A 72,089-nucleotide genomic window follows, 5' to 3' on the forward strand; every position below is an offset into this window, starting at 1 on the left:
CACTTCTAAAATTTGTTTGCCTAGAGGGAAACTTCCTGCTAACGTGCGTGTTGAGTCTGCTATTGCAAGTTGCTTTTATTAACATTAACTATAGTTTCTCCATCTATTTCCAAATTTAAATTGTTGGTCAATTTATTTCTTTGGCTTCTTCAGCTGCCACATTTGCTCGGTCTCCTCAATTTTCGTCTTCTTTATCTTTCAACTCTTGCACTAAATAAAAAACATAAAAATATTGCCTATCTACAAAGCAAAACAACGACATCTAAAGATTCTAAAAAATTGAACCATGTAAATATATTGCATCAACAATCGTGAAACATGCTTCTGATCCAAGGCCGACAGCCCTTGAGTGAATCTTGGTTCCCATTTCTAGAGAAGACCTTATTTGTGAGGTGGAGCCTGAAATGAGGTTCAATATACTTCGATATAAATAAAATTCCAACAATGAAAGGCTTCTAACTGGTACAAATTAAAATTGTAAAAAGAGATGTTTGACGATTAAAAAAACCGACAAATGCAAAATACTCACCATCAGATCTATCTTGAACTTCTTTTTATTCCATTGAGTTCCTAAATTCAAAAAGAGAGAAACATTCCGAAGATTAGCCCATATGAAAATTTCAAACAAAAATGAAATCTTACCGCTCTTGAAAAGTATCAAATCTTTGCATACTCCATTCTCTCTCAAGAGGCCCTGTTGGGGGTTTGATGCCGGAGATAATTGGAGGTGATGGCTGGACATTAAATCCGATTTGTTCCACCAAAGGAAATTACATTTCCAAGCTGGAAAAAAATGTTGATAGTCTAATCTTGCCATATACAATAGATCATAGTATTAAATCAGGTGGTTAGTGGAATAGTGTCTTCGCCAACAATAATTAAAAACACAAAATATGTAGCAATTTGAAGGCTTGTATTTTGGCACCTGTTAACAGAAAGTTCCAGAAGATAATCAAGATGAAGCAAAAGTTAAAACAAATAAAATAAATCAGAAAACATTTAATAGATGATTGACATAACAGGGGAATATATCAAAGCCACTTCTATAGATAATAGATAATTTAAGAGGATTATCACTGACATAAATACACGGAAGAACAAAGTACAACACACATATATTACGACGCTTGATGATGATGATGATAGAAAAACCGTAAGAGAGAGAAAGAAGATGTTTATCAGAGGTTTTTTCTTAAAAACGAATATTACAAACATACCTTTAGGAGTCTAAAAATTAGAAAGACCCAATCTCTACACAATCTTCTTTTCGACTTTCCATGTACCGGGGTTGGATAAAATTCATACTTTTCTTAAGTTAAAAAAAAAGGGGCCTTCTGCACAAAATTAAACTATATTAAGACATATTAACACATATATAGCAAAGGATAAACAATACAGTGAAGTCATTGCATAGATGATCGGAGTTCCCGGGCATATTGTGATCGAAAGTGTTTCCCAAAAAGAAGATAAAAACACATAAACTTGAAAAACAGATTTCCCAGAAACCGCTGCTCCATCATCGTCATCATCATTGATGTCCGATAATTTTAATAACATCATATAAAACTACTACCGGTGCAAACAAAATTAAAAAAAGAAAAAAAAAAATCATAAGCGATTGGAGAACTCCTCAAATTATAAGGAAGAAAGCCTCAAATTTAAATACATACTGTACACTATAAGCAAGAAATCTTCAAATTTCGTCCAAACACACCCAGTCCAAACTCATTAAATTTTCTCGATTGCCTCGATCAACCAAATTCCTGGCCTCTGATACAATCACGTTCCTTTGAAGAAAGAAGAAAATTGCCTGCTTGGAGACAAAATCCTACTTCATTACCAAACAAATAAAAACACAGAGAACCTTAAAAAAAAACCCAATAAATTTGAACACTGATTATGAATCACCTCTTGACGAACATTTTGTGGCAGTAAAACTACAGATTGAAAAATTCATGCGTCCAGAAAAAATTCAATAGTTAAAATCAAGATAATAAAAACACAAAATAATAAGATATAATTTTGGGCAACCACTGAGAGACTGTGCACGAGACTCGATGAATCCCGCCTTCACCTGCAACCACAGAGGCGATATTTATGTTTGAAAAATAATTTTGGCAACGTTTAGAGATCTATTGAAATAACATCACTATACCATGATACCAATGTCAGCAAATGAATTAGATAAAAAGCTTACTTGTGTAGTATAGCCACTAAATTCTTTTCCAAGTGTCAAGGGTGTAGCATCTTTGGGTGTGTGTACGGCCAATTTTAACTATGTCTTTGAATTCAACAGACTGAAACATATCAGAAAGCAGAATGAATGATAAAGTCAATGCAACAATTAGCAGAAGAATGTGCAACGTATGAACGAACAAATATTAACCAAAGAGAATCATCAAAAGAAGCCAATATATGGTATCAATGTTAATTAACCACTAAAAATAATTTGTGGAAAGAACTAATGCAAAATTTATTATCATAGTTTTGGCTTGAAAAAGACACAAATGCAACCGTATATTGGGCACAAACAAATACTCTGCAGCGGAAGATCATCATGAAAAACTGAAGCGTAAAATGCCTGGTGACTAATGAGCCTTGTGGAAAGCAAAAACAATCAAAATAGGCAGAAAACAGAGAAAAGGGGTGAAACTTTGAAGAATTTATGGATGACCGCTTTTATAGCTTCAATTTCTGGGAATTATTAAATTTTTAAAGTTTTCTGTGTGCGATTCTTTCAGGCGTTCGTAATTTAGAATTTCGGTTGGAAAGCATATGTGATGTGAAATTTGAATTGAGAAGATATAAGCAGAAGTATAGAAAAATTGATGAAAATAAGTAACGGAAACAAAAATGTCGGAGAAGTTACGTTGCAGTTAGAGGATACGAACGGGTTTTATTTATTCTAAAATAGTCCTAGGACTATCCCAAAATTATAAAAACTGCCCTAGGGTTTTGAAACCCTAAATTGCCACGTGTCAGAATATGAGGCAAGGTATTGTCTTTTTATATATATAGATTAAGAATTATTTAAGTAATATAGATTTGTTCCTATTTAAATACTAGAAATATTTATTATTACAGACTATTTACTATTTAGTTAAGAATAATAATAATAAGAATAAGAATAAGAATAATTATATATATATATATATATATATATATATATATATATATATATATATATATATATATATATATATATATATAATTAAAAAAGAAGGCAGCTCGCGAGCCGGCTCGCGAGCTGTCGAACAACTAGATTTGGGCTAAAGCTCGAACTCGAAAAACCCGAGCTCGAGTTCGAGCCTTTGTCGAGCCGGCTCGGCTCGTTTACCACCCCTAATCAAAAGTGTTAAATTGTATTGAAAAATGAAGGACTAAATGTGTTTTTGTGAACATGGAGGTCCAAATGTGAAATTGGTGCAAATTAAAAAATAACAATTGTATTTTAAAGTTAAAAGAGTATAAGATCGAAAATGAACCCAATTTGTAATATAATTCAAGCTAAAAATGTATCACACAAATGTACAAGAACGATGTGTAGTATACAAGCAATGGAATCTTATAAATGATAAAGACATAGAAAAAATACAACGATTAAATTTATATTACAAATCTTCTAAATGTGTTTACATTCCTACGCTGCTATATAATATTAGTTTATTGGGAAATTTACAGTTTTTATATCTTACGTTTGCAACAATTTCATATTTGATAGTTCCAAAAAAATACATCTGGTCCCTTATGTTTCAATTCCTCAGTTAAAGTAGTGATGGAACACGCTTGATTCCGTTAGTTTTAACGGAAAATTGACAGAAATAACTAAAAATGCTGAATATTTAAAACACGAGGGATCAAATATGTTATTTGTGTGTGAACAAAGGGAACAAATGTGAAATCAGTGCAAACTTGAAGGATGAAAACTGTATTTTTCCTTTATTTTATTACTTCAAAGACATGGATTCATGATAAATATTATATAAGGAGATTAATATAGTATTTTTTTTTTTTTGATAATGAATATCTTACATAGAAGTAGGTGGTCAAACTAAATATTATTTTTCTCCGTCTTTCTAATTTTAATTATTTTTCTTAGTTATCCCTAAGTTAGATTTTACAGTGTATAATATAAAATTTGGTAGAATAATGCATGTTATATAAGATTAATTTACATTTCAGATTACTATTATGGATATTTTGTTTTAATATTAGTTATATCGTAGATTTTCAATATGTTAAATAATAAAATATCTTACAAACCTAACATAAAGTTAGGATATAAGATTAATATAATGTACCAAACACATTGAACAAAGAAACAACTAATGCTAAAGGAGATTTCAATGTATTTGTAGCATTTCGATTTTAAACGTGATTTTGATCCTATATGAGTTTGTATTTCGAAAAATCTCATATCAAAATATATATAGCCATTTGAATAGCTTTTTCTAATCCAACTTGAGTCATTTAAATTGGATGACAGGTGAGAAAGTTGTGGATGAATGAATTACAGTCTGAATTCAGAAAACTCTCGAAAGATCAAAGTTTAGCCAGTGTTCACTTATTAGTGCATATTTTTCCCCGACGTATAATTTAGCTAATTCATGTTGGATTAGAAAGCCAACTCAAATGAATAAAAATCAGCTATTTAGAAGTTAAATCTAGACTGGAAAACGTCAAATCACATTTGAAGTTGAAACATTAGTAGTAGTAGTAGTAAAAATAGAAACGACATTTAACATCTTCATAAAAACGATATATACCAATTAACTAGACACGTGCAATGCACGTGCATCTTCCTATTTCTAATAAATATATAAATTACTTCAAGTAATCCGTATTCAAACTCATGAATAATTAGATGGAAATATGAATATGTATAAACTAGAAGCAAGAACAAACATCAATGGAAATAAAATCAATATTCAATTGAATTTCAAGAAACTCCGTACATACATAATATTCGAATATTCAATTAACTAAGAGAAGAATAAAATTTACACAAAATATCCCCTTAATTAATTCTTCCAACTCATCCTTAATTCTATAAGTAGTACTAGTAGTTCATGACAATTCTTTTTCGATCCTTTCTCTCTCTAACTTTATCCTTTTATTTTCAAAATCTTTTTTTTCTTCATTAGAACCCTTGTGTTGCAGTTGATGCTTGGCTTTGAAGATTGTGTTACATTTCTTCGACGTTCGATGAAGACATAATCGAAGCAGCAGCATGCTGCCTTTGTTTAACAAATTAAATCTGTATCTTTGTTGAACGAGATAGATATGGAGAAATAATAAGGAATTAAACTTTCGATTTATGACAAGACTATAAAAGAACTTATTAGTTCAAATATTTATGGAAATTACTTATTAGTTATTACACAAGGAACGATAAAAGAAGGGGATGAGTGGTTTTATAGGGTTTTCATAAAATTATTTACTAATCCTTTCTTTCATAAAACACTACTTTCCTTTTACCACAATGTTCCTATATGGTAATTATTATTATTACTATTATTATTTTTTCTTAGAAAAAGCCAGCTATTTATTACCGTTGTCACATTTTTTTTGAATGATAGATTTGCTGTACTAAAAAGATATTATCTCCTCTCATCCACATATTACCGATTTATTATATATATATATATAAAAGATAAACAAGAACCAAGAAAACATCAAAGGGAAATCAATATTCAATTCAATTCCACCGCAACTTGGGACATACATAATATTCAATTCAATTATCTGAGAAACTAATATAAATTTTTACATAATTAGAAATCTCTTACATAGAACTAATTACAACAAAACAGCAGATCGAGAGGAACTAAACTAACGAATCTCCCCTTCTTCCAACTCATCCTCGATAACTAGCAGTGCACGATCTTGTTCTTCATCTTCTAAATAATTATAATCATCATCCTTTAGATAGAGGCCGAGTTTCTCGAGTGGGTTCACAACCACACAATCATTAGTAGTGGTAACCCTTCCATAGAATAGATCGTATGCTGAATCGCCGCACAAACTCTCCAACTCTTTCAACAGATGGGCGTTATCGTCATTTATACTTACGCTTTTTTCCATCTGTTCAAGAGCCATCCTCTCAATCTTGCGTCTCGTCTTCAAATCTTCTTTTTGTGCAGCTCTAAATTCTTCTTCGATTCTTTCTCTCTCTTTCACCCTTTCCTCTTCCGACTCAAATCGTCTTTCTTCGGTTGAACCCTTATGCTGCTGCAGTTGAAGCTTGGCTTTCAAGATTGTGTCTGCAAACCGACTTTTCAGCCTCGCAGCTCTCAAATATACATTCAGAGACATTTCTTCGACGTTCGATGTAGACATAATAATCGAAGCAGCAGCAGCGGCCTTTGTTGAATCCAGTTTTGAATCATCAACGGAATCTCTTTTCCGTTTTTGGACATTAACAACAGAAGCACTGGAGGCCGCAGGGGTAGAATCGTCTTTCGAACCAGCCCCCACCGTACATAGTTGAATACAAAAACCCTGACCTGTAGACAAATCCTTTTTCAATCTCTTTCGAACGCACTCAGTATGATCAGAATCTTTTCTTCGTTTTCGATCGGCCTCGAGTTTTTTCCATCTCTTACAGAAAAGAGAATCCAATTGCTTTGCCAAGTGATGAACTTGGTTCCAACCGGGATTATACAAGATCGCATTGGCGAAAGTCAATTTCACATCGTCGAAAAACTCGTCGGCACAAGAGTAAATATCGAGTTTACCCTTTACGGTTCCAAGATCCATGGGTTTGGAGACAATGGAGAAATAATCGGGAATATGTAACTTCACAGGATCAACAGGCTCGCTGAAAACCCATCCAGCAGGGTGATTCATTAATTCTTCTAAAATAGATTTGAAAGAATAATAAGGAAAATTACTGGTTTATGAGTTCTGACAAGACTATTATATATTACTAGGGTTTCAAATATTTAAGGAAGTTACTTACTTAACAAGCAACATAAAAGAGCAGGAAGATAGGTTTTAGGGTTTTCTTTCCTTTTTTCCTTTATGTTTTTATATGCTAATTTTTTATTTTTGTTTTGAGGTAAATTCAGCAATTACAGGTTGTCATAATTTTTTGTGTTTTTTCTATTTTTTTTTTTATTTTTTTTTTTAAAATAGGCTTGCTGTAGAAAGAAAATTTCTTCATGTCATCTATGTTATAATACCGATATATTATTCTCTCTCCACTTTCATTATCTATTATTTTATATTTACACTCTTTTTTATTACTATTTATATATTATATTTATGAATACTTCGATTTTATACAAGGTGAGCACAACGGACTATTCATTGGGACGAAAAAATTAGGCCTCCATTCATTCATTAGAAGATAAGTGATTATGAATCGATAATCTTAATTAATGGTATTCATAATTTAATATGAAAAATCAAAGTTGTAAAAAGCGGTAATCGGGTCAGAGGTGGTTAGACATCGCCTCACGATTAATCGGTGCAGTGGTGATAAATCGGAAATAAATTGATTTTTAAAATTTAAATAGGTATTGTCTATAAATTATCAAAGTATATATAACAAGATATTTAAACATAATTATATCTCAATCATTTATATAATAACATAATAAAAGTTTAATAATAATAAGATAATAATACAATAAAAATTCTTATAAAATAAAAAGAAAACGCAAATCTTTTGAATTTAATATAAGGGTAAATGGCAAATAGGCCCATGACAACGAACTTAAATGTATATAGGTCCACACAAAAAAACAGTCTTGCAAATAAATCCATCCCCATCTCTTTTTGTCTAAAATACCCTTAATAATATTATTTTCATCAATTTTATCCATTATGCTCTAACTTCATCCATATTGCACATTGACCCCGAATTTGAACAAATATATCACATTAAGCCTATTTTCACAATTTTAATTTTTTTTTATTAATTTTTTTTCAGGTTTAATTCCAGCTGTCGTTGACTTTTTTTTTTCTCTCTAAATTAATGTGTTAACAACAAAATTATTGTCTAAGATAGTAATATTGAATGCCAAAACAGTATTATTACTAATATTGGACAATAATATTACTAATATGGTTGTCCCAAACAGTAATATTACTGTCCTGAAGAGTAATATTATTTTCATATTAATTTCTCGAACAACAATATTACTAATATTAATGTCTCAAACAGTAATATTATTGCACGAGACAGTAAAATCGCAGGCCAAGACAATAAAATTAATTAATACTGTAATATAGGAGGCCAAGACAGTAATATTAATTTAATGTTTAAAAAAAAACAAGTTTTCATACAAGAAAAAGAAAAAAAAAGTCAACGCCAGAGACCGGCGGTTGACCTGCCGAAAAACAAATTCAAAAAAAAAAAGAAGATAAAAATACAACGACAGAGACCGGCGGTTGACCTGGCGTTTTCAGAACAGAAAAGGTTTTCAAACAAAAAAAAAGAAAAGAAAAGAAAAAAAAAAGTCAACGCCTGTGACCGGTGGTCTCTGACGGTGGCGGTCAAAATTTGAATAAGGGTCAAAATTGGTTAATTGGTGAAATTTAGCAAAATTAGCAAAATTGGGGTGTAAATATGAAATTGAAGTTGAATTAGGGTTTCAAGGTATTGAGGGTAATTTTGGTATATATAAAAGGGTTTTCCGTATTTGCAAATACGTATGAATAAGCTGAATTTATTTAGAAGACAAAAAAGTTGGATGTCCCTTTTTTAATTAAGTGCATGGGCCTATTTGTCATTTGCCGTTAAATATATTCTCGAACATTTTAAGTATATATCATTAGTTCTTTAATAATAAAAATTAACATAAACAAAATAAAGCATAAACTCCCTTTTTTTTTTATTAAAAGCCCAACTTTTATTTTGAATGAAAACAGTAATTAAAAAAAAAAAAACCGATTTTTTGACCGATTTTTGCAACAAAAGTTTGACCGCCTCACATGTCAAAAACCAAATTTTCAAACATTCACACCAAAATCGTAAAGATTTGGGACTGCCTCCGACCACCTTGAAAACTGATTAATCGACCGCCTTGCCCGATTTTACTGTTAAAAGTACGTAAATAATAAATTGGAAATATTTGTGCACGGATTTTCGTCTTCATTTCTTCTTTTTTATATATTTTATTTTATATTTTTAATTTTTTTGTGTACAAGTACGTATAACATTTAAAATAGGGATTTTTATGCAAAAGTCCCCAACCAAGCATGTTTATTATTCTAGGTTTAGGGGACATATCTCTTTTACCAATAAGCCCATCCCTTTAATATTTATTATAACTAAAGGAAACATTCATGTATATCCCAATATTACCCTCAACCATTTATACCCAATTCTTAATTGTAATCCAAATTAATCAATTTTGTCCATAAAAGTTCAATTTTGACCACAAAAATTCAATTTTGACTTTTTTTTGGAGTATAATTTAATATGCTCCAATTTCATCCTTAACTTAATTTAATCTCAATTTGACCCCAAATTTCACAAATTATTAAATTTTGACCCAAATTTTTTCTTTTTTCAAAAAATATTTTTTTTTTCAAAAACTTTTTTTTGCCGCCGGATTCCGGCGTTGACTTTTTAAACTTTTTTTTTTTTTTTTTTTTTTTTTTCTTTCTTCCGGATTTTTTCGCCGGTTTCCAGCGTTGACCGGCGGTCAACGCCGGTCTCCGGCGTTGACTTTTTTGTTTTTTTTTTTTTTTTTTTTTTTTTTTTTTTTTTTTTTCTTCCGGATTTTTTTTTTCCGCCGGATTTTTTCGCCGGTTTCCGGCGGTCTCTTTTTTTAGTGTTTTTTTAAGTTTTTTGTTTTGTTTGGTTTGTTTTGTTTTTCCACGTCCGCCGCTAAACGTTGACCGTAATTGTGCTGTCACTGACAGTAAATTAACGTAATTATACTGTCAATGATAGTTAATTAACGTAATTGTACTACCGTTGACATTACATTTATGTAATTGTGCTGCCGTTGACAGTAAATTAATGCAATATTATATTTTTTTATTTATTATTATTTTTTTTTATTTTTTTTTGATTTGTTGACAAGTCAACGTAATTATATTACTGTCGTTGACAGTAAAATAACTGTAAACACAATAATATTACTGTCAACAACATCAATATTATTATTTTTTTGTGGTGTTTGTATTAATATTACAGTCTATTATTGTAATATTACTGTAAACACAATAATATTACTGTGGTTGACGGTAATATTACTGTTTGTTATAGTAATATTCCTGTCAACCACATCAATATTATTCTTTTGTTTGGATATTTTGTTTGTTTGAGTTATTCACGGAGTAACGTAATAATATTACTGTCTACTATTGTAATATTACTGTTGCTATAGTAATATTACTGTCACTCATAGTAATATTAATTCTTTTGGTTTTTTTTATTTTGTTTAAATTTGTTGAACGGACAACATAGTAATATTACTTTATTATACAATAATAATGAATTTTGTTGTGTTAATATTAATGTGCTAGAGATTAATATAGCAATATCACTGTGTTAAACTATAGTTTAGTTATTTTTACTGTGTTTAACAGTAATATAGTTAATATTACTGTCATTCAAAGCAATATTGTTGTTTAAACGGAAAAAAAAGTTACAGAAAAAAAAATTAAAAAAAAAATAAAATAAAAAAAATAAAAAAAATTCAACGCCGGAATCCGGAAAAAAAAAATAAAAAATAAAAAAAAATAAAAAAAAATTAAAAGTCAACGCCGGAGACCGGCGTTGACCGCCGGTCAACGCCGGAATCCGGAAAAAAAAATCCGGAAGAAAAAAAAAAAAAAAAAAAAAAAAAAAAGTCAACGCCGGAGACCGGCGTTGACCGCCGGTCAACGCCGGAATCCGGCAGAAAAAAAAAGTTTTTGAAAAAAAAAAATTTGTGAAAAAAAAAAAGTTTTGGGTCAAAATTGAATAATTTGTGAAATTTGGGGTCAAATTGAAGTTAAATTAAGTTAAGGATGAAATTGGAGCATATAAAAGTAAGAGGGGTTATTTTAGTCCTTTACATAAATCTGGACCATGTGTGGACTTATTGGTAAAGGAGAATATTGTCTGGATCTCTTTATGAATAAGTTCCCACAGATGGGCTTATTTGTAATATGCCCTTTAAAATATGCTAACTTAGTTTCTATTAAGACCTAAAATATTAAACTCGTTTACCCTAGAACCGTTTGATATTAAAATTGTTCAACTTGCATAGACTCGTCCCAAATTTTTCGTTTATCTTGAATTTTGTGCGATACTTTATTTACAACCACAATTCTAGGATTATCTGTTAATCAACATAAAACACCGTAGACTTACTTTTTTAATATTATCTTCCTTTTTTATATAAATTCAAGCTTTTTCTTCATTCTCAATTTACTATAAATTTAATTGAGATATTGAAAAAAATTAAAAACAAATCATTATATTATTCAATTATTTTGAGCTAAGCACGCAGTAGAAAATATTTTTGACGTACCAAAATAATATTTGGTTTAAGTAAGAATAGTTAGATTGCAAATTAAGAACTTATTAATATTTCGGATTTCATTTCTCAAACTATCAATTTCCATCTTGTCTATTCTCATTTACGTATTTTCACTATTTTATTTTGTTGAGTATGATTTCTCGTGAGTAATATTTATCACTTGTCGACCACCGCTTATTGTCTTGCATTTTAAATTTTACTTATTATCGAAATTAAATATAATTAATTGTAATTTTATTGTTCACGTTATATCACTTGTAGAGATTTTTTAAAACATTATATTTTAGTGTTGAGATTATTTCGTAAAAATATACAAGCAAAATATTATGAATGTCAAAAAATATTAAACTTTTTGTATGTTAACGGGTCTAGCGGGTCAGAACCGTTAAGTTAGGGTTTGGGTTGGGGCGGGTCTGGGTCTAAGCTAAAATGGGTTTGGGGCGGGTCCTGGGTTTATATATTTTTCATGGGTCGGGTCTTGGGTTTAGGCAAACCCGACCGAGAACCGACCCGTTGCCATCCCTACTTATTAATTATTATCTTATATTTTATCTAGACGATAATTATATAATATGTATTCTTGTTTATTTATTAATAATATATTGATGCAGTATAACATTATTATTGTATATAAATTTTGATGCAATATGACAATAATCTACTATTGCCATTTGAATTTTAATCAACAAAAACCATAGAAAAATGAATAAGGTAGGTAGAGTAGCGCAATTGATTGGTAGGAAATTGAGGGGGGCAAAATGATACGCCCATGTGTTTTACCACCCATCGGTACAGTTATCGAACATTTTGTTCGATACTGTGTATCTACAGTATCTTTCGGTATTGAAAAAATTCTATATACCGTTACTGTACCAACAATTGCGGTATACGGTTATTCGGTATACCGTTAATTTCAGTACGGTATGATCGGTACGTGGTAATCTACCATACATCATTTTGTTGATTAACTCGGATGAATCCATAATTAACATGAATACTAAATAAATGCATAAATACAACAAATTAAGCAAATGAATATGGTAATAAGGTAATTTACATGAATGTACATTATACGACTGTAATAACATTTCAATTAACTAATGATTACTAAGATATCTATAGAAAAATTGTAGAAACTAATGTGCAAAAATGTTTCATGGTTTATATAAAGACAAAAAAAAAAAAAAAAAAAAAAAACTATGGTGCAATAATGCAAATGAAACAAAAAGGCTGGGAACTTTGGAGGGAAAGAGAGGGTGAATAAAATAATGGCAAAAAGTATTCCACCAATAAGAGATTAAATGGACTTTGAAACTAAAGAAGTACGTAACATAAACAACTTCAACGAGAGCCAAATATTGAGTTTGCATAAATATATGAAAATAATAAAACAAATTATAATTATGTATATATAATATATATAGGATGAATCATATCTTTATTCTTGTTTTTTATTTTTTTTAATATAATATTTGTGTACTATATTTTTTTTTTATTTATTTAACAATATAAAACGAAAAATATGCTAACTAATTTTTAAAATAAGTTGCGGTACGGTACGGTATTACCATGGTATTGAAGATACAATACCGCTATCGTACTGTAAGACAATGGTACGGTACCGATACCGTACCAAATGCAGTGGTAACCGATAGTTCAGTATTTATTCGGTAATTTGTGGTAGGTATACTATGGTAATCGGTATTTGGTAATTTTTGCCCAGCCCTAGATTTACCCCTACTTTTGCCTATTACATTGTTAATCATTAATGACATCAGAATTTTAATTCCAGGACTGGATATTTGTTACAAAATGCTTAAAATTAAAAGATACATATCGCTCCGCAATGACTTAGTGGTTGGAGTGAGTGAGTTTGTGTCAATTAACCCAAGTTCGAATTCGCTTGCCAACAGTCGCTACGTCAAATTTGTTACACATTGTTAGCCTATTGCGTTTACGTCTCTTGTATGCTTTACAAGCTATTATACGAGAGTGTAGATTTACCCCGTGCACCTATATGATTGATTGCGGGTTCCTTTATTAAAAAAAATTAAAAAAAATAAAAAACACCAGCTATATGATTGCTTGCGACCTAATTTGAACTAACTGATAGCCTTAAATTCAATCGTTTAATTAAATCACTAATTTGAAACAATATATGACCCACATCCCTTATTTTTTTATCCCTAGTTTGCCCTTAATTATACCCTAAATATAATATCTATATTCAAGTTTCTCCAACTAATCAAATTTATTTCTCCTATTTTGTGTTTTTTTTTTCTCTCTCTCTCTTTGTGTCTCGCCTCTCCCTCACCCTCCATATCTCTTTCGCTCTCCGCATCTCTCTTACCACTTAGTTATGGCGGCTATGGTGGGTGGCGGCGGCACAAAAAACTACGGATCTGCAAATGGCGGTGACAGCTCATGGCTCATGACAGTAGATAGAGGCAATGATTGCCGTGGTTATATAGGGGATGATTATGCTGGTAGATGGGCATTGGAGACGGTGGTGTGAGGTTACATCGACGTTGGGAGGTGGTTGTATCAAGGTAGGGCTCTTTGACGGGGCTATGAATTTGGTGGGCTGCTAGGGTTTGGTGGATAGAAGTTGTCGGCGGCTAGAGTTTGGCGACGGCTGAGAGTTGTTTTGCTGCTAGGATTTGGAACAGTACACCGTAGTAAATCATAGTACAATGTAATATATTATATATTGTACACCATAGTATACTATAGTCTACTACAATATTAACTGCAGATAAAAAAAATATATATGTTAACAAATATATAAATTGAATTACAGAAAAATGAAAAACATGTTCTTTTTTTTTTTAATTTTCAATATTATGTAGATAATTCTTTTTAATAGAACTTAAGTGAAGAAATAGAAAAAGAGAAAAGAAAAAGACAAACGTATTTTGAAAAACAAATTAGAAAGTGTTTAGATTGAAAAATGAATATATTAAATGCAAACTAAAAATATGATAAACACAATATGAATTTTACTTAATGTAGATTTCAAATTTGTGAGTGAAGGACATTTTTTGAATGAATTTTATGAAGGATGTGTGTCAAAGGTTTAGTTGGACTTGTCATTTAGTTCTAATAATTTTTGCCACTAGAGACCTATATCTTAAGCTCTAAAAAAATAAAAGATAACTTATATATAAAAGAAAGAAACGCTAGGCAACCCTAAAAAACCATAATGGTATTTATGTAATTATTTATTTTTAATGTTTTTTCTCTACTAATTTCTAACTACCCTAATGGTATTTCTGTAATTATTTATTTTTAATATTTTTTCTCTACTAATTTCTAACTATAATTTTTAATAATTACCAAAATTAAAATTAACCCATGAAGTTCGTACCTTATTGCTACTTATATATGTATTTATTTTTTAATATTTTTTCTGTACTAATTTTTAATTATAATTTTCAACAATTATTGGTCCCCTAATTTTCATCAATATATCTCAAATCTTAAGAGATAAAGCTAGCAATTCAATATGAATTATACTACATTATTAAATTTTACTATATTAGTGTACTATTTTTTTTTTATAATTTCACTATTTAAATAATATTTTGTGCATCACACGGAAAAAAATTGCTAGTATATCATAACACCGCCAGAGGGTGCCAGCCATGCCCCCAACATTTTTCAAATCCATAATTCCATAAGAAATTATGAAAGTTGGATCATTCTATTTGAGATCCATATATCTGTATTGAAGTCATAATTCAAATATTGCATACTAAAAATGCATCTAGAAAACACCAATCAAAGTATTATTTTTTTTTTCGTTTTTAAGATACAATAAAGATTTGGTGGTATGTGCCTGGAACACATGCCTAAGTAAAAGTAAACAAATATAGTTACATATGAAGTAGAAGAAAAATAAATATTTGATTCTCTCTATAATTTGTTCTCTTTAATCTTAATTTTGTTGTTTTGAAAACAAGTAAAATATTTGATATTGACATATATCTCTTTAAGATACATATAATTGAAAAATTATAAAAGAAAATATTCTCTAATTTATGTGACTTGGAATACTTTAACAATATTTTAGATCCATATTATGTTCAAGAAGTAGAAACATAAAAACTAAAGTTGAATTCGTTAGTAGAAAAATCAACATTCTGCATATTCTGATTTTCTTGATTACAATTTCTAACATTCTGCATATTCTGACTTTGTAAAATTTATAGTTTACTCCAACTTTTCAACATTTTCATTTTAGTCCCCTGTGTTTGAAATTTACATTTTCTTTTCCAGAATTAGCAGCCCATTTCTTTTACCGTTTGAAATCATGAATATGTTTCAGAATTTTTAGTTGTCAATGAATTTTTAAACTTGCAGCTTTGTACCTCGAGTTTTAACAATTTACAATTTGATCCTTAAAATTTCAAAATTTAAAATTTGATCATAATATTTTTAGAATATGTTCAAGAATATTAGATTCTCAAACGAAGTTATTTTTCATTAGATGGCATGCTATTTTTTGTTACGAGAAGACGCTCAATTTCACGAACTTGTCGAAATTGACGATAATCTTCACTCTGATGATTCCGACAAGTCCGAGAATGATTGTTGCAATACTACTAGCTAGTGTAATAAGAGAATTTAATAGCTGTAATAAAAATATTGGGATTAATTACGAAGAAAAATCGCTAGAGTGTCTGCGCGTACTTCTTGCTGAAGACACTCTTGTGCAATAAAGAGTCGCGAAAGTAATGCTCGAGAAATTGGGAGCGGAAGTAGTTGTTGTAGGAGATGGGATTCAAGCAGTTGAAGTTCTTGATCGTGACGGAAAATACGACTTGATTTTGATGGATTTTAAAGTAAGTTATAGTAAATTAATTAATCATTGATCATATTACGAGTCGATTTAATTGATGAATGTGTGATTTTAATTAATAATAATGTGCAGATGCCGCAAATACATTTTTGCGCAAAATAAGTACAAAGTAGAAGAACATTTCACGAAGCCTAAAAGATTATGTTGAATTTGACATCATAGGAGTGGATGTGTAAGAAGATTCAGAGTTGAAGGGGTGATTGTAATTATCTAAATATGAGAGGTTTTTTTTTGTAATTTGACCAATGTTATTAGAACCGGACCGACCCGGCCGGTCGGACCGGTTCGACCGTGACCCGGCAATAAAACGGTCCGGTCTGACATCTAAAACCGGAAAAATCAAAAACCGGGGTCAAATGACCAAAATCCGGTTCGACCGGGTAAAACCCGAGAACCGACGAGTCAGTCAAGAAACCCGGTTTTCGGCCAAAATATTTCGAATCATCTCTGAGTTGGTTATTTGTGGCTATATTTGAGCGAACCTTCACAGACTTAGTAATGGGTGGCTTGATCTAGTCATGAGTGGTCGAAAGATTGTCGGATATGATCATGGGTGATCGAATAGGGGTGGCCGATTGCCGGATTTGAAGAATAAAAAATAGAAAAATATAGAGTATAAGTAATAAAATACAGTAAAAAGTGAGGTGACGTATATAAAAGTGAAAATAATAAGTGAGAGATTAAAAATATAAAGAAAATAATTTATTAAAATTAATAAAATAATGGCATATTAAAAAAATCAAAAACCCGGTTGAACCGGTTCGACCCTATAAACCCATGACCCAAATAGTCGTCCGGTTCTATAGCCGGTCCGGTTCTGATAACATTGAATTTGACCTTACCTCAGAGGTGGCCGTAATTTACCCTAATTTTTTTTTTCTCTCTCTACATATATTATTGGTACGTAGTAAATAAAATGTCTTGTAATTCTTCTAATTATTACTCGATCAACACTTCATATCTTCATTTAGTAAATATATAAATAACTTAAAAGTAATTCGTATTCAAACTCATGAATAATTAGATGGAAATATGAATATGTATAAACTAGAAGCAAGAACAAACATCAATGGAAATAAAATCAATATTCAATTAAATTTCAAGAAACTCTGTACATACATAATATTCGAATATTCAATTAAATTAAAAAGAAACTCCCAACATACATAATATTCGAATATTCAATTAACTAAGAGAAGAATAAAATTTACACAAGAAAACTTCTTATACGTACAACTAATTAACACCAGAAGATAGAGCAAGTAACAAATATCCCCTTAATTAATTCTTCCGACTCATCCTTAATTCCATAAGTAGCAAGTAGTAGTTCATGACAATTATTTTCAAAAACTTGTGTTGCAGTTTAACAAATTAAATCTGTATCTTTGTTGAACGAGATAGATATGAAGGAATAATAAGGAATTAAACTTACGCTTTATGACAAGACTATATATTTTACTAGGGTTTCAAATATTTAAGGAAATTACTTATTACATAAGGATAAGTGGTTTTATAGGGTTTCAGTTGGATTTTTTTTTTTCTAATGTTATTGTATATGCATGGGTGGAAATTAGAATGGAATTTTACAATACAACCAGAATTCCATCCGAAATTTTTAAATGTTGGAACAATATATTTCATATTAAAACCCGAAAATTGCGATTTATGATTTCCAAATTTTTTTAGATTAGATTTATAATATATATGAAATTCCGGTATCCGGAATGATTTAAATTTACAAAAAAAAAAATGGAATTTCCTCTTTTACCACACAAGTTTGTCTTCTTTTTTTTCTTGTTTTTTTTGTTTTTTGTTTTTTTTTTTTTTTGTTTTTTTTTTTTGACGAGTATATTTATAATATAAATACTATTATGATTTTTGTATTATAGGTTAAGAAAAAAATGAATTTCTCTCATTTAAAAAATACTAATTTCATTCGTCCGACTATCCTAATTTTCCTTTTGGAATCATGAAAGAATATGGTGTGTTTCTTAATTATTATTATGGCAAGACTATTATTTTTTTTTTTTTTGACAGCAAGAATAGCAATATTATTAGGCCACCATGGCCAAGTTTAGAGGCAACGAGAAATCCTCAGTACAAATAAAAGAGCCTTGAGTAGCTAGTCTATGAGCGAGAAGATTTCCGGAACGTTTAACAAATTGAAATACACAATGAGAAAATAAACGAGCAATAATTAAACCTTCTTCAACAAATGAGCCAAAAGAGTTGAGCGTGAGAATCCCGTCTTTAAACGTGTTGATCACCTCTAAGCAGTCTCCTTCAATAATGATTGAGCTCCAACCTTGGAGTTGGGCCATCCTTAGTGCATGAAGAACAGCAAAGGCTTCACCATCCTCTACCCGTGGACGGCCTTCCAAACTTCGAATACCCCAACGCAAACAATTGCCTTCGCTATCTCGAGCCACAGCCGCTACTGTGTAGAAATTCTTCCCCGATGGAAATCCAACATCACAGTTAATTTTTATCGACCCAATAGGAGGTGCTTTCCATTGACTTTGGTGTGTAGCTTCGATTCTAGTTGCTGATGGAAGTAATGCCTGACAGAATGCGTGTAGGTAGTCCCGACTCCAATCCACCATCCGCTCTGACTTCAGCCCTGTCTCTCCATGCACCACTTTATTCCGTGTTTCCCACCCCTTCCACATAACCACCACAGCTAGTAAGAATAGCTCTTCGCGAAGTTTACTTTGTAGCTTTTCGATCCATTTCCAAACAGATGAGTAATCTTCCAGCTCTAGTCTAAATGGATCCGATTCCCAAACTTCCCTCATTCCACCACACTCAGTTAGAGCATGCATAATGGATTCCACGGGAGACCCACATCGAGGACACTCCGGCGAGTGAATAATTTTGCGTCTTCGTAGCTCCGCGTTTGTCGGAAGTATGCCCCAGCATGCATACCAAAGAAAAACCTTAATTTTCGGTGGGACTTTAACCTTCCAAATAAGTTGCCATCTCCAAGGATGAAGACCACTTGTCGACTCTATCCCACCTCGGCAATTACCATTCCAGTTTTGAGTCCCCTGCATAACGACATGGTAGCAAGACCGAACTGAAAATAGGCCATTCTTGGAATAGTGCCATACCCATCGGTCTTTAGCGTATACACTTCCAATAGGGACTTCCAAAATTCTATTTTGATCAATATCCCAAAAATGCTCCCGAATGAGCTCGACATTCCATGTATTTGTCAATGGATCTATCAGATCAGCAACTTTGTCTGGGAAGCTCGAATAAATGGGCCGTCTAGTAATAATCTGGAAATTACCATCATCTCGCAACCAAGGATCGGCCCAGATTGAAGTGTCCTTGCCATCTCCAATACGGCGACGAAGCCCTCTAATTAGGAACGGGCGAGCCTTGAGCATACTCTGCCATGTCGCCGACGGTCTTTTGCCTGCAACAGCTCTAAAAATATCTCCACTTGGAAAGTATCGAGCTCTGATAATACGTGAAAGAAGCAAATCCGGGGACGTCAACACTCTCCATAATTGTTTCGCCAGCAAAGCCAAATTAAACATCCTAAGGTCCCGGAAGCCCATACCACCATTCCGCTTGGATTCACACAAGTTGCGCCAAGAAATCCAATGGATTTTTCGCCTTGAGTCCTCGCCCCACCAAAACCTTGCGATAGCTGACTCGATTTCTTGTAGTAGCCCATTCGGAAGGACAAAGCAGCTCATTAAGTATGATGGGATTGCTTGTAGAACGGATTTGATTAGAATCTCCTTCCCCGCCCTAGATAGATGTTTCTCGCCCCATCCTTTAATTCTACTCCACACTCTATCTCGGAGGTGTAAAAAGATCTCTCTACGAGACCTTCCCAATGCCGCCGGCATGCCGAGATATTTGTCATGACTGTCCACAACATGAAATCCAAGAACACCGTGAATACGATCGATTATGTCCGGATCGGTCGTTGGGCTGAAACACATTGTCGTCTTTTCAAAGTTTATCTCCTGACCCGACACCAAAGCATATTGAGTCAGAATTTCCTTAAGTTTCGAAGCCTCGGATTCCGTGGCTTTGCAAAATAGAAGAGTATCGTCTGCAAAGCACAAATTGGAAATAATAGGTGCTGCTGGTGCAATTTTCACGCCACTAAGGTCATCTCTCTCCACTGCCCGCTGAATTAATGCAATAAGAACATCTGCACAACATATAAACAAATACGGGGACAAAGGGTCACCCTGCCGGAGACCCCTAGAGGGTGTGACAGCTCCAAACTGGGAACCATTAAACAAAAAGGAATAAGAGACGGTTGATAAACAAAGCATTATAAGATCAATAAAATCAGGCCAGAAACCAAGTCGGGTAAGGGTTTTCTTTAGAAATATCCATTCAATTCGATCGTAAGCTTTGCTAATATCAAGTTTAACCGCCATAAAGTTCGAGTTTTTGCTAGTGTTTGTTCGAATAAAATGATTAACCTCGAAAGCGACTAGAACATTATCTGTTATAAGGCGTTTCGACACAAAAGCAGATTGGGTTGGAGAGATGATACCAGGCAAAATTGGTTTCAAACGATTAGCTATACATTTGGACCCTATTTTATAGACCACATTACACAAACTTATGGGCCTATAATCAGTAATTTTCTCCGGGGATGATAGTTTGGGAATGAGCACAATATAGGTGAAATTAAGGGTCGATGGAAGAATTCGTTTATTAAGAAAATCAAGCACACATGCAATGACACTAGAGCCCAAAATGTGCCAGTACTTAGTAAAAAATAGAACAGGAAGGCCATCTGGGCCTGGAGATTTCAAAGGGGCCATATGAAAAAGAGCATGTGTTACCTCTTGAGTCGTGAAAGGAGACGAGAGAATCTGATTAGCCTCATCTGTCACTCTTGGAGTCACACAGTCTAAAACCCCATCTATCTCACTCTCTTCCGGTCTCGTCGAACGAAATATATGATCAAAGTATTCTGCTATAACCCCTTCAATGTCCTCTCCCCGAGTCTGCCAATTTCCATGTTTGTCCTTTAATTTATCTACCGTGTTTGCCCTCTTCCTCGCCGTCGCCTTAGCGTGAAAGAACTTAGTATTCCTGTCCCCTTCTCTCATCCACTGAATTCGACTCCGTTGCTTCCAGTATGCGTCGTTATCATTGTACAGATGCTCAAGTTTTTTACGGAGCTCCCTCAACTCCTTCTTAACTTCTGATGTTTGATTGCGCGAGTCAAGTAAATGGATACGTTGCTGGGTTTTGGCAATTTCTCTCTGAGGCATGCAACCCACCGAACGATTCCACTGAATGAGGGCCGTTCTACACGCTCTAGTGTTTTGGATAAGTTTCTCTATCGGATCAGTACCCTCACTATCCTCCCATGCACGTCTGACCACCTCCTCACACTCATCTTTGTTAATCCACATAGACTCAAATCTAAATGGTCTATGCTTTCTAAATCTAACACGCAAATCTTCCGGCTCGAGACACAAAAGAAGTGGTAAATGATCTGATCCTGCATAATTCAGATGAGTAACCTGTGCATGCGGAAATCGAGCCGTCCAACTATTATTCGCACAGACTCGATCCAAACGACATCGAACTGTATCGGGGGCCTCTCGTTTATTGGACCAGGTAAATGGAAAACCCTCGTAGCCTATGTCGGACAGATTACAGTCGTCGAGCGCTCCTCTAAATTCCGCAATATGGTGGGGAAGTCTCGGGTTGCCTCCCTCTTTTTCCGAGTTAAACGCGATTTCGTTATAATCTCCCCCAACAGCCCATGGAAGAGTACTATGCTGCATTAAGTCCCTCAACAATGCCCAAGAGAGATGACGATTATGAAGCTCGGGAAAACCATAGAATCCCGTACACCTCCAACGGAAATTAGTGCGTGGGCAGATCACTTCCACATCAATGTGGTTCCGCGAAAAGCTCTGAAGATCGACCACTACTCCTTTATGCCACATCATCACCAAACCCCCACACTGACCAATTTTATCCACAGCAACCCCATTATAGTTCCACCTTCTCTTTAAGTTGTCAACCATTCGTTGTGTTGCCCTCGTTTCCGAGAGAAACACCAGTTGAGGGTTAAATTTTCGGAGCATCTCTCCGAGTCCATGAATTGTCAAGGGACCCCCAAGCCCTTGACAATTCCAAAAGATGCAACTCATTGATTTCGGCGGGGCTGCTCCGCAGCCGCCGCCGATATATTTTCCTCCTCGTCTCTTAGCGTCAATAATGGTTTCTTGCTCAATCGGTTGCCATCCAGCACTTCTAAATTGTCAGCTTTTTTCTTCCTGTTAACTCCCGAAACCGTGACCTTTCTCCTTTCCACAGAAGCCTTCTTGGTGCTTGTCTGCATCAGTATTGAATTGGTGATCAAGTTAGCTTCGTCTAGGAAACTCGGCACTTCGTTTTCCTTCCCAGCTGCACTTCCCACAGTAGAGTTGTTTCGAATAAGAGGAGTACATGCAATAATATCAGAATCCGTGGCTTGACTCTCCATGTTGCGCTGCTGACGCCACAACCCTCCCGTTCTAATTGCTTGGAGAGGGAGTCCCGACTTTATCTCGTCCCTATTCGCCGCTGCCTTGAGCCAATTTCCATATGGAAACTTGTCACCGGGGTCAACAAAACCTTCTTCGTACCTCTTCTCACACCTAGCTTCCCCATGTCCTATAACTCCACATAAAAAGCAGAAATTTGGTAGCCGTTCATAAGTGAACGACACCCACACTTTTGATCCATCGGGAAGGCGAAGAAACATCCCCCTCAGCAGGCTTTTCGTAATGTCGAGTTGCAGCTTAACCCTCATGAAGTCCTGGAAAGACCCAACTTTAGGAGTCAACACCTCCACTGTTGAACCTACTTTCGATCCAATAAGCGCCGCCGTTTCTTGATGTCGTTGTCTCAGCGGCACATTGTGGAAGCGCACAACAATCTTCATTTCTTGCAGGGAAACCTCTCTAGGGTCTTCCCCGCTGATCAGCTCTTTGAGAATTACTGCTTGTTTATCCATAACCCAAGGGCAGCCATTGAGGGCGTGCTGATAATCAAGGCGATGAGAAAATTCCATGACGAAGCGATTGCCGCCGACCGAGGAAAACGTGAAGCTCTTCACTGGTTGGATTAAACGAGAGAGATTGAGTTTAATAGTATGACCCGATATCTCTCTCTGTGAGACCACGCGCCCTACCACAGCAAATTTTGTAGCGATCTCGTGGTCAGTAGGAGATGGACCTAAAACAACACATTCCTCTTCCTCCGATGTCAGATGGAGACTTTTTGCCATAATTTCCTCGATTTCTTCCATTGGCGAGTGAGATAGATGGGTAGATGCTGACTTGAGAGTGAGAGAGAGAAGCCGAACGAGTAGATCTGGGATAGACACAAACGTGAAGAAGTAACAGAAGATAAGTTCTAGTCGCTTTAAAGGAAACCCTAAAACGGCTAACCCTAGCACAAACTTATAAAAAACAGCGATTAAACGAATAAAGTAAAGAAACGATAAAATCTGCAGGAGAAGGTGAGAGAAATAATAACACAACTTAGGAGAATTGAGAAGACAAATAATTAGGGAGAAAGAAGAAGAAACAACCGCCTCTCATTCGAGAGAAAAGAAAGACCTCTCACACGAGAGAAAAATCTTTTACTGTTGTGTCGGCAAGACTATTATTATTATGCTAATTATTATTATTACTATTATTATTTTTTCTTAGGAAAAGCCACCTATTTATTACCGTTGTCACATTTTTTTTTTTTTTTGAATGATAGATTTGCTGTACTAAAAAGATTTATCTCCTCTCATCTACATATTACCGATTTATTATATATACATATTACCGATTTATTATATATATAATTTCAAATATAAACAAGAACCAAGAAGAAACATCAAAGGGAAATCAATATTCAATTCAATTTCCACTGCAACTTCGGACATACATACTATTCAATTCAATTATCTGAGAAAATAATATAAATTTTTACATAATTAGAAATCTCCTACACAACTAATAATAATAATAATAATAGTAATAATAATAATAATAATAATAATAATAATAATAATAATAATAATAATAATAATAATAATAATAATAATAATAATAATAATAATAATAATAATAATAATAATAATAATAATAATAATAATAATAATAATAATAATAATAATAATAATAATAATAATAATAATAATAATAATAATAATAATAATAATAATAATAATAATAATAATAATAATAATAATAATAATAATAATAATAATAATAATAATAATAATAATAATAATAATAATAATAATAATAATAATAATAATAATAATAATAATAATAATAATAATAAGAATAATAATAATAAGAATAATAATAATAATAATAATAATAATAATAATAATAATAATAATAATAATAATAATAATAATAATAATAATAATAATAATAATAATAATAATAATAATAATAATAATAATAATAATAATAATAATAATAATAATAATAATAATAATAATAATAATAATAATAATAATAATAATAATAATAATAATAATAATAATAATAATAATAATAATAATAATAATAATAATAATAATAATAATAATAATAATAATAATAATAATAATAATAATAATAATAATAATAATAATAATAATAATAATAATAATAATAATAATAATAATAATAATAATAATAATAATAATAATAATAATAATAATAATAATAATAATAATAATAATAATAATAATAATAATAATAATAATAATAATAATAATAATAATAATAATAATAATAATAATAATAATAATAATAATAATAATAATAATAATAATAATAATAATAATAATAATAATAATAATAATAATAATAATAATAATAATAATAATAATAATAATAATAATAATAATAATAATAATAATAATAATAATAATAATAATAATAATAATAATAATAATAATAATAATAATAATAATAATAATAATAATAATAATAATAATAATAATAATAATAATAATAATAATAATAATAATAATAATAATAATAATAATAATAATAATAATAATAATAATAATAATAATAATAATAATAATAATAATAATAATAATAATAATAATAATAATAATAATAATAATAATAATAATAATAATAATAATAATAATAATAATAATAATAATAATAATAATAATAATAATAATAATAATAATAATAATAATAATAATAATAATAATAATAATAATAATAATAATAATAATAATAATAATAATAATAATAATAATAATAATAATAATAATAATAATAATAATAATAATAATAATAATAATAATAATAATAATAATAATAATAATAATAATAATAATGATGATGATGATGTCAGACATCCAACAATCTGCGCCGCCTCAGCTCGCATAGCCATGCCCAACTGTCGGTACAGATTGGCCAATGTAGCCGAACCCCAAGAATACTCGCGAATCAGATGGATTTGCTCTAACAGTGGGAAAAAATCTGCTCAGACCTTCAATCCACTCTTATCCACAAACAACAACTTTCCGAGCAAGTATGCAATATATGCTCGTACCTGATACGCGGAAGAAAATGTAGAATCGTCGCCATACATCACCTCCAAATCATCTAACTTGGATCCGCCACCATACCACCACTGCTCCGTTAGTGCGGGGTCGACCCTTAAAGCTCTCGCACCAAGCTGGATCGCCTCGGCCTTATCCATCCAAACGTTAGGGCGATGTGCAATAACTCGCAAACCCATGATGTAATGCACGTCGTGGAGGGTAATTGTCATCTCTCCGAACGGCATGTGAAAACTGTTGGTGTCTGGCTGCCACCTCTCAATAAAAGCCTCTATCAGTGGGTTATTGTGCTGAGGCAGCGAACAATGACGCAAGTGATACAAGCCCGTACTCTCCAGTAGTGAAACACAATCATCGTCGTCGGGGCCCGGCCAAGTAGACTTCGCCGTAATTTAACCATATGTCGGCCTTGTTAAAGATATATTCATATATAAGTATACCACAATCAAGTGTAAATATTATAAACAAAATTTATTAATATTAATAAGTAATACCTTTCCCTCCCAAATGTCGTAGGCAATATGTGCTCCAAAACTCGGAATCAAGTGAGTGTATTTAGGTCTACCGGGTGTCTCACCAGTCAACCTTCAAGGTCGAGAAGGAAGCTTTTTTCTCGGAGCGGTGCGGGACCTCGGGACAGGAGTAGAACCACCGAAAGTACCACCAGAAGTACCACCCATCGGGACAGGAGGCGGAGTCGGAGTCGGAACATCCTCGTCATCGTCATCGGATGGAAAATCCGGCACCGGAAACTGATACTTCTGCTGAAAGCGTAGTTGTGGATCGTACTCGTCCTCCTGCGGATGCATATATGCTTCCATAGGTGCATCCATCTGCTTCCATAGGTGCATCCATCTCCTGCTCGGCCTCTGCCTTTGTCTCCTCCTCAATCGCCGTACGTACGTGGGGGTACAAAAGCACCAGTGCGTTCCCCACGACATTTAGAGCTGGTAACATTTCTATTATGTGTCCTCTCCTCCCGTTCTGCAGTAGTCTCCTCCACCGGATCTGCAGAAGGACGAATTATGGGTCCTTTCCCTTTTCCCAGTCGGAATTTTTTCGCCCAATTAGACATCCTGCAAACATAAAAATTATTTTCATTTTTCTAAATTCACTAAATTATTTTAAATTCACTAACTTATTTTAATTCAGAAAAAAAAAATTTATTTTAATTCAGAAAAAAAAAAACTAAAAAATAAATAAAATAAATAAAAAATAAATATCGAACGCCCGGTTTGGGCTTTTTCCAGCCGAACCGACGCATGGACCGGGCGTCGGTTCGCCCGGGAAAAGCCCAAAACGGGCGTCCAGAAATAAATTACACGCCTATGTCGGGTGTCGGCCGCCTGAACAGACGCCCAAAGCGGGTGTCCGTTCAGGCGGCCGGCGCCCGACATCGGCATTCAAAACAGTTTTGCGAAAATTAAAAAAGCCCTACAAATCGATTTGTAGGGCTTTTAAACATGAAATTGGTTTCAAAATCGAGTTACCCAATGCATATAACACAAGTAGGAGTCGAAATTACCTGAAAAAATCCAAGCCCAAGCAATGAAATTGGTTGAATTCGATTTTTTTCGAATTTTTTTTTTCTGAAAATTTTCGAATGGGGGAATTTTGGAGAAATTTGAGAATTTTAGGGGTTTTAGAGAGATAAAGTGTTTTTTGTTTTGAACGGTAAATAGCAATTTTTAAACCGTAAAGAGCATTTCACTTATGTAATTGGTATTGCATAAAGAAAAAAAGAGATTTTGTATGTTTTTGTAAAATTTATTTTCATTAAGGATATTTATGTTATTACCTATTTATTATTGAATTTTTATTTTGGTGGTATTGAAATGAGAAAAAATTGGTGTTATTTGTAGTTGCCTCCATAATATAACGGAAAAATAGTAATTGAGGGGGGCCTTGAGTCCCACTCTAGCCATGGGCTGGACTCGCCCTTGGATGGGTGTAAACAATTATGGCACCGATTGTAGTGTTATGATTTTAGAATCAAACGATTTTGGGGGTTAACGAGTTTGAAGCTTTAGGTATTTAATAAAAAACTAAACATATTTTATATGTTACACTTGTATAAAAAAATGGATATAAAAAAAGAAGAAAATATGTACACAAATATTTCCAATTTTATATTGAACACAACATTTTGTAGGTGTTTACGATATTTTTATCGTTAATTCTAAAAGGTTGGAATAAAAAAAATTGTAGTTGATTTCGGAAATTAATAGTTGTTTTTGAAAATTTATAGTTGAGTCTGGAAAAAACAGAAATTAAAAAATGAAAATAAAAAGAAATTAAAAAATATAATTTTAAAATCATTTTTCTAGTTAATAAATATAAAAACGGAAATTGTAAAAGAAAAAACTAAAATAATAAAATGCATCACGTAGTGAGTTATGACTTATGAGTAGTTGATAATAGACATGGCCGCGGGCCTATTTTGCCCCGGACCCGCCCCGTTGACCGCCGCCCCAACCCGACATGTTGACCACGGACCCAGAACCAAATCCATTGTATTATGGGTCAATCTTGATTCCCGTAGATTAGGGTCCGAGACACGACGGATCGACCTGTCGAGGACCCGAATTTTTAATATGAAGGTATTTCAAAGGGTTGCATTAAATTTCAATGGAAACAAATATCAATGGAAATAAAATCAATATTCAATTAAATTTCAAGAAACTCCGTACATACGTAATTTTCGAATATTCAATTAACCAAGAGAAGAATAAAATTTACACAAAATATCCCCTTAATTAATTCTTCCAACTCATCCTTAATTCGATAAGTAGTAGTTCATGACAATTCTTTTTCGATCTATAAATTTATCCTTTTATTTTCAAAATCTTTTCTTTCTTCATTAGAACCCTTGTGTTGCAGTTTAACAAATTAAATCTGTATCTTTGTTGAACGAGATAGATATGAAGGAATAATAAGGAATTAAACTTACGCTTTATGACAAGACTATATATTTTACTAGGGTTTCAAATATTTAAGGAAATTACTTATTACATAAGGATAAGTGGTTTTATAGGGTTTCAGTTGGATTTTTTTTTTTCTAATGTTATTGTATATGCATGGGTGGAAATTAGAATGGAATTTTACAATACAACCAGAATTCCATCCGAAATTTTTAAATGTTGGAACAATATATTTCATATTAAAACCCGAAAATTGCGATTTATGATTTCCAAATTTTTTTAGATTAGATTTATAATATATATGAAATTCCGGTATCCGGAATGATTTAAATTTACAAAAAAAAAATGGAATTTCCTCTTTTACCACACAAGTTTGTCTTCTTTTTTTTCTTGTTTTTTTTGTTTTTTGTTTTTTTTTTTTTTGTTTTTTTTTTTTGACGAGTATATTTATAATATAAATACTATTATGATTTTTGTATTATAGGTTAAGAAAAAAATGAATTTCTCTCATTTAAAAAATACTAATTTCATTCGTCCGACTATCCTAATTTTCCTTTTGGAATCATGAAAGAATATGGTGTGTTTCTTAATTATTATTATGGCAAGACTATTATTATTATGCTAATTATTATTATTACTATTATTATTTTTTCTTAGGAAAAGCCACCTATTTATTACCGTTGTCACATTTTGTTTTTTTTTTTTGAATGATAGATTTGCTGTACTAAAAAGATTTATCTCCTCTCATCTACATATTACCGATTTATTATATATACATATTACCGATTTATTATATATATAATTTCAAATATAAACAAGAACCAAGAAGAAACATCAAAGGGAAATCAATATTCAATTCAATTTCCACTGCAACTTCGGACATACATACTATTCAATTCAATTATCTGAGAAAATAATATAAATTTTTACATAATTAGAAATCTCCTACACAACTAATTACAACAGAGGGGATCAGAACTAACGAATCTCCCCTTCTTCCAACTCATCCTCGATAACTAGCAGCGCACGATCTTGTTCTTCATCATCGAAATAATAATAATCATCCTCCTTTAGATAGAGGCCGAGTTTCTCAAGAGGGTTTACAACCACACAATTACTAGCAATAGTAACCTTTCCGTAAAATAGATCGTATGCCGAATCGCCGCACAAACTCTCCAACTCTTTCAACAGATGGGCGTTATCGTCATTTATACTAACGCTTTTTTCCATTTGTTCAAGAGCCATCCTCTCAATCTTGCGTCTCCTCTTCAAATCGTCTTTTTGTGCAGCTCTAAATTCTTCTTCGATTCTTTCTCTCTCTTCATTAGAACCCTTGTGCAGTTGACGCTTGGCTTTCAAGATTGTGTCTGCAAACCGACTTCTCAGCATCGCAGCTCTCATAGAGATCTTCGTTGACATTTCTTCGACGTTCGATGCAGATATAATAATCGAAGCAGCAGCAGCGGCCTTTGTTGAATCCAGTTTTGAATCATCAACGGAATCTCTTTTCCGTTTTTGGACATTAACAACAGAAGCACTGGAGGCCGCAGGGGTAGAATCGTCTTTCGAACCAGCCCCCACCGTACATGGTTGAATACAAAAACCCTGACCTGTAGACAAATCTTTTTTCAATCTCTTTCGAACGCACTCAGTATGATCAGAATCTTTTCTTCGTTTTCGATCGGCCTCGATTTTTTTCCATCTCTTACAGAAAAGAGAATCCAATCGCTTTGCCAAGTGATGAACTTGGTTCCAACCGGGATTATACAAGATCGCATTGGCGAAAGTCAATTTCACATCATCGAAAAACTCGTCGGCACAAGAGTAAATATCGAGTTTACCCTTTACGGTTCCAAGATCCATGGGTTTGGAGACAATGGAGAAATAATCGGGAATATGTAACTTCACAGGATCAACAGGCTCGCTGAAAACCCATCCAGCAGGGTGTATAGGAAGAATAGAATTGGAGGAGAGAAAGATAGAATAGAAACCCCCATTATGTTATGGGTTGATTACATGGAATATATATAGAGAAATAATGCAAGGTAATAGAGTTTGACTAGGTAACTAAATCCTAACTAATCTAGGTAACTCAATCATACTAGTATCCTAATATTACAAGAGTTCTATAATATAATATACTCTAATACGCCCCCGCAGTCGAAACGTGACGAACGTGAAGACTGGACAATCACTTGCTAACACGCTCCCGCAGTCGGAACGAATAAACTCGACTGGACAATCCCTTGCTAACACGCTCCCGCAGTCGGAACGAATAAACTTCAAAAGTGAAGACTGGACACAAATCGCGAAACACAACGCTAGAGAATTCCTCTAAGGAAATATCTGCCCAATTGATAAAAGAAAAAATAATAATAATAATAATAGAGATAAATATTTTTTTTTTTTTTTTTATGTATGAATCGAGAGAGAGAGAGAGAGAGAGAGAGAGAGAGGGAGAAGATATGAGAGGGGTCGCCGGCCATGGAGAAGAAGAGAGGCAGCGGCTAGGTTTTAGGCCATGGAGAAGAAGAAGAAGAAAAAGATAGAGAAGATACACCACCGAGAGGGAGAAATTTCGGTTTGGTGTCGCCGGCCATGGAGAAAAAGAGAAGCGGCGGCTAGGTTTTAGGCCATTAAGAAGAAGAAGAAGAAGAAGAAGAAGAAGAAGAAGAAGAAGAAGAAGAAGAAGAAGAAGAAGAAGAAGAAGAAGAAGAAGAAGAAGAAGAAGAAGAAGAAGAAGAAGAAGAAGAAGAAGAAGAAGAAGAAGAAGAAGAAGAAGAAGAAGAAGAAGAAGAAGAAGAAGAAGAAGAAGAAGAAGAAGAAGAAGAAGAAGAAGAAGAAGAAGAAGAAAGAAGAAGAAGAAGAAGAAGAAGAAGAAGAAGAAGAAGAAGAAGAAGAAGAAGAAGAAGAAGAAGAAGAAGAAGAAGAAGAAGAAGAAGAAGAAGAAGAAGAAGAAGAAGAAGAAGAAAGAAGAAGAAGAAGAAGAAGAAGAAGAAGAAGAAGAAGAAGAAGAAGAAGAAGAAGAAGAAGAAGAAGAAGAAGAAGAAGAAGAAGAAGAAGAAGAAGAAGAAGAAGAAGAAGAAGAAGAAGAAGAAGAAGAAGAAGAAGAAGAAGAAGAAGAAGAAGAAGAAGAAGAAGAAGAAGAAGAAGAAGAAGAAGAAGAAGAAGAAGAAGAAGAAGAAGAAGAAGAAGAAGAAGAAGAAGAAGAAGAAGAAGAAGAAGAAAGAAGAAGAAGAAGAAGAAGAAGAAGAAGAAGAAGAAGAAGAAGAAGAAGAAGAAGAAGAAGAAGAAGAAGAAGAAGAAGAAGAAGAAGAAGAAGAAGAAGAAGAAGAAGAAGAAGAAGAAGAAGAAGAAGAAGAAGAAGAAGAAGAAGAAGAAGAAGAAGAAGAAGAAGAAGAAGAAGAAGAAGAAGAAGAAGAAGAAGAAGAAGAAGAAGAAGAAGAAGAAGAAGAAGAAGAAGAAGAAGAAGAAGAAGAAGAAAGAAGAAGAAGAAGAAGAAGAAGAAGAAGAAGAAGAAAGAAGAAGAAGAAGAAGAAGAAGAAAGAAGAAGAAGAAGAAGAAGAAGAAGAAGAAGAAGAAGAAGAAGAAGAAGAAGAAGAAGAAGAAGAAGAAGAAGAAGAAGAAGAAGAAGAAGAAGAAGAAGAAGAAGAAGAAGAAGAAAGAAGAAGAAGAAGAAGAAGAAGAAGAAGAAGAAGAAGAAGAAGAAAGAAGAAGAAGAAGAAGAAGAAGAAGAAGAAGAAGAAGAAGAAGAAGAAGAAGAAGAAGAAGAAGAAGAAGAAGAAGAAGAAGGAGAAGAAGGAGATAGAGAAGATGCACCACCGGGGGAGGGAGAAAATTTGGGTGGTGTTCATAAAAAAGATAGAAAAAGAAAAAAAATATTAGAGTACCACCACTGGGGGATGGAGAAGATTGGGTGGTCACCGCCATGAAGAAGAAAGGCGGCTAGGTTTTCACCGCCATGGAGAAGGAAGGCGGCTAGGTTAAAAAACCTAAACCTGGTGCTCTGATACCATATAGGAAGAATAGAATAGGAGAAAGAGATATACGTAATAGAATAGAAACCCCCATTATGTTATGGGTTGATTACATGGAATATATATAGAGAAATATTGCAAGGTAATAGAGTTTGACTAGGTAACTAAATCCTAACTAATCTAGGTAACTCAATCATACTAGAATCCTAATATTACAAGATTTCTATAATATAATATTCTCTAACACGCCCTCGCAGTCGAAACGTGACGAACGTGAAGACTGGACAATCACTTGCTGACACGCTCCCGCAGTCGGAACGAATATACTCCAAAGGTGACGACTGGATAAAAAAAGAAACCCGCAAAATCCAGCAGTAGTGAATCTTTGATAAAAATACCTGCCAAATTAATTGAAAGAAAATAATAATCATAATAATATGGAGAGATTTTTTTTTTTTTTTTTTTTTTGAATCGAGAGAGAGAGAAGATATGAGATGGGGGAGCCGGCCATGGAGAAGAAGAGAGGCAGCGGCTATGTTTTAGGCCATGGAGAAGAAGAAGAAGAAAAAGATAGAGAAGATACACCACCGAGAGAGGGAGAAATTTCGGTTTGGTGTCGCCGGCCATGGAGAAGAAGAGAAGCGGCGGCTAGGTTTTAGGCCATTAAGAAGAAGAAGAAGAAGAAGAAGAAGAAGAACGGAAAAGATAGAGAAGAGAAGATAGAAAAGAAAAAGAAAAAATATTAGAGTACCATCACTGGGGAGGGAGAAGATTGGGTGGTCACCGCCATGAAGAAGAAAGGCGGCTAGGTTTCACCGCCATGGAGAAGGAAGGCGGCTAGGTTAAAAAACCTAAACCTGGTGCTCTGATACCATATAGGAAGAATAGAATTGGAGAAGGAGAGAAAGATAGAATAGAAACCCCCATTATGTTATGGGTTGATTACATGGAATATATATAGAGAAATAATGCAAGGTAATAGAGTTTGACTAGGTAACTAAATCCTAACTAATCTAGGTAACTCAATCATACTAGTATCCTAATATTACAAGAGTTCTATAATATAATATACTCTAATAGGGTGATTCATTAATTCTTTTAAAATATTACTGCACTCAACTTTCAATATCGGATCCAAGTTTCGATTTTTCGCAACTCGTACAGAAACATTCATCCTCGTATTTTCGCGCATCCTTTTCCTAGTAATATTCAGTTTCGACGATTTATGCTCAGATGAGAACATTAATATATAACAAACAACCAGCGAGAATATATGAGATAAACTAATAGATTTGAAAGAAAAATAAGGAAAATTACTGGTTTATGAGTTCTGATAAGACTATATAGTATTAGGGTTTCAAATATTTAAGGAAGTTACTTACTTAACAAGCAACATAAAAGAGCAGGAAGAGAGGTTTTAGGGTTTTCTTTCCTTTTTTCGTTTATGTTTTTATATGGTAATTTTTTTTTTTGTTTTGAGGTAAATTCAGCAATTACAGGTTGTCATAATCTTTTGTGTTCTTTTTTTTTTTTTTTTTTTTTTTTTTAAATAGGCTTGCTGTAGAAAGAAAATTTCTTCATGTCATCTATGTTATACCGATATATATTGTTCTCTCTCCACTTTCATTATTTATTATTTTAAATTTACACATTTTTTTTATTACTATTTATATTATATATATATATATATATATATATATATATATATATATATATATATATATATATATTTATGAATACTTCGATTTTATATACAAGGTGAGCAGAACGGACTATTCATTGGGACGAAAAAATATGAAAACTCAAGCTTGTAAAAGGTGGTAATTGGGTTGGAGGTGCTTAGACACCGCCTCACGATTAATCGATGCAGCGGTGATAAATCAAAAAATAAATCGATTTTTAAAATTTAAATAGGTATTGTCCATAGATTATCAAAACATATATAACAAGATATTTAAACATAATTATATCTCAATCATTTATATATGCTAATAGCATAATAAAAGTTTTATAATAATAAAATAATAATACAATAAAAATCCTTATAAAATAAAAAGAAAACGCAAATCTTTTAAATTTAATATAGGGCAAATGTCAAATAGACCTATGACAACGAACTTAAATGTATATAGCTCTAGAAAAAAAAATTGTATTGCGAATAAATCCATCCCCATGTCTTTTGTCTAAAATACCGTCAATAATAATATTTTCATCAATTTCATCCATTATGCTCTAACTTCATCAATATTGCACATTGACCCCGGATTTGAACAAATATATCACAATAAGCCTATTTTCACAAATTTTTTTTTTCTGAAATTTTTTTTCAGGCCAGATTCCAGCATTTACTTTTTTTTTTCTGAATTTTTTTTCCGGCTGGTCAACTGTCGTTGATTTTTTTTTCTCCCTCTAAATTAATGTGTTAACAACAAAATTATTGTCTGAGATAGTAATATTGAATACCAAATTAAAACAGTAATATTACTAATATTGGACAATAATATTACTTATATGACTATCCCAAACAGTAATATTACTGTCCCGAAGAGTAATATTATTTTCATATTACTTTTTCAAATATCAATATTACCAATATTAATGTCCCAAACAGTAATATTATTGCATGAGACAGTAAAATCACAGGCCAAGGCAATAAAATTAATTAATACACTAATATAGCAAGCCAAGACAGTAATATTAATTAGAATATTAAAAAAAAACAAGTTTTCATACGAGAAAAAAGAAAAAAAAAAGTCAACGCCAGAGACCGGCGATTGACCTGCTGAAAAAAAAAATTCAAAAAAACAAAAGAAGAGAAAAATACAACGACAGAGACCGACGGTTGACCTGGCGGATTTTCAAAACAAAAAAAGTTTTCAAACAAAAAAAAAGAAAAAAAAAAAAAGAAAAGAAAAGAAAAGAAAAAAAGAAAAAGTCAACGCCTGTAACCGGTGGTCTCTAGCGGTGGCGGTCAAAATTTGAATCAGGGTCAAAATTGGTTAATTGGTGAAATTGGGCAAAACTGGGGTGTAAGTCATGAAATTGAAGTTGAATTAAGATTTCAAGGAATTGAGGGTAATTTTGGTATATATAAAAGAGTTTTTCGTATTTGCAAATACGTATGAATAAGCTGGATTTATTGGGAAGACAAAAATGTTGAATGTCCATTTTTTAATTAAGCGCCTTTGTCATGGGCCTATTTGTCATTTGCCATTAAATATATTATCGAACATTTTAAGTATATATCATTAGGTTCTTTAATAATAAAACTTAACATAAACAAAATAAAGCATAAACTCACTTTTTTTTTTTAAAAGCCCAACTTTTATTTTGAATGAAAACAGTAATTAAAAAAAAAAACTGACTTTTTGACCGATTTTTGCCACAAAAGTTTGACCCCCATCAACCCGCCTCAGACCACCTCACTTGTCAAAAACCGATTTTTCAAACATTCACATCAAAATCGTAAAGATTTGGGACTGCCTCCGGCCACCTTGAAAAGCGATTAATCGACCGTCTTGCCCGATATTACTGTTAAAAGTACGTAAATAAAAAATTGAAAATATTCGTGCACGGATTTTCTTCTTCATTTCTTCTTTTTTATATATTTTATTTTACATTTTTAATCTTTTTGTGTACAAGTACGTATAACATTTAAAATATGCGAACTTAGTATCTATTAAGACCTAAAATATTAAACTCCTTTACCCTAGAATCATTTGATTCTAAAATCTTAATACCATTATCGGTGCCAAAATTGTTCAACTTGCATAGACTCGTCCCAAATTTTTCGTTTATCTAGAATTTTGTGCGATACTTTATTTACAACCACAATTCTAGGATTATCTTTAACCAACATAAAACACTGTAGACTTACTTTTTAATATTATCTTCCTTTTTTTAAATAAATTCAAGCTTTTTCTTCATTCTCAATTTACTATAAATTTAATTGAGATATTGAAAAAATTAAAAAAAAATCATTATTCAATTATTTTGAGCTAAGCAGTAGAAAATATTTTTGACGTACCAAAATAATATTTGGTTAAGTATAGTTAGATTGCAAATTAAGAACTTATTAATTATTATCTTATATTTTATCTAGACGATAATTATATAATATGTATTCTTGTTTATTTATTAATAATATATTGATGCAGTATAACATTATTATTGTATATAAATTTTGATGCAATATGATAACCTACTATTGCCATTTGAATTTTAATCAACAAAAACCATAGAAAAATGAATAAGGTACGTAGAGTAGCACAATTGATTGGTAGGAAATTAAGGGTTCCTTCGACCCTACACCCGGTGAAAAACACCGGGTGAGTCTTCTGCTGCCACGTATTTTTTTCTTTTTCCTAAAACCTCTAAAGGTAAACCCTAGCGGGGAATCTATTATAAAATACAAAAAAGAGACACGTGCCAGCAGAAGACCCACCCGGTGTTTTTCACTGGGTGTAGGGTCGAACAAATCCTATACGCCCATGTGTTTTACCTAGGGGTGGTTTTGGTACGGTTACCGAACATTTTGTTCAATACCGTGTACCTAGCGTATCTTTCGGTATTGAAAAATTCTATACCGTTACTGTACCAACAATCGCGGTACACCGTTAGTTTCGGTACGGTATGATCGGTACGTAGTAATCTACCATACATCATTTTGTTTATTAACTCGGATAACCATAATTAAGATGAATACTAAATAAATGCATAAATACAACAAATTAAGCAAATGAATATGGTAATCAGACAATTTACATGAATGTACATTATACGACCGTAATAGCATTTCAATTAAGTAATGATTACTAAGATATCTATAGAAAAATTGTAGAAACTAATGAGAAAAAAGTTTCCTGGTTTATATAAAGAGAAATAAAAAAAAACCATGGTGCAATAATGCAAATGAAACAAAAAGGCTGGGAGCTTTGGGGGGAAAGAAAGGGAGAAGAAAATTACAGCAAAAAGTATTCAACCAATAAGAGATTAGATGGACTTTGAAACTAAAGAAGTACGTGACATAAACAACTTCAACGAGAGCCAAATATTGCACCATGGTAATCGGTATTTGGTAATTTTTGCCCAGTCCTAGTTTTACCCCTACTTTTGCCTATTAAATTGTTAATCATTAATGACATCATAATTTTAATTCCAGGACTGGATATTTGTTAGAAACAATCTGCTTAACATTAAAAGATACATATCGCTCCGCAATGACTTAGCGGTTGGAGTGAGTGAGTTTTTGTCAATTAACCCAAGTTCGAATTCGCTTGCCAACGGTCGCTACGTCAAATTTGTTAAACATTGTTAGCCTATTGTGGTTTACGTCTCTTGTATGCTTTACAAGCTATTATACGAGAGTGTAGATTTACCCCGTGCACCTATATGATTGATTGCGGGTTCCTTTATTACAAAAAATTACAAAATAAAAAACACCAGTTATATGATTGGTTGCGACCTAATTTGAACTAACTGACAGCCTTAAATTCAATCTTTTAATTAAATCACTAATTTGAAACAATATATGACCCACATCCCTTATTTTTATTTTATCCCTAGTTTGCCCTTAATTATACCCTAAATATAATATCTATATTCAAGTTTCTCCAACTAATCAAATTTATTTCTCCTATTTTGTGTTATTTTTTTTCTCTCTCTGTGTCTCGCCTCTCCCTCTCCCTCCATATCTCTTTCGCTCTCCGCATCTCTCTTACCACTTAGTTATGGCGGCTATGGTGGGTGGCGGTGGCACACAAAACTACGGATCTGCAAATGGCGGTGACGTCTCATGGCTCATGGCTCATGACAGTAGATAGAGGCAGTGATTGTTGTGGTTATATAGGGGATGGTTATGCTGGTAGATTGGGCATTGGAGACGGTGGTGTGAGGTTACATCGACGGTGGGAGGTGGTTGTATCAAGGTAGGGCTCTTTGACGGGGCTATCGTTTTGGTGGGCGGTTAGGGTTTGGTGGATAGAAGTTGTTGGCGGCTAGAGTTTGGCGACGGCTGAGAGTTGTTTTGCTGCTAGGATTTGGAACAGTACACCGTAGTAAATCATAGTACAATGTAATATATTATATAGTACACCATAATATACTATAGTCTACTACAATATTAAATGCAGATAAAAAAATATATATATTAACAAATATGTAACACCCTCCATGAATTTTAGTTAAAGAAAAAATATTTTAGTGGACTTTTAAAAATTTCGATTCGATTTGAACCTTGAGAAACCCAATTTCGAACTTTAAAAGTATTTTCCTTTACTTAAATATAACACACAAATCAAAGTTGCAATTTTCATAAAGAGTGCTACCTAAACGTCATCGGGGTTTGAAAAGAAAACTTGTAAGACAGCGGAAGGAAAATAAACTTGATTTAAATACCCCCGTTTAATAGACTGGATTCCTAAATCAGAGTAAAATAAAAATCTCCATTTTCACATAAGACCCTTTTATAGACGAAAGTGAAAACATGGGTCTTTTCAGAAATCCGGGTAAGACGTGCAAGGCCTCAAGGTTCGTGATTCCTCGAACTCCGCTCCGCTGCGCACTCTGATTACTTCGAGAACCTAAAAAGGGGAAATTCGCATAAAGCGTGAGCCCAACCACTGGCTCAGTAAGAACATTAGCCTGACGATACTCACGCCTCTCTCAACGTGTCACTCACGTCCTATAAGGGTCCTAAAGTCCTCGTCTCTATGTTCTTTTGTGTAGGGATAATCCTGAAGCTTCTACTATGTCCTCTATATTCAATTTATTTGTTTAGACCAAGACATTCAATCACATACGTGAAAGCACATAACATCACATACGATTACAAAGATCTACGAAGCATGAACATTATTATAACACATAGTCGAACATATAGCTCCACATATAAACATATAATATTGTTTACCTCAATCTTGGTATGTTGGACACACAGTCCTCTTTCGTATTATACGGATATAAAATCCTTATATAGCTCACGAACATAAAGTCCCTTTAGTATCAATTTAAGACTTTACGCATATAAATGCGACACAGCCGGATCCTTATCAGAACCCCAACGTGACATCTAAACATTAGGTCATATACGACAACACACGGGTCACAAAAGCACATTATTACACATAAGTCATAAAAGCACACTATACCCACATAATTCACTTTATTATGCAAAATAACCAAAATGCATGTGAATGCAATGCATGGAAAAAATATTTTCACTTTATCGGATCCGTGAAAGATTAATTTTTATATTCGGATAATAAACCGTTTCGAGCCCGTCTATGGATCCAATATCACTCATATCACTCGTATCACTCCTCTCAACCCTAGTTGGATACCGGCCCACCGTATCCGATTCGTTTATTACTCAAACATTCCATTAATCTTTCAATTTTCAAAACACGTGTTATGCATGGACATGAACACTTAGACCATAATCCTATTACCGTTTAAACACCACAAATAACACACAAATATGTCACAATAAAATAACACAAAGATTTACTAACCACATATTGTCACATAGACTAATTAAATCACACATATGGTACAAATACATACACGGCCGTACGCACACACACGACAATGATATCTAATTAAGTGTAGCACAATAAACACAAATCATGTAAAGACTATTGTTCCTCCACACACATACACATATGATTGTACACACCCACACATATATTTATAATAGTATATTTTATATTTATATAAACCATGGATCGGAGTTTCACTCGACGACCACGTAGGTTGCTATAGAGATATAATATAGTATAGTATACGTATATAAGCCATGGATCGGGAATTATTCCTACGACCACGCAGGCTAGGATATATATATTTGTTTATATATATAAAGTATGACATATAGTTTATACTATATAGCATTAACGAGTGTAATTAACCAATAAGTCCAAAAGTAATCTCAACCATTTCCAATACTTACACACATACGGCACACATATAATGAATCTCAAACCAACATACCTAGATCAATCGAAACATATAGATAGTAGCACATAATGACTTAAATGAATACTCCATGACCATAACTATAGTTCATTATATCCTATTGACTTAAAATTTTCTTCGTTATTTTATTAACTAAGGATCAAGAATTTAAAACCATACTTCTAAACATATTTTCCAGTTCAAAAATAGTTTATTTTAGAAAATCGAACAGTTTTGGTATTTCAACTTTGAAAATTCATATCTCTTAGAACATATATTAAAAACACCTACAAATTTCACTCGATGTTCACCTATAAGTATATTAGACCTTGTTAAAACAGTTTAGCAAGAAACTTAACCATTTAAGAGAAATAATTAATTTAGTGCAGTGATACGGTCAGTTTTCCAGAACAGAGCTATCAACTTCAAAAATACTAATTAATTCATACCTTTAACCAAACACTGTGAGATTTTTCGAAGAACATTTCTAACAAGTCTATAATCATATCCAAGCAAATCACGCAAGTTAAATTAGTATAAAGGCATTTTAAACACATAATTCACAAATGACTCAGAAACTGTGCATTTTAAGAACACGATCCATAACTCACTCAATATAAATTAGATTAAGGCATAATTGATATCATAATGAAGCTAACACAATTATCTAGACTACCCTAAAATTTCATAATTTTATCTTAAGTATTACCCGATGAGACATGCAATACAAACAGAGGCTACGAATCTGAATTTCAATTAGTGTTCATCAAGATTTTTATCTTCTAAAGCCCAAAATTAAAACCACAAACATATAATTCATTAAAACACATATAATTCATATTAATTAGTTTATTATTTCAGTAAAGACCAAGAGGTCCTTACCCATGAAAATCAAAGGCTAAGAAGGAGAAGAAACCAAGGATCCATGGAGTTTTGGCTTGGAAGTCTTTGGGCTTGACATGGGTGGTATTGGATTGCTTTGGAGCTGAGTTTTGAGAGACTATATGGTTGTTTTTTTGAGTGTATTTGGGGAATCTCGAATTTAGGGAGAGAGAGAGGCATTTTGAGAGGATTTTAGAAGAGGAAAAGATAGACTTTTATGAAGAATCTTGAAGGTTTGGAAGTGGAAGATGAATTCTTCCTTTTTGGGGCTGTATTTGGACGAGAAATAGAGGAGAAAATGAGTCATTTTTGGCTGATGTTTTTATGCTGAAAATAGTGAAGAGGAAGGGTCAATTTATAGGGGAGTAGAGGGACTTACTTGCAATAAAGAAGACAAGAGGGTGTAGATTGCAATTAGGGGAACAATGACACTTGTAAACACATCACAATAAACATTATACACTTGGCATACTCAAGAAAAACACACGGCCTTTTCATAACACACAAGCACATGCACACACAAAACTTATATCTATATGTATCTATATATATAATATTAAAATAATAGGAAGAATAATTTGGGAGGAAATTACTATGTATTTACCGAGAGAGAGAGAGAGAGAGAGAGAGAGAGAGAGAGAGAGAGAGAGAGAGAGAGAGAGAGAGAGAGAGAGAGAGAGAGAGAGAGAGAGAGAGAGAGAGAGAGAGAGAGAGAGTTATGGGCATGTATGTCACATACATGTACATTAAATAAACATGTACATAGAACATACATACATGTATACACATAATTAAATCCTCACATATATAATCAAGCACATATAATATATGATAGTATACATATTCATATAATATGTCATATAAACACACCATACACATACACATGGCACATTCATATAATTCACACATATGCATAAGAAATTACACGGCTCATGCACACACTTAAGCACATATAAATATTTAATTACAGAATAAGAGAGAAATTGCGTGGAACTATTAACCAAATTATAAAATCTATTATAAGTTATATAAACACTTATGATACATGGGATTAACTAATTACTAATCATAAGTCCATTAATTAAACTATGAAAACTCATGAGTTAACTAATTCAATTAAATTGCATAATAAATTATAATTCACAAAATCCGTAGGTACACTCACAGAATCACAAGAATCACTTAATCACGAAATCGAAGTTACTAAATCATTTAATCAAACAAGTACACCTAATTCATAAATATCATAATTTATAAAAATCACTTAAACACTTAGAATGCATTGAAATTACTAATTAATCCATGAGTGCATATTCATCATTTTTTTCAAAATAATCTCATTTAATTCATATAAATAACTAAGGTGCATAGCATTTACTAATTAATTCATGAAAGATAATGTACATATGGGAATGAATCACATTGATAATTTATTCAATAAATCCCTATAATATGCTTATGAAAATGTGGGGTGTTACAAAATATGTAAATTGAATTACAGAAAAATGAAAAACATGTTTTTTTTTAATTTTCAATATTATGTAGATAATTTTTTTTAATAGAACTTAAATGAAGAAATAGAAAAAGAGAAAAGAAAAAGACAAACGTATTTTGAAAAACAAATAAGGAAGTGTTAGATTGAAAAATGAATATATTAAATGCAGACTAAAAAAAATGATAAATGCAATATGGATTTTACTTAATGTAGATTTCAAATTTGTGAGTGAAGGGCATTTTTGGAATGAATTTTATGAAGGACGTGTATCAAATGTTTAGTTGGACTTGTCATTTAGTTCTAATAAGTTTTGCCACTAGAGACATATATCTTAAGCCCCCAAAAATTAAAATTTATCATATATATAAAAGAAAGAAACGCTGGGCAACCCTAAAAAACCCTAATGTATTTCTGTAATTATTTATTTTTAAATTTTTTCTCTACTAATTTCTAACTACCCTAATGGTATTTCTGTAATTATTTATTTTTAATATTTTTTCTCTACTAATTTCTAACTATATTTTTAATAATTATCAAAATTAAAACTAACCCGTGAAGAATCCTACCTTATAGTTATTGCTACTTATGTAATTATTTATTTTTAATATTTTTCCTATTCTAAGTTTTTAACTATAATTTTCAACAATTATTAGTCTCCTAATTTTTATCAATATATCTCAAATCTTAAGAGATAAAGCTAGAAATTCAATATGAATTATACTATACATTATTAAATTTTACAATATTAGTGTACTATATTTTCTTATAATTTTAATATTTAAATAATATCCTGTGCATCGCACGGGGGAAAAAATGCTAGTATATCATAACGCCAGGGGCGCCAGCCATGCCCCAACATTTTTCAAATCTCTATTTCCATAGGAAATTATGAAAGTTGGATCATTCTATTTGAGATCCATATATCTGTATTGAAATCGCAATTCAAATATTGCATACTGAAAATGCATCTAGAAAACACCAATTAAAGTTTTTTTTTTCGTTTTCAAGACACAATAAAGATTTGGTGGTATGTGTCTGGAACACATGCATAAGTAAAAGTAACATACAAATATACTTACATATGAAGAAAAAGAAAGATAAATATTTGATTATCTCTATAATTTGTTCTTTTTAATGTTGACTTTGTTGTTTTGAAAACAATAAGTAAAATATTTGATATTGACATATATCTCGTTACGATACATATAATTGAAAAATTATATGAGACAATATTCTCTAATTTATGTGACTTGGAATAATGCAGCAATATTTTAGATCCATATTATGTTCAAGAAGTAGAAACAGAAAAACTAAAGTTGAATTCGTTAGTAGAAAAATCAATAAATTTGATATTACATCGTATTAAAATACTAGCTGTGAGCTAAAATTGAAATATTATGAAACTACTTCAACATTTCTTATTCCTTGAAGTGAATATAACAATATTCAATATTTGAAGAGAATATTTTGGAGAAATTGATATGATGGTGTTTTATGTTTATCACATTATAACTGGTATCTCACCATTAGAAGTGGTAAAATAAAAAAATGTGAAAAAAGTATTGGTCAAATATCCATTTTACGATAAATTATTTTGACTAAAATTTATGAAGCATCAATTGAAAAGAAAAGGGAATTTCTTCGCATTTTGCCATTACGATTTTGACCAATATATTGTGCAATTCAGCTTAAAAAATTTGAATCACAAGAGTTTAGTAATGCAAATTTTATTTCATATCCATATTTATGGAGGTATATATGTACACAATTTTTTTTCTTGAATATAATTGGTTTAGAGGAGATAAAATTTTAAACAAACCAAAAAAGAAAACGAAATCTGATTTTCTTGATTACGGTTTCTAACATTCTGCATATTCTGACTTTGTAAAATTTATAGTTTACTCTTTCAACTTTTCAACTTTTCAAGAATATTAGATTCTCAAATAAAGTTATAGTTCATTAGATGGCATGCTATTTTTTGTTACGAGAAGATGCTCAATTTCACGAACTTGTCGAAATTGACGATAATCTTCACTATGATGATTCCGACAAGTCCGAGAATGATTGTTGCAACACTACTAGTGTAATAAGAGAATTTAATGGCTGTAATAAAAATATTGGGATTAATTACGAAGAAAAATCGCTCGAGGGTTTGCGTGTACTTCTTGCCGAAGACACTCCTGTGCAACAAAGAGTCGCGAAAGTAATGCTCGAGAAATTGGGAGCGGAAGTAGTTGTTGTAGGAGATGGGATTCAAGCAGTTGAAGCTCTTCATCGTGACGGAAAATACAACTTGATTTTGATGGATTTTCAAGTAAGTTAATTAATCATTGATCATGTTACGAGTCGATTTAATTGATGAATGTCTGATTTTAATTAATAATAATGTGCAGATGCCGAAAATACATTTTTGCACAAAACAAGTTCAAAGTACAAGAACATTTCACGAAGCCAATTATGTTGAATTTGACATCATAAGAGTAGATGTGTGAGAAGATTCAGAGTTGAAGGGATGATTGTAATTATCCAAATATGAGAGGCTTTTTTGTAGTTTGACCTTACCTCAGAGGTGGCCGTAATTTACACTAATTTTTTTCTCTCTCTACATATATTATTGGTACGTAGTAAATAAAATGTCTTGTAATTCTTCTAAGGGTAAATTACACCAACACCCCTGAGGTATGCTTAACTAATTTTAAGGTCCTTGTGATATCGATAATTACACTTACCCCCTGAAACGTACTTAAAAACTCTAATGGGATAATGCATTGGATACATTATTCCGATAGGGTTCTAATGGACTATTAATTTTAGCTAGTGGTGGAGATAACATAGAGTTATGGAGAGTTATAGGGTGTCACGGCTCCCCCAATATTTCTTAAATCACCCATAACTCTTTGTTGTCTCCACCACTTCCTGAAACCAATAGTCCGTTAGAACTCCATCGTAATAACGTATCCAATGCATTATCCTATTAGAGTTTATAACTACGTTTCAAGGGGGTCAGTGTAATTATCGATACCACAGGGACCTTACAGTTATTTAAGCATACATCAGGGGTATGGGTGTAATTTACCCTTCTTCTAATTATTACTCGATCAACACTTCATCTCTTCATTTAGTAAATATATAAATTACTTAAAGTAATCCGTATTCAAACTCATGAATAATTAGATGGAAATATCAATATGTATAAACTTGAAGCAAGAACAAACATCAATGGAAATAAAATCAATATTCAATTAAATTTCAAGAAACTCTGTACATACATCCTTAATTCCATTAGTAGTAGTTCATGACAATTCTTCTTCGATCCTTTCTCTCTTTAATTTTATCCGACTTTTATTTTCAAAATCTTTTCTTTCTTCATTAGAACCCTTGTGTTGCAGTTTAACAAAAACCAAATTTCAAATATAAACAAGCAGAAAGAAGAAACATCAAAGGGAAATCAATATTCAATTCAATTCCACAGCAACTTCGGACATACATAATATTCAATTCAATTATCTGAGAAAATAATATAAATTTTTACATAATTAGAAATCTCTTACATAGAACTAATTATAACAAAACAACAGATTGAGAGGAACTAAACTAACGAATCTCCTCTTCTTCCAACTCATCCTCGATAACAAGCTGTGCACGATCTTGTTCTTCATCTTCGTAATAATAATAATCATCGTCCTCCTTTAGATAGAGCCCGAGTTTCTCGAGAGGGTTTACAACCACACAATTACTAGCAGCAGTAACTTTTCCATAAAATAGATCGTATGCCGAATCGCAGCATAAACTCTCCAACTCTTTCAACAGATGGGCGTTATCATCATTTATACTAACGCTTTTTTCCATGTGTTCAAGAGCCATCCTCTCAATCTTGCGTCTCCTCTTCAAATCGTCTTTTTGTGCAGCTCTAAATTCTTCTTCGATTCTTTCTCTCTCTTTTACCATTTCCTTTTCCGACTCTTGTCTTTCTTCGGTTGAACCCTTGTGCTGCTGCAGTTGATGCTTGGCTTTCAAGATTGTGTCTGCAAACCGCCTTTTCAGCATCGCAGCTCTCAAAAAGATATTCAGAGACATTTCTTCGACGTTCGATGTAGACATAATAATCGAAGCAGCAGCGGAATCTTTTTGTTTTTGTTTTCCAACACAATCATCAACGGAATCTTTTTTCCGTTTTTGGACATTAGCAACAGAAGCAGCCCTCCGTACATGGTTGAATACAAAAACCCTGACCTGTAGACGACAAATCTTTTTTCAATCTCTTTCGAACACACTGAGTATGATCATAATCTTTTTTTGGTTTTCGATCGGCCTCGAATTTTTTCCATCTCTTACAGAAAAGAGAATCCAACAGCTTTGCCAAGTGATGAACTCGATTCCAACCAGGATTATACAAGATCGCATTGGCGAAAGTCAATTTCACATCGTCGAAAAACTCATCGGCACAAGAGTAAATATCGAGTTTACCCTTTACGGTTCCAAGATCCATAGGTTTGGAGACAATGGAGAAATAATCAGGAATATGTAACTTCACAGGATCAACAGGCTCGCTGAAAACCCATCCAGCAGGGTGATTCATTAATTCTTCTAAAATAATTCCGCACTCAACTTTCAATATCGGATCCAACTTCCGATTTTTCCCAACTCGTACATAAACATTTATCCTCGTATTTTCGCGCATCCTTTTTCTCGTATGCAACAACATTATCTATATATATATATATCAAATTATAACGTAACCTGAGAGTTGAGAGAGAGTCGAAAGAAAAATAAGGAAAATTCATTGTTTACAATAAGACTATCTATATATATATATATGTGTATTACTAGGGTTTAAAATATTTAAGGTAATAACTTATTACACAAGGAATTATAAAAGAAGACGAGGAGTTGTTTTAGGGTTTTCATACAACTATTTTCTCTCTTTCCGCTCTCTATTTGGTAGTTATTTCTTTCATGATTGTTTCTTCCTTTTTACCCGTTATGTTTCTATATGGTAATTGTTTTATTTTATTTTTTTTAATGAAAATTCAGCAATCACCGTTGTCATATTCCTTTATTATTATTTTTGAATGATAGATAGGCTTGCTGTGAAGAGAAATTCTCTCATGTCACTATGTTTTACCGATATATATTATTCTTTCTTCACTTTAAGTATTTTTATTTTAAATTTACTCTTTTTTATTTATTTATCAAGGTTGTTAAAGATAGGAATCGAGTCCGAAGGGTTAGGCACCGCGTCACGATTAATGCGGCGGTGATCAATTGACAATAAATCAGAATTAATTTGATTTAACTTTAATGTAATATAATTTTAGATAGTATTTGTACACACTCAAAACATATTAAAAGATATTTAAACACAATATTATCCCATCATTTATATATCATACTCACATAATAAAATCTTAATAATAATAAGATTATAATATAATAAAAATTCTTACAAAATAAAATACAACGAAAATCACGTGCATTCAAAATTATGCTTGAACATTGCAAGCATATATCATTAGGTCCTTCAAAAATAAAAATTAACATAAACAATATAAGACAAAGCATAAATTCATTTTTAATTAAAAGCCCTTCTTTTTATTTTTATTTTTTTTTAAAAAGACCGATTATTTACCGATATTTTCGAACATAACTTGACCAGCCTCCACGCTTTGACCGCCTCAAACCGCATCGCAGGCGAAAACTGATTTTTCAAACCTTTAATTTACACCAAAATATATCGTAATGGTTTTAGACAACTTCAGCCTTGGAGATCGATTAATCGGCTGTCTCGATCAATTTTTAGAATACTACTACTTACATAGGGACTATTAGTAGAACCCCTTCTAGCATTTTTTTTTTAATAAGGGTTATTTGATAAAACCCTCTTATTGTTGACTTCTTGATAAATTCATTTTTTAAGTATTATTTGCTATAAACCCAATCAACCCAAAATACCTTATATGTCCCAATTAATTATTTTAATAAATTAAAAAAAAAAAATTATGTTGATATATTCAAATCCTTGCCCCTAAGCTACACCCAAATCTTCTCAAAAAACTGTGCCTTCAAATTATGCTTCAGATTTTATGCCCAAAATAACGCTCTCAAATCAACTCTAAAAAGTAAAAATCTCTTTTTTATTTCTTTTCTTATTTTCAAAATTTTCATAAGAAAAGTTTGATTTTGTTTTTAAAAAAGGTTATTTTTCATTTTTTTTTATTTTGATTTTTTATTTTTTATAAACAAATTGAATCCACTATAAACTTACCGAAATCCACTATGTGATTATAATATTCCATTACGAAAATTCATTATAATTAAACTTATCGAAAATCACCAAGTAATTAACAAAAATAACTATGTAATTAATGAAAACCACTTTGTAAATTAGCGAAAATCACTATGTAATTAACAAATTCCATTACAAAAATTCACTAAAAATTTATCAATTAACAATAACCACTCTGTAATTAATGAAAACTAGTCTGTAATTAACAAATTTCGTTTCAAAAATTCACTAAAAACTTATCAATTAATAAAACTACTCTGCAATTAATGAAAATCACTATGTAGTTAGCGAAAACCACTATGTAATTAATGAATTCCATTCGAAAATCCATATAAACTCATCAAAACCACTACATGCCTTTGTCTGTATATATAAAATAAACAACCCAAACATTTAAGGGGAAAAAAGAAGAAGATGCAGGACGAGAGAATCAACATCTGGATATATCCAATATCCAGAACCCCAAAATCGATAAACCCATCATTCGCATCACCACTAACCATGAATCTTCCTTCAACCGCTTTTCAATTATTTCCTATGCAAGGCCTCCACCGTCATGGGGTGCTAGACCGACGCTTGAAGGCGACGCTCTGGCGTTGGAGAGATAGAAAGGGGGACGCCGTGGTGCGGAGGAAAAGTTGTGGTTGGTGGGGGTTGGAATGAAAGAGATTAGAGAAAGAGAATTCTCAAGAGAGAAGACGAGAAACGTGAAAAGAGAAAGATGGGATAAGAAAATCAAACAACGGCTAGGATTACACATATATGAAAAAGGTAAAATATGGTTATTTCTTATTAGGGGTATAATGGTGATAATTAATTGTTTTAATTAATAACAGTTGTTTGGATTTATGTTAAAAATAAGAAATAAAATTGGGTTCATTCACTACAAAAAAAAAAACTTTTGAGTGACAACACCTATTTTTCAAATAGTTAGGTAAAAAATATTGTCACTGTGCTTGTCACTAACGATGTGTTGATAATGCTCTATCGTGACAAGAAATAAGGATTAAGTGACAACAAAAAGAGCTATTAATGACAATAAAAAAGATGTTGTCACTTAATGTGTACATTAAATGACAACTTTTGCATTTGTCACAATTAGGGCATCACTAATGCAACTTTTTCTTGTAGTGATTGTAATGAAACTTGTTTAATGGGAGGTTTTGTCAAATTTTCCCTTTTTAATAAGGATGAGTCTCACCACTTTTGTCTTATTCTCTTATTAGTGGTAGACTCACCCATTCATTTATTACAAATTTACCACTATTAACTACTCATTCACTACTGATGCATTTTTCATTTTATTATTTTAGGTTTTTTTTTTTTCATTTTTATATTTTTTGTTTTTTGGTGTTTTCCATAAATTAACTATAAAATTTTCAATATCAACTATAAAATTTTCGAAATCAACTACAATTTCATTTTTTTTCAGAATAACAATAAAAATATGGTAAAAAACTACAAAATGTTGGTGTTCAATATAAAATTGGAAATATTTGTACATATATTTTCTTCTTTTTTTATATACCTTTTTCTATACAAGTATAACATTAAAAATATGCTAACTTAGTTATTCAAACTTGTTAACCGCAAAAACCGTTTGATTCTAAAAATCTTAAACCATTATCGGTGTCAAAATCGTATACACCTGTCCCAAATGTGTCGGTTCCGGTTCTTAAACCTGTCAACTCGATATGCATCATTCCTAAATTTGGTTCTATATATTTTAAAAAACATCTATTATTTTAGTGATCTTAATATATTGTATGATACATAATTCTCTATATATAAAATATGGGTACACACGGGTTGGTACAGTTCGGTTTTTGTGAAAAACCAAAGATGTACCGATAATTTTGGTTTAATTTTTCTCATTTTAAAACCCAAACATGTCGGGATTTTTTCGATTTAAAGCCAATTGGTGTTTCATTTTTTGGTTTACGATTTTAAAAAAATATCAATTCGGTTTATTTTCAATTTTGGTTCGAGTCGATTCGGCACTAAACCGGTATTTGATTAACTTGGAATTTGGTTTTTCTTTTATCGTGTTTGTTTGAAGATCAACAAATAAATAACACTCTGAAAAATCGAAGAAGAAAAAAAAAGGAAAAGAAAAAAGAACAATATCCTTTAAGAACTCTTAAATAAATCAAGGCCATTTGGTTGGTTGTTAAAAGTTAGTACGGGTAGTTAAGTTAGCAAAAAGAAACTTCTGAGTCTTATAACATCATAAGTTAGCAAAAAGAAACTTCTGAGTTTAACATCATGCGGTTCATTCCTCAAGTTAAAACAAGACTAGAGAAATTAGGGGAAAAAAAGTATTTGTACAAGATATCTATTAGGGGATTTGCACTATTTAAGGAAATTACTTGCTTAACAAGGAACGAGGACAATTTTTGAGGTAAATTCAGCAATTACAGTTGCCATAATTTTTTATTTTATTTTTTTGAATGATAGACTTGCTGTAAAAAGAAATTATCTAATGTCATATGTTTTGCCGATATAAATTATTCTATCTTCATTTTAATTATTTTTTTATTTCAAATTTACACTTTTTTTACCGGTTAATTAAGGTAAAATGGTTGCATTTACCATCTTATTAAAGTTTTTTTTAGTTTTAATATCATGCACGTTATAAACTCCATCTCAAGCAAGCAAAACGGTCTGGCAAAGAAAACGCATGAGCATAGCTCATGATTTACGTAAGCTTTCGGTGATTCGACGTCGTTTCGACTCCTAATAATTTATTTTTTGCTACTTTAGGAAAGTTTTATAAAATTTATATCAATTGATAGAAACATTAGATGAAGATTCCGCTAGTTGTGTTTTTTTTCCCTAAATTGTGAGATCTTTTAGAATTAGATTTTAACTCATTTTCGGTTTTTTTTTTTTTTTTTTTTTTTTTTTTTTTTTTTTTTTGTAAAATGGTCGTTTTTTTGATTTATTGAAGTTTTTGAATTGCAATAGCACGTTAAAAACTCTATCCTAAGCAAAACGTCCAGACAAACAAAATGTATTAGCATATTTTTAGTTTTTTGTCTTTTTTTTGAATGATAGGCTTGCTGTAAAAAGAAATTCTCTCACGTCATGTTTTACACCGATATATAATGTTCTATCTTCACTTTCATTATTTTTATTTTAAATTTACTATATTTTTTTTATACTATTTTATAGGGACGATTACTCAGAAACCGTTATAACTTTTTGTTTAATAAGGATGGATCTGGTTCGTTAAGGGATGGTCTATCGATTGAAGTAAGAGAGCGTCAATTGACCAAAGTTCGAATCCTATTGCCAACAGTTGCTAGGTCGAGCTTGTCACACATGGTTGATTTAGTGTGGTTTGCATGTCTCATATGGTTTGCAATCTATTATAAGAGAGTGTAGATTTATTCAGTGTATCTATATATTTGGTAGGCGTGGGTTTGGGAGGGAAACCGTACCAAACCTCTTCAATTACCACCATTACCAAAATTTCGGTATTATGAAATTTATTACCATTTTTCTACCAAAAATTTCGGTGTTCGAAAAATTCGGTACGATACAATATGGTAATGGTAATTATCAATTTACGTTATCTACTATTTCTGTTAAATGGATATCATTTTTTTCAAAATAATTCATGGCATATACAACTATTTAAAACTCTCAAAACTCGTATTTAAGATATAAGTATTCTAAATATATTTACTTAACTTACCTAATATAAAATACTTCTTAAATAAAATTATAACATCAAAAATCATAACATAAATTATATCATCATTAATAAAATGATTCAAAATATTTTTGATATACCAGAAAAGTACAACTAATTTCAGTTGTTAATAGTTACTTAGCTACTATCTTTACTTTTTATATAATATAAATTAATAACTAAAATATATATTTTTTTTCATTTTTATTTATCAATAATATTTCAGGACAGTACTCTTTTAATAATTTTGAGTATTGCTGCCCTACCAAAATACTTTGATGCGGTACGGTATGAAACTTTAATTATTCGGTAAAATGTCGGTAGGGTTCGGTAGGGCAACGGGTTGGTAGGGTGATATGGTAAAAAAAAAAAAATCACCACTAATAGTTAGTTGTGGGTTCCTTCATTACTAAAAAAAGAAAAAAAAATAAGAATAGATTTGACCGCTTATCTCTTATTAGTGGTAGATCCACCCATTATTTGATTACCAATTTACCACTATTAACTAGACAAGGATCAGGACGGATCCAGGTCCGAGTTTTAGATGGCCCACAACTGACCTGGGGAGAGTCCGGGTGGGGCGGATCCCAATGGGTTTGGACCACGTCCGGGTCCGAACCAGATTTTTCAAAAAAAAAGTTGTTAACAATAAATTAAAAATAAAGAAAAAAAGGAAGGAACTTGAAACTTTAAAGCACTTGAACTTAACTTTAAATTAAAATTTACAAAAAAATTGAATTCATAACTGTTACAAAAGTTTAATTATAGATAACAATAACAAGAAACAAATTTGAACTTCAAATAATTATTGCAGAAATCATCCACGTTTAATATGAAACATTTTCTTTACACACATTGTGCTGGTGTCATTTATTGATTCAAACAAGCTTAGTTCAACATACATATATTTAAAAATGTTTTCGATCGACGGTAGCATTTGAATTTGAGGGGAGTCGAATTCAATATGACATTTCTCTTGTACATGCAGTATTAATGAACCACAATCAATTTTGAATTCAAATTTATAATATTTCTATAAAAAAAAATAGTACGCAATAAATATTTTAGAAAATAAATCATGAATAAATGTAATTACCGTGCATTATTTGCATTTGTTTTGGATTTATCTGGATGTGAGTTGTATTTTGTCAAACTGAATCGAATAATAACTTCTTACGGACATTTTTAGAAAAATTGAAACCAGTAAGACTTTGAGAAATATAGTTCATAAAATGAAAGTTGTGAGAGTGAATTGATGAAGATTGGGTTGGATTTTCAAACTTCAAACATCAAAAAATTTCAAAATTCAATCTTTCTTTTAAAGTACACAGGTTGTACCGGTTAATGTAGGGTACGATCTTTTTAAAACTAATAAAAATAGGAAAATGATTAATACATAATGATTTTTAGTAAATGTAGGGCTTTTTTTTAATTTTAATTTTTATCTCTATTTTAAAACGTATTTTAGTAGCTATAGACATTTTAAAATAGAAATTAATTATCATCCTATATTTATCATTAACTGCCTACAGTAATATAGCAGTCAAGAAAGTAATATTAATTAAAATATTCATTTTTAAGAAAACTAGCAAGATGCACGTGCGTTACACGTGTCTAATTAAGTATTTTGCTAATTTTGATTTTATGTATTGCATTTCTATATTAGCCTAAAATTGTATTAAAAATTAAAATTTAGTATTATCTAGTTTTTCTCTAAAAGTTTCAAGAAAAATTCTATGATCAAGTTAAAACTTGCAATTTTTTGCTTTTCAATAATGAGATTGTGACTGAATTTCATGCTACGGTAAAAAATTACTGGAAAGCTCATACCATTTTGTCTGAACTCCTCTGAGCAATTTTTTTTAGAACATGCTATATTTTAACTTTTTAAAAACTTGTATTAAATTTTATAAGTTAGTAAAAATGAGAAGATTCACTTGAGGACCAAGGAGATAAGGTCAATAATAAATATGAGGATATGACAAATAGGCCCATAGTGTTAGACTTAAATGCATATAAGTCCAGACAAAAAATAGTGTCCCAAATAAACGCATCCCCATGCCTTTTGTCTAAAATACGCTTCATAATATAATTTTCATCAATTCCATCTATTATACTCTATTTCATCAATATTGCACATTGACCCAGATTTGAACAAATATATCACATTAACCACCATTTTTTTTTAATTATTTTGGATAAAATAAAACGAATGAAAACTTTGAACAGTTGACATACATGTAAATAATACCCAAAAAAATATTTTATTGAATCAAAATATACATTTGTTTGTGAATCAAAATATACATTTGTTTGTGATTTACCATCATATTCGTTGAAAATCTTTTGTACACACAACATTGCTAGTAAAGTTAGTTATATCGCCTGATTCTGAGTTGATAAATATATTTATCTCAAATCGACTTTTAACTCTGGACATTGCGGCGTACAATTGCCTATGTCACCCTAATATTGACACTAATATTACACTAACAACAACTGCTAATACTAATACTAAAACCAACATTGATAATACTAATACCAATACTAATATAAATACTAAAACCAACACTAATAATACTAATATTAATACTAATCCTAATATTAATACGATGATTAATACTAATAGTCTAATTCTAATATTGATATCAACACTACTATTAACCAACCCTCATTAGGAGAGTTGATATCTAGCATTTACCAATAGGGTAAAGGTCTAGGGTTCGAGTCCCCCCTCCCTTACTTCCCCTTGTAATGAACTTGAATTTACTCAAAAAAAAAATTATAAAAAAAATCAACACTACTATTAATAATAATACGCCAATTCTAATACAAATATTTAATGTTTAAACTAATACGCCAATACTAATACAAACACTAATACTCATACTAATATGAATACTAATATTAAGACTAATGCTAATACGCCAAGACAAATATGAATTCGAATACTAATACTAATATTCATACTAATACTATTATTAATACTAATACCAATACTAATAATGATAATAATATTGATATTGATATTGATACTACTACTGATATTAATATTGATATTGATACTGATACAATACTCATACTAATACTATTATTAATACGAATACCAATACTAATACCAATATTAATATTCATACCAATACTTATACAGATATTGATACTGATACTGATATTGATATTCATACTCATACTCATACTCATACTCATACTGGTGTTGTAATTGATAATGATACTAATACTAATACTAATAATGATACTAATACTAATATCATACTAATACTAATACTAATACTAATACTAATACTAATACTAATACTAATACTAATAATACAAATATTAATACTAATCCTAATATTAATACGATGATTAATACTAATAGTCTAATGCTAATAATAATATCAACACTACTGTTAGTAATAATACGCCAATTCTAATAAAAATGTTTAATGTTCAAACTAATACGTCAATACTAATACGAACACTAATACTAATATCAATATTAATACATATACTAATACTAATACTAAGACTAATACTAATACTAATACTAATACTAATACTAATACTAATACTAATACTAATACTAATACTAATACTAATACTAATACTAAGACTAATGCTATTAAGACTAATGCTAATGCTAATACGCCAAAACTATTATGACTTCGAATACTAATAATGATAGTAATATTTGTATTGATATTGATACTGCTACGATTATTAATATTGAGACTAAATTACTAATATTAATACACATACTGATACATATACACATATTGATACTGTTAATAATATTATTATTAATACCAATACCAATATTATTATTCATATCGATACTGATGTTGTTATTGATAATGATACAAATACTAATATCATACTAATATTAATACTAATACTAATACTAATACTAATACTAATACTAATACTAATACTAATACTAATACTAATACTAATACTAATACTAATACTAATACTAATACTAATATTAATACTAATACTAATACTTTTTTTTTGGAGGAAAAATATTAATACTAATACTAATACTAATACTAATATTAAAACTAATACTAATACTAATACTAATATTAATAATTGATATTAATACTAATACTAATACAGTAATACTAAAACTAATACTGATACTGATACTGATATTAATATTCATATTAATACTAATACTAATACTAATAATAATATTGATGCTGATGATGATACTAATATTGATGCTCATACTAATACTAATAATAATACTAATACCAATACTAATACTAATACTAATACTAATACTAATACTAATACTAATACTAATACTAATACTAATACTAATACTAATACTAATACTAATACTAATACTAATATTAATACTAATAGTAATACTAATATTGATACTAATACTAATACTGATACTAATACTAATACCTATACTGATATTGATATTGATACTGACATTGATACTATTAATGTTACTAATACTGATATTATACTGATATTGGTACTTATGCGGATACTGATACTGATATTTATACCCATACTTATACTCATACCTATACTCATATTCATACACATACCCATACTCATACTCATATTCATACTCATACTCATACTCATGCTTATACTCAATCTGATAGTGATACTGATATTGTTATTAATACTAATACTAATATTGATATTGATATGAATACTAATACTAATACTAATACTAATACTAATACTAATACTAATACTAATACTAATACTAATACTAATACTAATTAATACTAATACTAATACTAATACTAATACTAATATTAATACTAATACTAATACTAATACTAATACTGATACTGATACTCGTACTGATACTGATACCGATAATGATACTAATACTAATACTCATACGTAAGTAATGTTGACATAATTATAAATTGAACGTTTAAATTTAGTAATTTTGCCGCATAATGAAATTAGTGATTATTTGTTTATTATTAGTTGAATAAAATTATTATTATTATTATTTGAAACAAATTAAAAGAGGATACATAAAACATGTGTCAAATGTAGGTACTACTACTTGTCAAAAATATAGTTTACATTTAAACTTTATATAGAATCATATCAATTAATATCCATTATTAATTTCTTTTTTGTCTCTAATTATTATTCTCAGTATATGATAAACAATAAAAATAAGTTTACGATTTATATACTTAAACATAAATTAAATAGCAAAAGGAAATTGCTAAAGGAAAAGAAAAAAAAAAAGATCGACACATATAATAGAAAGTAAATAGCAAATTATGAAACAAAAATCTGGAAATACAACTATCAATATATAATGGGTATCGAGAAAATACGTGGGTATCTTTAAATATTTTATTTGATCTAGAAAAAATATGTGGGTATCATCTATATGTAAAATTTATATTGACCATTTAATATAGCAGATTATATATATATATATATATATATATATATATATATATATATATATATATATATATATATATATATATATATATATAACGAAATGAATATAGTTTTTCAAATCATTCCAAATACACTAAAATTTCATAAATTATTCGAATGTATATTTACATTACAAAATTATTAACATAACTATTTACTTAAAAATTTAAATAAAAATAATACAAATAATACTAAAAAAGAATCAAAATATTACATTTTTTCGGAAAATTAAATGATAAATAAGATAATAGCTTTCAGATTTATATAATATAACATTTTGAAATAATATATATATATATATATATATATATATATATATATATATATATATATATATATATATATATATATATATATATATATATATATATATATATATATATATATATATATATATATATATATATATATATATATATATATATATATATATAACACATGTGGTAAATATTTAAATGGGTGTAGAAATGTTAAATATGTAAGAACTTAAATACGTACCAAAATCAAAATGTCAACTAATCAATTGATGAATACACGTCAGCAATTGAACTTCAACTAAGCAATTTGGAGATATGACATAGACATTTGCCACGTTTCTTTCATAGATGGCATAGATCCTCTTTTTATATTATATATAGATGGTAAAAACAATTTTATTTACAATATAATAAAAATAAATAAATAAATAAATATGATCCAAATTTATTGAAATAAAATTATAGAAACTAATATGAACGTACAAATTAATAATAATGTATGTACATATGAACAAAATAGATAAAAATAAGCATTATTAATGGACACAAAAATTAATATTGTTACAAAAAATATGTAAACGCTAAATAATCTATTACATGCTCAATCAAGTTCATTAATCTCAATTTCCTTTTCATCGAAACCAAGCTTACAATCATCTCACGTGTAATCAAAAGATGGAAATGCATAACTATTTTTTTTCTAAATCCATCCTTAAAACATACATGGATCATATTTATGCGTGTTATACAACGTTGCAGGGCTTCTGTCTTGCTAATGTCGCCGCGTATAGCACAAACGATGATACATGGATCTGCAAAAACAAAACAAGCATAAGTTAGATTGTTATATGTACACATACATAATAAATGAATAACATCATAAATATTCAACGACAAATAAATGCTTCAAGCGAACACATCGATAAATACTAATTGCATTATGAATTTACAAAAACAAAGGAAAAAAAAAAGAGTTTTAGATGAGGACCTTAGTTTAACATGATTATAACAAAATATGTAGATGAATAGAGAGATAAATGAGTTGGGGTTGAGATTGAGGGTATATATACTTAATTTTCACACACTAAATAAGTAAATAAAACGATTTTAAGGAAATCATATATTGTTTATATTAGTTAATGTATATATAAATGCATATATACTAAAACATGTATATATATATATATTTCACCATAATTGGACATAATTAAAATAAATGTAAATTGATTTCTAAAATAAAAAATAGACATGATTGACAACAAATCCGGTAATTGATTTTATTTGATGCAAATTCAAATAACTTATTAATAATTAATAATTGAAATTCAAACTTTACATAAATTATAATTAATTATGGTGATATTATTTCCATAAGTTATTAATATATAATGGGATAATTAGCAAGAACCCCCTCATGTGGTAAAATCATGTAAGGTAGCTCCTCCTCAAAATAATAATTTGAGAAAACCCCATTAGATTATTCTCTAACTAATTTTTAAACGTAAGATTACAATACTGCCCTCAATGAATCTTAAACCCTAATCGGTTCTCATTTAATCCAGATCACAAATTTTTGTCTCATTCATCAGTCATCCCTCTCTCTCTGCCACCGACGCCATCAGAGGTTGTGGTCCAGTTGAAACCATAGCCTTCGTCTGCCTTCCTCTTCCTCAACTTCTTCCAAATCGTGCGCTCTGTTTCTGTAGATTCAAATGAAATTTCAATTTTTAGCAATTATTGCGAAATCGAGAAGTTACTTTTGACGATGCTCTTTCAATAATTTGTTTGGCAGATCATCATTGGAGGAGGAGGATCAAAAAATCTGATTTTGATATTCGGTTAGTTTTTCAATGGTTTCTGATTTGGTATTGAAATAATATATTTTCTGAATTAAAATTATGGGTTTTAAGGTTTATATTAATAAATCCATTGAATCTGTTGATATTAAGAATTATTAGGAATCCAGATTATTTTTTCTCTTTATCAGTGAAAATGCAGGAAAATGAATACATAAATACTCAAAATTGTATATAATTGACTTTTACTTCTAGTCGATTTTGTTTGTTCAAAATTTGCTACTTAGAATATGGAAGTGGGGTGGTGATGGTGTGGTGTGGCGACGACGTGGTGACGATGAAGAGCAGATCTAGGGTTTTTTGGTGCATTGTGGCGGAAGACGGCGCAGAAAAAAAAATTCGCGCAGGCAGGGCCCTTAATCGACTACGTGTGTTTAATCGACTATGTTCAATAGTCGGTTAAGGCTTAATCGACTATGTTCAGTAGTCGATTAAGGTTAACAGACTCCAGTTGTTAATTTTTTTTTTTTTTTTAATTTTTTGTTTTATTGATTCCAATGTATAAATCAATTACAATGTTTGCATATTTATTTTAAATATAGTTGTTTTTGCATTTTTTTAAACATCTAAGTCCATAAATATACTATATGTGCAAAAGGAAATAAAATAAATCTAAATTAATATGATTGATATAATCTATATCAATCAATGATATAGTTTATATATAATTATTTCCATGTATATTGATAAATTAATATATTAATTTGAATTATTAATTAATATATTAATTAATATATATATTAATATATTAATATATATATATTAAATAATTTAAAAAAAAATATTTTTTTAAATACTAAAATATTAAAATAAAGGAATACAATTGTTTTTTTTTTCAATATTCAATATTTTGGAATATTCAAATATCCTTTCAATAAAAAATTATATATATATATATATATATATATATATATATATATATATATATATATATATATATATATATATATATATATATATATATATATATATATATATATATATATATATTTATACATTAATTTTTATATATATTAATTTATTAATATATTGATTTTATACAAATATCCCAATTTTTTTTATTGAAAGGATATTTGAATATTCCAAAATATTGAATATTGAAAAAAAAATTTGTATTCCTTTATTTTAATATTTTAGTATTTAAAAAAATATTTTTTTTATGAAAATTATTTGAATATTCGTAAAAAAATTGAGTTTCATGAATTTTTTTCAATAAATATAATTTGAAATACTGAAAATATAAATAAGATTTTTTTATTTCGAATTTATAAAATATTAACTTTGGAAATAATATATATACATGTGGTAATTATTAAATGATTGTGTAAATGTAAAATAGGAAAGAACTTAAAAACATCCCTAAATAAAAATGCCACCTAATCAATTGAAGAATCCACCTCATCAATTGAACTCCAACTAAGCAATTTTGACAAATGACATCATCATTTGCCACATGTCAATCATTGAGGGCATAGATCCTCTTTTTATATTATATATAGATTACTTTCTTGACTGCTATATTACTGTAGGCAGTTAATGATAAATATAGGATGATAATTAATTTCTATTTTAAAATGTCTATAGCTACTAAAATACGTTTTAAAATAGAGATAAAAATTAAAATTAAAAAAAAGCCCTACATTTACTAGGTTGGAGATGGGAGAGTATTAAACATAAATATGGTAAATTTAATTTCTTAGGTTTTAGGTTGTTTCGTGTACGGAGCGGAAAACAAAAATTTTATATAAAAAACGATTTGATCATATACACACGTACTCGATAATAGCAATTAATTACATACCTTAACGCTTCCAGCGAAATTTAAATTGCAACATGCATATTAACTCGATCATTTAAACATGTAACATGCTCGCGATAAATCATACAAACGATTTCACAAAAACGTTCAAGCAAAAATATACATAAACAACATGAAGACATTCGATGTTTAATTTAATCTAATTAAATTAAAACCTAATTCATAACGGATCCGAAAAGTTACCTCCTAAAGCGTGAGGCGAGTTCTCGGATTGAAGCAAACTGCCATGGAGACCAATCCGTGCAGTCGGGAGGAGCGGCGGCGGACTCGCGGATCAGCGCCTGCGCGTGAGATTCATGCGCTGTATTCGGGCGGCGCGTGAGGGCGCGTGCGTCGGTGGTTCAACACCTTGCCTTTGAGTATATCCTTTCTCTACCAATCTAGCTTTGTAGGTCGCCACCTATCCATCCACTCCAATTTTCTTCTTGTAGATCTACTTGCAGCCTAAGGGTACTATTCTCTTGGGTGGGTCTACCAAGGTCCATTCCTTGTTGGAGTACATAGAGTCTATTTCGGATTTCATGGCATTTAGTCTATGTCCCATGTCCGCATCCGATACGGCTATTGTATGTTGTTGGATCTTGTCCAAGTTCAACATGATCTTCATCATTTTCGAGGAGGAATAACCTATCAGGCATTTTCCGAACTCTTTCGGATCTGCGTACTGAAGGTTCAGGAGGTATGTTAGTGGATTGTTGTATTTGCTCGATTACTTGTTCTTGCGCTTGAACTTCACAATGCGGTTCTTGAACTACTTCAAGTTCCATCATGTTGCATTTTCGATCTGATAGAAACTCCCTTTCTAGAAAGGTGACATTTGTCGAAACAAACGATTTTGCTTCCTTGACATAATAGAATCCGTATCCCATTGAGTCCTCGGGATACCCCCAAAGTAGCATAAGTCGGATTTACTATCCAACTTATCTCCTACTAGTCGCTTCACATAAGCGGGACAACCCCATATCTTAATATGTTTAATGTTAGGATTCCGGGAATGCCAAAGTTCGTATGGTGTGGATTTAACTGCTTTGGTCTTAACTATATTCAGCAAATACGCGGCAGTGCGAAGTGTGTGACCTCATAAGTATGCCGGTAAGTTGGTGAAACCCATCATAGATCGAACCATGTCTAACAAGGTTCTATTCCGACCTTCGGGAACTCCATTTAGTTGAGGAGTTCCACGTGGAGTCCATTGATATTGTATTCCATTCTCTTTTAGATAGTCAATGAACTCGATGCTCAAGTATTCTCCACCACAATCGAATCGTAGTTTCTTAATACCTCATCCGAGTTGTTTCTCTACTACGTGTCCAAAATCTTTGAACTTTTCAAATGTTTCGGACTTTTACTTCATCAAGTACACGTACCCATACCTAGAGTAATGATCGGTAAATGTAGCGAAGTAGTTGTAACCACCCTTCGCACCAACACTTAGTGGACCACATACGTTTGTATGGATCAACTTCAAAAGACCTTCGGCCCACTCCATTTTCCCTTTGTAGGGAGACCTGGTCATTTTCCCTTTAAGGCAGGATTCACAAGTTTGTAGTGATTTCACGTCGTCCAAAGTGAACAATCCTTCACTAACAAAATCGTTCATCCTTCTTTAAGAGACATGACCTGATCTAGCGTGCCAAAGTTGTGCGGGGTTTTGATCAATCTCCTTACGTTTTGCTGATATAACATTAATAGGTATTTCCCTTGGATTTAGTTCATATAAGATGTTTAATAGTCGTCCCTTGCAAATCACATTTTCATTCTTTTTGTATAATGCAAATCGAATTCCCATCAACAAAAGTAAAACCTTCAATATCAAAAACAGGAATAGAAATAAGGTTTCTAATGAGAGACGGAACAAATAAACAATCGTTCAAACAATAGGAAAACTAGAATCTAAAACATTTATGTAAATAGTCCCAATGGCTTCAGCAACAACTTTTGTTCCATTCCCCATCCTTAGGCAGGTCTCACCGCTCTAAGCTTTTTACTTCTTGTCATTAGCTGCAAATCATTACATATGTATTAGCCACAACCCGTATCTAATACCTAAGAAGAAAAATTTACAGACAAATTTACGTCAATGAAATATGTACCCTTTTCAGAACGTTTCTTCTTTAGGTAAGCCTTGCAGTTGCCCTTTCTTTCCACATTGATGACAAGCATCATCAGCATGCTTGATGATTTTCTCTTTAGGGACCCCACTACCTTCACCCACTTCGAACTTGCTGTTTGTGAAGGGAACTCTTTCCTTTCTCTTCTTTTGGGAAGAACTCTTCTTTCCAGAAGTAGCAGCAACGAGAACATATTTTTCTTTCTTGATGGTGTACTCGAAACTGACTAATATGTTCATTAACTCGTCCAATGGAGGATCAAGTTTGTTCATGTTGAAGTTCACTATAAACGATTCATAGGAACTAGAAAGAGACAACATGATGAAATCCAACGAGAGCTCGGCAGGGAGGGTGACGTCAAGGTTCACTAGCTTCGCAATGAGAGTGATCATCTTGAGACAGTGCTCGTGGACCGAAGCCCCTTCGCGCAGTTTCGTAGTGGTCAACTCCTTGGTAAAAGCGTACCTCGACGCCCTAATATTCTCACTATACATGCTATCGAGATGAGCCTTGATGTCGAAAGCATGTAACTGAGACTCATATTTCCTCGCAAGCGCGGGCTCCATGGCTGCTATCATGTAGCATCTAGCATGAGTGTCGTCCTTCTTCCATGCTTCATAAGTTCCATTTTCAGTATCAGTCGTTGTGGCATGAAGTCTCTCATTAAGAACATAGAGACGCCCCTTAACGGTTATCACAAGTTTAAGACTACGCAACCAATCTAGGTAATTAGGGCCATTGAGTTTATTGTCGAGGATTGATATTATGGGATTCTTACACATGATTATCTGAGAGGTCAGAGAAGAGAATTATTAGAGATTCGTATTAAATGATTTTACAATTAAATATATTTGAACTTTTATTATTTAATTGTTCTCCCACTAATTTTACTAAGTTCCACTTCCCTCTAGTAGACAAACGAGAAAACCGATTTTTCTTTAATGGGCTTTTGGTCCAATAGACAAATATAACATGTAGTTAATTTAGCCCGATTATATTTGCCCAAAGGTAGATCACAATCAATCATATCATTTATATGACCCTAAAGCAATTTTCCTCACACTTGATAATGACCTAAGTTAATCTTGCAAATTCAAAATCTTCGTGTGTCAAGTCTAACCTACTAATCAAAGACGCTCATAGAACTTAATTATACCAAATTAATGCAGTCCCTAGTTAATCTAGCCGACCACGTTAATCCAGCATAACCTTTTCTATGGCTACCTTCAACATTATGTCAATTGAACTACAACTTACCTTACTATAGTACTCCCCGCTAACACGGCTTACCGCACTATTGCAAAGGACTACACATGATTTAACCGTTAGTAGAAGGAAAGAAAAATTCAACAAATTGGTTTTTCTTTATAGCTTGAAATAATTCTTAATTAAATTAAGAATGAAGGATTTTGGAAATTTTTTTATCTCATCAGAAGGTTTGGATTGGTCGATTTGATTCCTACATCTATGTTCTCTAAAAGTATATGGAAACGCATATTGTCGTAAGAGGAACATACAACCTAACTATATAATTAATTACATTAATTAATTATTGGGTTTTTGAAAATAATTATAGGACATCAACTAGCATAAATCAACCAAATAATGTTGAGTTGCCAATAATTAAGTTGAAATATAATCAATATTGTATGTGTGTTCTATTAATTAAAATCAATTTAACAATTCAAATTAATTAATTAATCCAACACCTATTTACTAAAAAATATACTAAAAAATAGATGATTGTTGGATCGATTATCTAATTGGGTTTAATTGATAATAATTTTTCAAAAATTAAAATCAATTTGTATTAGGTTTAATTTTAGAAATCTGAAGAATTTTTTTTTATTTATTTTCATTTTTCAGTGAACCGGTTCGGCCCGACCGGTCTTATCGGTTCGGACCGAAACGGTCTGGTTCAGTCTGGTCCAGCTGGCTGAATCAGTGGGTCGGGTCAGTCAGACCGAAAACCGGTCTGACCGACTTGAATCCACGTCGATTCGGTCAGTTGGATCGGAAGAAACCATCGAACCGGCAGCTACGACAGGTTCGATCCGAACAAAATTAAAAACAACATTTTTTTCCAATTTAAAACAATTGTAAAGCTTGAAAAAAATTCTAAGAAATATTTCAAAAATATTTTAAACTTTCGAAAACACCCAATATAATAATACAACAATCACAATTCTAATAAATCGAACATGTATTAAAATTAAGCAAAATTCATTAAATCCGATTAATTGCGCAACGATCTCTGATACCACTGTTGGGAATCAGGCACGTGTAAGCAGTGGAAAATAAAAACTTTATATGAAAAACGATTTGATCATATACCAAGGTTGTAAAAAGCGGTAATTGGGTCGGAGGCGGTCAGGGACTGACTCATAATTAACCGGTGCGACGGTAATTAATCGGTGATAAATCTGAAATAAATTGGTTTTTAAAATTTAATATAATATATTTCTAGATATTATTTATAAATACTTAAAACATATACAAAAAGATATTTCAACATAGTTATATCTCTACCATGTATATATCCTAATAAAGTAATAAAAGTTTAATAATAATAGTAATATCATAATACATAAATATCCTTATAAAATAAAGGTTTGACCGCCTCAGACCGCCTCGGACCGCCTCAGACCGCCTCAAACCGCCAAAATACGATTTTTCAAACCTTTACACTAAAATCGTAAAGGTTTTGGACCGCCTCCGCCTCGGAGACCGATTAACCGGCCGCCTCGGCCGATTTTTAGAACACTGTCATATACACACGTACTCGATAATAACAATTAATTACGTACACTAACGCTTCCAGCAGAATTTAAATTGCAACATGTATATTAACTTGATAATTTAAACATGTAGCATGCTCGCGATAAATCATAATTCTCATACAAATGATTTCACGAAAACGTTCAAGCAAAAACATACATAAGCAATTTCATAAAACATTCCATGTTTAATTTAATCTAATTAAATTAAAACCTAATTCATAACGGATCCGAAAAGTTACCTGTTGAAACGTGAGGTGAGTTCTCGGATTGAAGCAAACCGCCACGGAAACCAATCCGTGCAGTCAGGAGGAGCAGCGACGGTGGACGCAGGGATCAGCGACGGCGCGTAAGATTCACGTGTTGTCTTCGGGCAGCGCGTTAGGGCGTGTGCGCCGGTGGTTCGGCGGCGGCATCTCGGCAGATTGACTCATTTGTCTTCCTCCTCTCTGATTTCACCTCCTATACCAAGTTCTAATAAATACGTGGCACTAGACACGCAAAAGTTAGAATTAACGGGAGAACAAAGCAAAAGGAATAGTTCTACCAAGTTTAATCGGCGCGTGGGGCATCAGTTTCCGGCGATGAGGCGGCGACGGCGGAGGAGAGGCAGCGGCCGTGTGAGATTCGAGCGGCTAGGGTTTCGTAGCGTGTATTGTTTCTGTGTGCAAGACCTATAAATCTTGTATTTATACTGTCTTGTATAAAAGCCCTAACGGGCTTAAGTTGGACCGGGCCCAACAACTTAACTTCGTTAGTCTTTCTTCACTCGTTTCTCATAACTCAATGATTGGAAAATTATAACAATTATATTTTCGGAATCATTGAAATGTCCTCGTCATTACGAATGCCAATTCTCGATCGCCAATTTCTAAAAGTGGAAACCCTAATTCAGTGGACCTTCTAAATTTGGAAACATCCCAATTTAGAAAGTTTACTAAGAAGTTCGCCTAGTTCTTTTCTTTATCTTATTCTCATTCATAATTCCAAATTGCGAATGTTGGACTCAATCATATTGATTTCCAATTATGCAAAGATTAAACATTTTTATCTTTGACCATTTATTTAAAGAACTCGAGTGCACGAGCAGTGTGACCCTCGATGGTTCAGGTGTAAGCTAGACGTGGCTCCACAACTCTTTGTGGTTTAAAATCGTCCCTAGAGTTACAACTAAGATGAAGCTCGTTTTAACTTAATCACCCAACGAATCAAGATTGGCGTCCAGAAACTACGCGTCATGATTCCCTAGGTACAAATGAAGTGTCTGCAAGAACCGTTTGATATAGTTAACGTACAGTACGATCCCTTCGATTCATATGTCCTGATTGAACTAGAGGCATTGGTTCATCCAGACCTCCTTTGTAGTTCAATAACCGGGCGATCGTCTAAGTGTTGTAATCGGTACGTGCATGACTTAGAGAATCGAATTCCCTAATAATCACTTAAATCAGCTCTGGCCAGAGACTTAAAGATTACAAACTATGAGAACACACAGGACATCCAAGACAATTCTAGCGATCGAATCCCCGACTACAATGCACAGACCTCCCACTAGATTTCGGACTACACGAACACTAACCCTTGGGGCGGTCCTCGGTGGAACTCAGGGACAGGTCACGATACAGCTGGTCCTCTAGTGAAGTCACGGTGATGTCTAGGTCTTAAGGACTAATGGTGTACAACTATACCATAGAGATCTCTACTCGATTATTGAGAACCACTTAGAGATTTCTAGGGTGAGAGAGCTCAGTGAACTCGTCAACTTACGAGCACCCACTTATGCATACCGATATGACAATATCGTTTACTGATAAGACGCAATACACATACACTAAGTGCTAGTCTTTTAATGGGAAAGGCCGATATCCTCATTGGTGGCGTAACCCTTAGACTAGGAACACTATTTAACAGTTATAATACTTCAGCAAATATCTCTCGATCCTAAAAGATCAATTACGAGTAATTATTGTAATAACTGTAAGGACTATATCTATGTTTGATTAAGGGACAAAGACATAGAATACCAAGGTGTTTTATCATTAATACGAAAAAGGATTATTTATTACAAGAATAAATGGAAAGACCACATTCACAAGTTGGCTTGTTGGTCACCTACTCTAACGCCAGGTACATTCACCGAGAAACCTAGGACACCGTCTCTCAATCCGTCAACAATAGCCTGCCTTTGACGGGCAATACCCAAACCCGAGAGATATTTCGACTCTGCTTCACCTTCAGCTCTCTTGATTTGCAGTATCTTTTCAGCTTCGGCTTTCTCTGTACCAGCCAGCCTCATCCTTGCAGCAGCATTAATTTCATTCATGGCTCTCTTGACATGCTCGTCTGGTTTTATGTCAACAATCAGTGTCTGAACGATTTCGTACCCGTAGGCAGACATTGCCTTTTCGAGTTCATCTTCCACAACCTTAGCAATGTCGTTTTTTCTGTTCAAAAGTGTCGTCAAGATTCAGTTTTGATAGAGTGGCTCTTATCACGTCAAAGACATAAGACTGAATTTGGCTCCTCGTGTTACTGAGTTTGTAGAAAGCATCGTTCGCCTTATTCCTTATTCATTCACCTATTTTGGCTGAGGTTGTAGAAATCATCGTTCGCGTTGTAGTTTCAATGGATGACATGCCCGAGAATTGTAATTATCATCATAACGATTTATTTTTATGAATTTGTGACATTGAAAAATGTGTGGATAGTTATTAACTTAATAGTAAATGCATGATATATCGACAGGTTGCCTTCGGTGTGACCCGGGTCCGATTTTCAAGCTCGAGTATTATTCATTTCTCAAATCGATTTTCAAGCTCGAGTATTATTCGTTTCTCAAATGGCTTCTTCAATCGGTCAGTTTTTTTTGTCTATAAATATTTTCAATAAATTTCCAGATTTAGAGTATTATTTTTGCTGTAATGATCTTATTTTTTTATTTTTTATTATACTAGCAAGATGCACGTGCGTTGCACGTGTCTAGTTAAGTATTTTGTTAATTTTGAGTTATGTATTGCATTTCCAAAAAAAATGTTCGGAGGAGTTCAGGCAATGGTATGAGCTTTCTAGTATTTTTTTACCGTAGCATGAAATTCAGTGACAATCTCATATGTGAAAAGCAAAACATTGTAAGTTTTAACCTTATCATAGAATTTTTCTTGAAACTTTTAGATAAAAACTAGATAATACTAACTTTTAATTTATAATACATAAAATCAAAATTAACAAAATACTTAACCAGACACGTGCAACACACGTTCATCTTGCTAGTATAATAAAAAAAAAAAAATAAGATCATTAGAGCAAAAATAATACTCGAAATATGGAAATTTATTGAAAATATTTATAGATTATTGAAAATATTTATAGACCAACAAAACTGACTGATTGAGGAAGCCATCTGAGAAACGAATAATACTCGAGTAATGATATGAGCTTTCCAGTATTTTTTTACCGTAGCATGAAATTCAGTCACAATCTCATTATGTGAAAAGCAAAAATTGCAAGTTTTAACTTGATCATAGAATTATTCTTAGAAACTTTTAGAGAAAAACTAGATAATACTATTTTTTATTTATAATACAATTTTAGGCTAATATAGAAATGCAATACATAAAATCAAAATTAACAAAATACTTAACTAGACACGTGCAACGCACGTGTATCTTGCTAGCATAATAAAAGAATAAAAAAATAAGATCATAACAGCAAAAATAATACTCGAAATATGGAAATTTATTAAAAATATTTATACACCAACAAAACTGACTGATTAAGGAAGCCATTTGAGAAACGAATAATATTCGAGCTTGAAAATCAGACCAGAGTCACACCGAAGCGAACCTGTCGATAAATCATGCATTTACTATTAAGATAATAACTATCCACACATTTTTCAATGTCACAAATTCGTAAAAAAAAAAATCGTTACAATGATAATTACCTTTCTCGGGCATGTCATCCATTGAAACTGACAAGGCGAATGATGCTTTCTACATGCTCAGCCAAAATAGGTGAATGAATTGAATAAGAACGATGCTTTCTACAAACTCATCAACACGAGGAGTCAAATTCAGGCCTATGTCTTTGACGTGATAAGAGCCACTGTACCGAAACTGAATCTTGACGACACTATTGAGCAGAAAAAACGACATTGCTAAGGCTGTGGAAGATGAACTCGAAAAGGCAATGTCTGCCTACGGGTACGAAATCGTTCAGACACTGATTGTTGACATTGAACCAGACGAGCATGTCAAGAGAGCCATGAATGAAATTAATGCTGCTGCAAGGATGAGACTGGCTGCTACAGAGAAAGCCGAAGCTGAAAAGATACTGCAAATGAAGAGAGCTGAAGGTGAAGCAGAGTCGAAATATCTCTCGGGTTTGGGTATTGCCCATCAAAGGCAGGCTATTGTTGATTGATTGAGAGACAGTGTCCTAGGTTTCTCGGTGAATGTACCTGGTACAACTGCTATGGATGTCATGGACATAGTTCTTGTCACTCAGTACTTTGACACAATGAAGGAAATCGGTGCTTCTTCAAAATCGTCTGTTGTCTTTTTCCCACATGGGCCCGGTGCGGTTCGTGATGTGGCTGCCCAGATCCGTGGCTCCAACATTCTTCATTGAAAAATGCCCCCCCCCTTCCCGATTTTCGAATTGGAGGTTTAAATTATGTATTGGATTTCTATATTAGCCTAA

The 72,089-nt window shown here is 31.7% G+C and overlaps 3 protein-coding genes, 2 long non-coding RNA genes and 1 pseudogene across 5 annotated transcripts; 2 read left to right on the plus strand and 4 right to left on the minus strand.

The window, feature by feature from the left end:
- Positions 1-5,832: 5,832 nt before the first annotated feature.
- On the minus strand, positions 5,833-22,373 carry LOC105973324 (uncharacterized). The gene is made up of 3 exons (XM_088827249.1): positions 18,551-22,373; positions 16,022-16,094; positions 5,833-6,892 (listed from the first exon to the last, which is right to left on the minus strand). The coding sequence occupies exons 1-3, from the start codon at positions 22,371-22,373 to the stop codon at positions 5,833-5,835; spliced, it is 4,956 nt and encodes a 1,651-aa protein (XP_088683375.1).
- A 7,438-nt stretch (positions 22,374-29,811) lies between these two features.
- On the minus strand, positions 29,812-30,696 carry LOC148766351 (transcription factor GTE12-like). Its single transcript, XM_088827250.1, has one exon. The coding sequence runs from the start codon at positions 30,694-30,696 to the stop codon at positions 29,812-29,814; it is 885 nt and encodes a 294-aa protein (XP_088683376.1).
- An 8,362-nt stretch (positions 30,697-39,058) lies between these two features.
- On the minus strand, positions 39,059-41,968 carry LOC105961024 (uncharacterized). Its single transcript, XR_001173060.2, has 2 exons — positions 41,646-41,968; positions 39,059-39,391 (listed from the first exon to the last, which is right to left on the minus strand). It is a non-coding gene; the product is annotated as an uncharacterized LOC105961024 (long non-coding RNA).
- A 4,766-nt stretch (positions 41,969-46,734) lies between these two features.
- Positions 46,735-47,821, minus strand: LOC105978060 (uncharacterized). Its single transcript, XM_088827251.1, has 2 exons — positions 47,374-47,821; positions 46,735-47,264 (listed from the first exon to the last, which is right to left on the minus strand). The coding sequence occupies exons 1-2, from the start codon at positions 47,819-47,821 to the stop codon at positions 46,735-46,737; spliced, it is 978 nt and encodes a 325-aa protein (XP_088683377.1).
- Positions 47,822-60,366: 12,545 nt separating this feature from the next.
- On the plus strand, positions 60,367-61,173 carry LOC148766352 (uncharacterized). Its single transcript, XR_016034877.1, has 3 exons — positions 60,367-60,512; positions 60,618-60,663; positions 60,909-61,173. It is a non-coding gene; the product is annotated as an uncharacterized LOC148766352 (long non-coding RNA).
- An 8,941-nt stretch (positions 61,174-70,114) lies between these two features.
- On the plus strand, positions 70,115-72,017 carry LOC148766353 (hypersensitive-induced response protein 1 pseudogene; annotated as a pseudogene).
- The last annotated feature ends 72 nt before the right edge of the window (positions 72,018-72,089 follow it).

Source organism: Erythranthe guttata, chromosome 12 (genome assembly GCF_056151865.1).
Source record: "Erythranthe guttata isolate IM_541 chromosome 12, IM_541, whole genome shotgun sequence".
Lineage (NCBI taxonomy): Eukaryota > Viridiplantae > Streptophyta > Magnoliopsida > Lamiales > Phrymaceae > Erythranthe > Erythranthe guttata.

Coding starts and splice junctions, on each gene's coding strand:
- LOC148766351 (XM_088827250.1), bottom strand. CDS start 30,696: ATGGATCTTGGAACCGTAAAGGGTAAACTCGATATTTACTCTTGTGCC.
- LOC105978060 (XM_088827251.1), bottom strand. CDS start 47,821: ATGCGCGAAAATACGAGGATAAATGTTTATGTACGAGTTGGGAAAAAT. Junction 47,265..47,373: donor AAAAGATTTGTCGTCTACAG/GTCAGGGTTTTT, acceptor AAAAACAAAAAG/ATTCCGCTGCTGCTTCGATT.
- LOC105973324 (XM_088827249.1), bottom strand. CDS start 22,373: ATGGTTGACAACTTAAAGAGAAGGTGGAACTATAATGGGGTTGCTGTG. Junction 16,095..18,550: donor TGGCTCATTTGTTGAAGAAG/GTTTAATTATTG, acceptor TTATTACACTAG/CTAGTAGTATTGCAACAATC. Junction 6,893..16,021: donor ATTATCGTCAATTTCGACAA/GTTCGTGAAATT, acceptor CTCATAAACCAG/TAATTTTCCTTATTATTCTT.